Source organism: Neoarius graeffei, chromosome 3, assembly GCF_027579695.1.
Source record: "Neoarius graeffei isolate fNeoGra1 chromosome 3, fNeoGra1.pri, whole genome shotgun sequence".
NCBI classification, from domain to species: domain Eukaryota; kingdom Metazoa; phylum Chordata; class Actinopteri; order Siluriformes; family Ariidae; genus Neoarius; species Neoarius graeffei.
The window spans coordinates 2,105,380-2,177,468 of NC_083571.1; the positions used below are offsets into that span (position 1 = coordinate 2,105,380).

Sequence of the window (72,089 nt, forward strand, 5' to 3'; positions counted from 1 at the left end):
TGGGGTTTTGGCGCAGGAGCACGGGGGGGGTATGCGGCCTTGTGCGTTCCTCTCTAAAACTCTTGATTCTGTGGCACAGGGTCTCCCTGCTTGCCTCAGGGCGGTGGCTGCATGTGCTGTCATGGTCACGGACGCTGAACGGCTGGTTTTGTCTCACCCGCTCGTTCTCCACACCTCACATGATGTAGTGCACGTTTTAAAGAACCTCAGTACCCAGCATTTATCTGCGCAGCGTCGCTCTGGATACGAGTCTATTCTTTTGGCCACCGAAAACCTTACTGTTAAGCCCTCCTCCTCCTTTGATTCTCTCGCGCACGCGCTTCAGCGCCTCCTCAATTCACAGGATGATTTTCTTCCTTCTGAAACACACGACTGCATTTCTAGCATTCTTTTCGAGACAAGTATCCGCCCCGACTTACGCTCCACCCCGTTACTTTCAGGTGATTCGCTGTTTGTGGACGGCTCGTGCTCACGCCCCTCTGACGGCGTTTTCGTGTGTGGTTATTCTGTGTGCCGCCTTCCTGATGAAACTGTTGAAGCTTTTTCTCTTCCTTTCTCCTCGGCTCAGGCTGCCGAACTATACGCTCTAACCCGTGCATGTGTTATTGCTCAGGACACAGACGTCACTATCTACACTGACTCACGTTACGCTTTCGGCGTTGCTCACGACTTTGGTCGGATTTGGGCTTCGCGTGGGTTCACCACTGCAGACGGTAAGCCCATTTCTCATTCTTCGCTTGTTACTGATCTTATTACAGCGTGTCTTCTCCCGCGCTCTTTAGCCATTGTTAAGACTCGTGCTCATTGTATTGGGGACTCTTTTGAGATCAGGGGAAACTCTCTCGCCGATCGCATTGCCAAAGCCGCGGCTGCCTCCGGTGTTTTTCCGCCTTCGCTTACTCTCTCCCTGGTCTCATCCAGCCGTATGATTAGTGCCGTTCTTCCGGACATTGACTTGATCTCCCTCCAGGCCTCCGCTTCGGCCTCAGACAACCATTTCTGGGACTCATGCGGCGCGCAGCCGTCTGACGGCGTTCGGATCGATGCTCAGGGCCGCCTTTGTTTGCCTAGACATTGCACTCCATTTCTCGTCCGCGAGTTTCATGGTCCCACTCACCGCGGACGAAGGGGGGTAGTGGAGGATTTATCCAAAATATTTTGCATCGACAAAATACACACCGATGTACATCACATTCTAGACAGATGTTTAACGTGCGCCCAGAATAATCCATCTAAACCAGGCGCGGTACATCAGCACCTTCCCATACCTGACACGCCGTTCCAGGAATGGCAGATTGACTTTACTCACATGCCAAAACAGGGCCCCTTTAAGTATCTCTTGGTCATGGTCGACAAATTTTCACGATGGGTGGAGGCTTTCCCTTGCGGGAAAGAAGACGCTCGCACGGCGGTAAACAAATTGACGCAAGAAATCATTCCGCGTTATGGTCTCCCGGTAGGGATAGACTCTGACAAAGGTACGCCGTTCACCTCTAAGGTGACACAAGAACTGTGTAAAGACTTAAAGATCCATTGGCGTTTCCACATCCCGTACCATCCGCAGTCCTCCGGCATTGTGGAGCGCGCAAACAGAACAATCAAGGGTAAGCTGCGTAAAGCCATGCAAGAAGCTGGTACTAAAAATTGGGTACAAGTTTTGCCTTTAGTTCTCGCTGACATGCGAATGACCGCTCAAGTGGCCCTCGACAACCTGTCTCCGTACGAGCTCGTGATGGGCCGGCCTTTTCCTACACCCTGGCGCAGAGGTATGCAGGCTATAGGAACGAGTGATCTTGATGTACATCTCAGTGAGTACGCCGTGGGTCTCATGCGGGTGTTGGATGAGTACTGGACGAGACTAAATTCCAAAAAGCCTCCCATTCCTGAGGCACCCACTCACCCCTTTGAGGTAGGGGATAAAGTGTTGGTAAAGAAATTTGCGAAATTAGGCGCTCCTTTGGAGGAACCGCCCTACAGTGAACCCACGGATGTGCTCGCTGTAACTCGAACGGCTGTACTAACTGACCTTTTTCCACAGTGGATCCACGCCAGCCGAATCAAGAAGGCTCCAATAGTAAATTGAATCTATGATGATGATGTCTAACAGGTTTTTGTGTTACAGAAGGTTGTTGTGACAACAGCTGACGGCCTTTTCAGGGATCCTCTCCCCAGCATCTGGAATAATCCGGTTTCGGCTGATCTACAAAGAGGGGATGGTCGGTGAGTCCTGCAGACTTCTGGGCTAAAGAATCTGAAAGACACGTGAGCCTGGGCTACCTTCAACTATCTACATCCTGTGGACACAGAAAGAACAAAGTCAGTGACCAGTATGACTTTCCTTCTGGTATTGGTCTTAGTGCTTGGAGCAGGGAATCCCGCTCAAGCCAGCCACGAGGACAACGTTTTTTGGCAATTTGCCAACTGGACTGCTAAACAACATACTAATGAATCATGTTATGTCTGTCATTTAATGCCTGTGAGCTCAGCATCTGTGTCTCTCGCTCCTAGGTCGCAGAACGGCTCGTTTGGCGCCTTACAACAGTTAGCTCGCTCATGTTTAACTTTGGTGTGTCTGGGAGGGTATACAGTTAATCAAACACACACTCATTCCGAATTCTCTAACCACTCGCAGGTAAAAGGCTTGCACAATTGTCACAAGAACACGTCGAATAACCTAACTGATTGCTTAAAATCTATACGAACGATGCGGAAGTTTTGGATTCCAGAAATGTTTCGACCTCAAGGGTTCTCGGCTCAGGTACCACCAAAATTTGTGTTCCCAGTGTGTGTAGAACGACAGGGAAATACGAACTTTTCATTAGGACTGCTCTCCCGACAGCATTGTGGAACAATCCTGGATGAGTATAATTCTTCGAGTACATATGAAGCCTATCTTCAAAATGCCACATGTACATCTTCCCGGAACTGCTCTGTCATTGCCCCCGACATAGTAGGCACCGACCCGTTAGGCGATGATTGGTATTGGGTCTGCGGGACAGGAGTTTATCTCTCCCTTCCATTTATGTGGAACGGACGTTGTGGTCTAACACAATTTAAAAGCAAAATCATGATTGTCTTGCCATCAGGTAAGTCTCCGGGACGTCCGCGCACCAGGCGTTCTGTAAGCGACGATTCCTTCCCGCCGCCCGAACATCAATTAGAAAGCAAATGGAATAAATTCTGGCAATCATTAGTTCCCCAATACGGTCTAACCCAGGTCTGGAATCAACTGGAAGTGACTCACTATCGTCTGGCTACCTTCGTTAACGCCACTAACGCCGCCATAGAAGGCATCCGTGTCGAGTTAACAGCATTGCGCTTAATGACTACTCAAAATCGCATGGCCCTGGACATTTTCCTCGCCAAGGAGGGTGGTGTCTGTGCTATGGTAGATGATTCATGCTGCACTTTCGTCCCCGCTAATGATGATCCGAGTTTAGGTGACATTACACGTCAGCTAGAAAAAATGCGACAAGTAGCCCATGATTTAAAAATGGACGAGCAGGCCAGCTCTACTTGGGGCTGGGGGTGGCTGCATGTCCTCTTTGGGGGACTGGCCCCATACATCTCTATGATTATTCCTGTACTGGTGATTGGTCTTCTCGTTTGCATATGTGGCCCTTTTCTGTTTCGTTGCTGTATGGATAGGATCTACAATATGATGGTTGCGCACTCTGGTTACACCCCTATGTCTGCCAATACATTAGAGTCTAAACTGTAGTTATACTCTGTAAACAAAGTATAAAAGAGGGGATTGTAAGATTGTATGTGTGTTCTCGTGCATAGCTGTACTGAACTTATGACCTGTTCACATCCTGGTAAACGTGCATAGCCGCGAGAACATACTCTTCTGCTCTTCTCTGTACCTTCTAGTTTCGCTGAAACCACATTCCTGGACCCTCCTGTTCTAGGGGGTGTACATTCTGCTCTTTCATGTATAATAAAAACGACTCCTTATCTGGCGAGTTCACCTTGTGCCCCCGGGCCCCTTACCTATCTTGTCACGAAAGCTTCTGATGTATATAAACCCTGCTCTTTTTGTGTATCACTGAGCAGTGCCTGAATAAACCAGATTGATTTCATTCGTGTGGTTTGTTTTCTCCCTGCTCCAGAGCGCTCTTACGTCAACGCATCTGAACTGAGACAGACACAGGTTCTAACACACGGCGAGTTGGGGACGTTGACTATGAGGTGAGGTGAATGGACAGGGGTAGGGCGCTACAGATTTACCACTTCAATCTGCTCAAACTCTGGAATGAGGAGGTCCCCGTGGCATTGGTGTTGTTGGTCCAGAGAAGGCAGAGCTGGGGCCGGAGGTTCAAAAGGGAACATTGACATCGCTTACCTCTCCAGTCCCCTGTGGAGACCACCTCTCCCTGACCCAACTCACGGAGGTTGCCCAGTTGCAGGCCGAATTTTCAGACGTGTTCTCGCCCCTGCCCGCCCGCACCCGCCTCATAGAACACCACATTGAGACGCCCCCGGGGGTGGTAGTGCACAGCCGCCCTTACAGGCTGCCCAAACACAAGAAAAAGGTGGTTTGGGAAGAACTCGAGGCCATGCTTGAAATGGGCATCGTCGAGGAGTCCCACAGTGACTGGAGCAGCCCGGTGGTCTTGGTTCCCAAGGCCGACAGGTCGGTCCGGTTCTGTGTGGACGATAGAAAAGTCAACGCGGTGTCTAAATTCGATGCGTACCCAATGCCTCATATTGATGAGTTGCTCGATCGACTAGGCATGGCTCGCTTTTATTCGACACTGGATTTGACAAAGGGCTATTGGCAGATCCCCTTGACTCCACTATCCCGAGAAAAAACGGCCTTTTCCACACCGTTTGGCTTACACCAATTTGTCACACTTCCTTTTAGGCTGTTTGGGGCACCCGCTACATTCCAGCGGCTTATGGACAGGGTCCTCTGCCCCCACGCCACCTATGTGGCCGCATACTTAGACAACATCATAATCTATAGTAATGACTGGCCGCGGCATCTGCAACACCTGAGGGCCGTCCTTAGGTCGCTGAGGCGAGCGGGTCTCACCGCCAACCCAAAGAAGTGTGCGATTGGGTGGGTGGAAGTATGGTATTTGGGCTTTCACTTGGGCAATGGGCAGGTGCGTCCCCAAATTAATAAGACAACAGCGATTGCAGCCTGCCTGAGGCCCAAGACCAAAAAGGGGGTGAGACAGTTCCTGGGGCTGGCTGGCTACTATTGTAGGTTTATACCTAATTATTCGGATGTCAACAGCCCACTGACTGATCTCACTAAAAAGGGGGCTCCAGATCCAGTCCAGTGGACGGAGCAATGCCAGTGGGCTTTCTCTGAGGTGAAGGCTGCACTGTGTGGGGGGCCACTGTTACACTCCCCTGACTTTTCTCTCCCCTTTATGTTGCAGACGGACATGTCAGGCAGAGGGCTGGGGGCTGTTCTGTCCCAGGAGGTGGAGGGGGAGGATCACCCCATGCTGTATATCAGCAAAAAGCTGTCGGTGCGTGAGGGGCGCTACAGCACCATAGAGAAAGAGTGCCTAGCCATCAAGTGGGCGGTCCTCGCCCTCCGCTACTACCTGCTGGGATGCCCTTTCACCCTCTGTTTGGACCACGTGCCCCTCCAGTGGCTCCACCGCATGAAGGATGCCAACGCGCGGATCACCCGTTTGTATCTGGCACTCCAGCCCTTTAACTTCAAGGTGATCCACAGGCCAGGGACACAGATAGTCATGGCGGACTTCCTCTCCCGTTGGGGGGAGTCGGCTGCAGGCCGGGTGGCTGCCCGGCCTGAGTTGGGTGGTGGGGGTATGTGGCAGCGGGGGCGTGGTCAAGCGTCGGTCTGTGACCAGAGGGCAGAGTCAGGGAAGATACGGTAAGTGGCAGAACCACTACACCTGATGTCAATTAACCTGTATTTGTGTGTCTTCCCCAGTGACGATGCCCTATATAAGGAGAGAGAGAGAGCAGAGGAAGGGAGCTCTCTCCCCAACCAGACGACTGATGTGTGTGTGCGTGCGTGTGTGGCTGGGAGAGTGTAAAGCTGAAAAGCTGCAAATAAAGAGTTTTTTTGGAACTCAGTTCTGGCCTGCCGTACTTCTGTGCTCCACCCACCCGCTCAAAGTCCTACAATCTGTTAACCATTTTAATAATTACGTGATACCGTTGAAGAAATTTGCAGAAAACCACCAGGTCGTTTCTCATAAACAAACCAGCGCTGACGTAGGATTCAGAGGGAGGCGTCCCGCACGCGACGTCACGAAACTCAGTGTTTCCCAGGAAATCCAAATGCCAAGTTTTTTCAGAGGTGGACGAATTCGCCTCGAATGGCTTGATCTCAACTGAATTTTTCTGGTATTGTGCAAGGTAAAAAAATTGCACAAAATGCAAAATGTGACAGATATTTGAACAAAGTTTAATATAAAATAGGAGAATTACATTGATTTTGCTCCTGAATTTACCTGTGATATGCACTTTAAGGTTGCACCCATAGCCATGGCCTTAACAGACCTTGGACACCTGGATATTTTCTCTCTGCACCATTCTGTATCCGATGGCTGTAAACACACAGTACAATTTGTACTTTGTCCCAACTTTTTTGGAATCGGGGTTGTACTTTCATATAAAAAAAATTAAATTGGTCCAGAATATGCACTTTAAAAACTTACTAGTGATACACCAACCATAACACACACACACACACAACAGTGCAAGTCAGAAAAATACAATAAGTATAATACAAATATCCAAACAGCACTCCAACACAAAATAAAGTTTTAGATGTTCATTCCCGGGCGGCACGGTGGTGTAGTGGTTAGTGCTGTCGCCTCACAGCAAGAAGGTCCGGGTTCGAGCCCCGTGGCTGGCGAGGGCCTTTCTGTGCGGAGTTTGCATGTTCTCCCCGTGTCTGCGTGGGTTTCCTCCGGGTGCTCCAGTTTCCCCCAAAGACATGCAGGTTAGGTTAACTGGTGACTCTAAATTGATCGTAGGTGTGAATGGGTGTCTATGGCCCTGTTTACATTAGACCGTATCAGCGGATCATCAGATTAACGTTTTTAAAACGATTAGTGTGCACACCGCAACGCTAATACACGATTTGCGTGCACACAGCAACACCAATACACGGATACGCTCGGCTCCGCAGGCATCCTGCACTCCAAATCACTCCGCCCTGAACAGCGAGTGCCCTCTGGAGGGTGCGCACTCCGGCCCTGCGCAGCTCACACAGCGCGCGAGTGAAGTGCACGAGCAGTGATTCGGGACTGAGCCGCTGTGTGTGATCCCAGCGCATATCACTTACCACTTGCAAGTGGAAGGATGGCAAGCCTAAAGACAATCATAACTACACAATGGGCAGTATTTGCATCAGTATTTTCATACTTTTATACTCTTTAATGAAAGGTGATACAAGGCGGAAGTCCGCGCCGTTTTTCAGCAGTCGCGTCACATGACCAACGCCAGCGAATCAGGAAGGTGGATGTCACAGTGATGCTGTCCAATGACAACGCCAGCTAGAGCTCAGCACAGCGTATTCGCGTATCTCAATGTTTACACAGCACCGGACCAGACACGATCTGGATTGAATACGTGGACACTGGCGGATTCCCGTTTCCCGGCGTTTCCAGGCGGTTTAATGTAAACGGACAGTGCATCCGCGAAGAAAACGAGACACACTGTAAACCCGAATAAGTTGAGTTTACTTAAAAAAATTGAGGAAAGTTAAACTTGAATTGAGTACCTTAAACTTACCAGAAGATTGTAAGTTTAAGGTACTCAATTCAATTATTAATAATTACTTATTTTTTTTAAGGCAACCACTTTCCTCAATTTTTTTAAGTAAACTCAACTTATTCGGGTTTACAGTGCGGATACGGTCTAATGTAAACTTGGCCTATGTGTCAGCCCTGTGATGACCTGGCGACTTGTCCAGGGTGAACCCCGCCTTTCGCCCGTAGTCAGCTGGGATAGGATCCAGCTCGCCTGCCACCCTGTAGAACAGGATAAAGCGGCTACAGATAATGAGATGAGATTTTCACTCCCTGGAGTCTGTAAAAGCAAACAGCACAAAAATACTGAATCAGTTTTATCCCACAACTCCACTGTGGGATAAAACTTTTAAAGCTTTGTGTTTATGTGTTGTGTTTGTGTTTTTCTTTGATTGATTTGGCCGATTTAAATCATCACGTGGTGTCACAGACCAGAAGTCACGTGCCTTTTGGTTTGAAGTTGGGCGGGGGTTTGCTGAGGGGGAGTTTCCGGGTGCAGTTACACGCTGTGACCAGCAGGTGGTGCAGCGCGGAGACCTGAGAGCGCGAGTGAAAGTTATCGGTTTCATTCCGAGACGAACCGAACCGAGCGGGTCCGGGGGAGCGGGCTGAGGGAGAGAACACTGTAAGTACACTGAAATCTAAGACTATTATAGGTGAATGTTGTAAACGCGCGCTGTGAGGGACAGAGCTGTGTGCTTTAGTAAAGCGTTCCTGTGGACACGGGATTTAAAGCTGATGGTTCTCGCAGTGAACTCCGCTCCTTTACACACAGGGTTCCGGAACCGGGTTACTGTCACTAACAGCAGCGCTTTGATCGACTATTAATTTCAAATGTCCATTTTATAAAGGATTAAATATCCAGGAAACAAAAACAGGCCCCCAGAACGGCCTCTCCATTTCCTCTCCGGGCTTCCTGCAGAATTCCCATCGCATTCCCACTAGGAGAACTCCTCACAATGTTCACTCTCACCCGCAGCACTGGCGCACACTCTTACTCAGGATCTTTCTACTTTATTATTCTGTTTTTTAGGACACTTTCTCCCTCAGTTTTCAGCCAATCAGCACCAAACTTCCTCTGGGCTGTATTACAGTGGTGCTTGAAAGTTTGTGAACCCTTTAGAATTTTCTATATTTCTGCATAAACATGACCTAAAACATCATCAGATTTTCACACAAGTCCTAAAAGTAGATAAAGAGAACCCAGTTAAACAAATGAGACAAAAATATTATACTTGGTCATTTATTTATTGAGGAAAATGATCCAATATTCCATATCTGTGAGTGGCAAAAGTATGTGACCCTTTGCTTTCAGTATCTGGTGTGACCCCCTTGTGCAGCAATAACTGCAACTAAACGTTTGCGGTAACTGTTGATCAGTCCTGCACACCGGCTTGGAGGAATTTTAGCCCGTTCCTCCGTACAGAACAGCTTCAACTCTGGGATGTTGGTGGGTTTCCTCACATGAACTGCTCGCTTCAGGTCCTTCCACAACATTTCCATTGGATTAAGGTCAGGACTTTGACTTGGCCATTCCAAAACATTCACTTTATTCTTCTTTAACCATTCTTTGGTAGAACGACTTGTGTGCTTAGGGTCGTTGTCTTGCTGCATGACCCACCTTCTCTTGAGATTCAGTTCATGGACAGATGTCCTGACATTTTCCTTTAGAATTCGCTGGTATAATTCAGAATTCATTGTTCCATCAATGATGGCAAGCCGTCCTGGCCCAGATGCAGCAAAACAGGCCCAAACCATGATACTACCACCACCATGTTTCACAGATGGGATAAGGTTCTTATGCTGGAATGCAGAGTTTTCCTTTCTCCAAACATAACGCTTCTCATTTAAACCAAAAAGTTCTATTTTGGTCTCATCCGTCCACAAAACATTTTTCCAATAGCTTTCTGGCTTGTCTGCAGGCAAGCAGCAATGTTCTTTTTGGAGAGCAGTGGCTTTCTCCTTGCAGCCCTGCCATGTACACCATTGTTGTTCAGTGTTCTCCTGATGGTGGACTCATGAGCATTAACATTAGCCAATGTGAGAGAGGCCTTCAGTTGCTTAGAAGTTACCCTGGAGTCCTTTGTGACCTCACCGACTATTACACGCCTTGCTCTTGGAGTGATCTTTGTCGGTTGACCACTCCTGGGGAGGGTAACAATGATCTTGAATTTCCTCCATTTGTACACAATCTGTCTGACTGTGGATTGGAGGAGTCCAAACTCTTTAGAGATGGTTTTGTGACCTTTTCCAGCCTGATGAGCATCAACAACGCTTTTTCTGAGGCCCTCAGAAATCTCCTTTGTTCGTGCCATGATACACTTCCACAAACATGTGTTGTGAAGATCAAACTTTGATAGATCCCTGTTCTTTAAATAAAACAGGGTGCCCACTCACACCTGATTGTCATCCCATTGATTGAAAACACCTGACTCTAATTTCACCTTCAAATTAACTGCTAATCCTAGAGGTTCACATACTTTTGCCACTCACAGATATGTAATATTGGATCATTTTCCTCAATAAATAAATGACCAAGTATAATGATTTTCTCATTTGTTTAACTGGGTTCTCTTTATCTACTTTTAGGACTTGTGTGAAAATCTGATGTTTTAGTTCATTTATGCAGAAATATAGAAAATTCTAAAGGGTTCATAAACTTTCAAGCACAACTGGACATTGTGATGACTTTTGATGCTGATCTGGATCACTGAACCAAAATGATCCATCAAAAATGGGATTTTTTTTTCAGTCACTTAGAACTCTGTCAATTTTCATGATTTTTTCAATCTTTTTTTTTTTTTTTTTAATTTGTTCAGGGCGGCAGGGCGCAATTTTTCCTCACTGTCTTTCTCTTACTGTTCCAGATCTATAGGGTACGGTGACCAGACATCCCGGTTTGTAATAGCTAGCACAAATTACTGTGACTTTAGTCACAGTCGTCGTCTTCTTCTTCTTCTTTTTCTTCTTCTTATGTGGTGGCATGGTGGTATCATGGTTAGCACTGTCTCCTCACAGCAAGAAGGTCCGGGTTCGAGCCCCGTGGCCGGCGAGGGCCTTTCTGTGCGGAGTTTGCATGTTCTCCCCGTGTCCGCGTGGGTTTCCTCCGGGTGCTCCGGTTTCCCCCACAGTCCAAAGACATGCAGGTTAGGTTAACTGGTGACTCTAAATTGAGCGTAGGTGTGAATGTGAGTGTGAATGGTTGTCTGTGTCTATGTGTCAGCCCTGTGATGACCTGGCGACTTGTCCAGGGTGAACCCCGCCTTTCGCCCGTAGTCAGCTGGGATAGGATCCAGCTCGCCTGCGACCCTGTAGAACAGGATAAAGCGGCTACAGATGATATGAGTTGAGATTACGTTATTTGTCTGTTTTATGTGATTTTCTAAAAATTTTAATGCATTATGTGCAACACTAAAAATAGATATTGAGTCATACTGTAAATATAGCAGTGATATGATATGAGCATGCATATCTCTTTTTGTTTCTGCTCTAATAAAATGTGTTCCAGAAAGATGAAGTTTCAAAGTGTTGATTGTCATCTGCACAGTAAGGAACATGTCCTCTTCTCATCTCATTATCTGTAGCCGCTTTATCCTGTTCTACAGGGTCGCAGGCGAGCTGGATCCTATCCCAGCTGACTACGGGCGAAAGGCGGGGTACACCCTGGACAAGTCGCCAGGTCATCACAGGGCACATGTCCTCTTGCACAATGAAATTATTAGTTTGCTGTCCACCATGAATGTCAAATTACAACAATAAATAGGTGGAAGAAATAATACAAAGTAAAGGCAATATAGTGCAAAATAAAAGCAAAAAAACCACCAGTATAGTACAAAATAAAGGTAATGTAGTGCAAAACGGGCAGTATAATACAAAAATAAGGCAATGATAGAATGTAGCAGTGAAAAAGGGCAGTAATATGCAAACCTGTGCAAACAGATGTAAACAGTCAAGGACAGTTTACAGGGAGGAAAGTCCATGGTTATAGACTCCTGAACAGCTGACAGGAGTCTGATGGCGGTGGGAAAGAAAGAGTTCTTTAGTCTGACAGTCCTGCATTTCACACCTCTGTACCTCCGGCCTGAGGGTAGGAGTGTGAACAGTCTGTGCTGGGGCAGGTGGGGTCTTTGAGGATGGAGGCAGCTCTCCTGTGAACTCTGCGGTGGTAGATGTTCTGCAGAGAGGGCAGTGGAGTTCTGGTGATCCTCTCGGCAGTCTTCTCCACCCTCTGCAGGCGTTTGCGGTCCATAGCCGTAGTGCTGCCGTACCACACAGTGATGCAGTTGGTCAGGATGCTCTCAATCACGCAGCTGTAGAAGTTGCTGAGGATCTTGGGTGACATACCAAACTTCCTCAAAAAGTACAGCCACTGTTGAGCCTTCCTAACCAGCTGTGTGGTGTTAGGTGTCCCACGTGAGGTCCTCACTGATGTGAACACCTGGGTATTTGAAGCTGCTCACCCTCTCCACCTCAAGCTCCCGGATGAACAGTGGCCGATGAGGTCTCCTCTCCTTCCTCATGTCCATTATCATCTCCTTTGTCTTGTCCATGTTAAGGGTGAAGTTGTTGTCCTCACACCATGACACCAGACTGGCCACCTCCCTCCTGTAGGCCATTTCATTTCCGCCAGTGATGCGTCCTATCACTACGGTGTTGTCCGTGAACTTCAGGATGATGATGTCCTTGTGGGAGGTGACACAGTCGTGGGTGAACAGGGTGTTGAGGATGGGGCTGAGGACGCATCCCTGTGGGGTGCCAGTGTTTGAGATGATGCTGGATGAAGTCCTATTACCAATCCTGCCAATCTGGGGCCTGCCAGTCAGGAAGTCGATGAGCCAGTCACAGAGGGTGGGGTGCAAACCAAGTGTGGACAGTTTGAGTGAGTTTGTGGGGGATGACCATGTTGAAGGCAGAATTGTGGTCAACAAAGAGTATTCTGAGGTAGGAGAAGAGAAGGAAATCAGACCCACCAGAAGCCAGCTGTGTATCCATGAAGAGTGACTGGTCAAAGATAAAGCCAGTTAACTTTGGACATAAAGACAGTTCTGCTGATGAGAGGTCATTATAGTGAGGTGTTTTATGGCTACACTTTATTTTCTTTATGCTTGTTTTGTGTGCAAAAATATATGAATACCCCCAGTGCCCAATTGAGTGAGATTGTATCCATGTAGCACGATATTTTCCACAGTGGTTTTTGTCTTGGTGTTGTTTGTGTAACGTGTGAGAGGTGGAAGTGGACGCACATGTAAAACAACAAGAGCAAGATTGGGCGGCATGATGGCGTAGTGGTTGGCACTGTCGCCTCACAGCAAGAAGGTTCTGGGTTTAAGCTCAGCGGCTGATGGGGGGCCTTTCTGTGTGGGTTTCCTCTGGGTGCTCCGGTTTCCCCCACAGTCCAAAGACATGTGGTTAGCTGGGCTCACGCTAGCCCCTCGCACGTCTGCAAATTGCGAAGTTTTATTCCAATTTGCGAAAAGAAAATCATCTGTATTCGCATTTTATGCGAAAGTCATTTAAAGTTTAAGCAAAATCCATCAAACAATTGTGATTTCTCAAGATAAACAATACCTTTCGTGTCCATCTTCGATGTTTTGATTTATAACCAACGCCCCCGAGTTTCGAAGCTTCTTATTGGTTGATCGCAAATTACGTCTTCCAATAGCATCGGACCTTACATATAAACTGATCAATTTCCGAGTTGCGCTGATAATGTCGGCAATTCTCGCTCATTAGTGAACAAGATTATAGCGAGGTTTGTTTAAAATAAATTATCTGACTTTACGTATGACAAACTTTATCTAAAAAGTGAGAACACATTAGAATATTCTGTTAGCTTTCTCAGTTAGGGATTTACCTTCCCCGCGGCAAAATGGGGGGGGGAAGCAACCGAGATAAACCAAAACGACCCAGGAGGAAAAAGAGGACAAGGAGGCGGACTCGGCTGAAACGGAAACCGTTTTTATTCACAAAATAGAAAAAAAAAAAAACTAAAGTCACTGGTCTGCAAACAAAGGAAAAACAAACAAGAGTGAAGTTCTCTCACCAACACAACAAACAAACCACAACCAAACAGATCCGGGATTACGCGCGCGCCTTTCCCCTTAAAGGAGCAGCACAGCGCACTCTCGCTAGATGCGGCTCACAACTCTCTCTCTCTCTCTCTCTCTCTCTCTCTCTCTCTCTTCTAACAGTCACCGCCACAGCCCGCCGGCTCACAGCTCTCTCTCTCTCTCTCTCTCCTAACGGTCACCGCCACAGCCCGCCGGCTCACAACTCTCTCTCTCTCTCTCTCTCCTAACGGTCACCGCCACAGCCCGCCGGCTCACAACTCTCTCTCTCTCTCTCTCTCTCTCTCTCTCTCTCCTAACAGTCACCGCCACAGCCCGCCGGCTCACGCGCACTCTCGCCACAGCCCGCCGGCTCGCGCTCTCTCCAAAGGCGTCTCCCTCTCGCTTTTAACGCGGCCCCTCAACGAGGTGAGTGGGAACAGCTGCGTATAAGAGGAAGGGGCGTCCACCTGAGAGAGAGAGAGAGAGGAAAAAAAACCACATATGCACTCACACAACCACACACACGCCCCCTGGCACCAGGGTCATAACAGGGATAAAAACGCGATATAACCATTCTAAAGACGCATTTTCTACATAATCTCAACCCTGACAGAACTCTGGAAGAACTCACAGATGAACCAGGATGTATCGACCAAGTGTAGCTTGTTTTCAGAGCGTTTTGCCGCACATGGTTCAAAGGTTTGACTGCAACTATTTCATTTGAGAAATTAATGGTGAATATCGTTATATTTGGGTTATGAGATTCATTTATAAGAAACAACCATTGATTTTAACTCCCTGAGCTCCCTTCATCCTACCCATAAAGACACCCCCCTCCCCCTAAACACACACACACACACACACACACACACACACACACACACACACACACACGGATCCCAATTATACACACACACATCTCAATCATGAACACACACACACACACACACACACGAGGCAATACCAGTGGTTGAGATGTTAAAATAGAATTTTGAAAAAAAATAAAATTAATATATTAGCAAGGCCCAACACTGATGTTGGCCAGGCCAACTTGGCCAGTTCAAATGTATACATGACCTTGGGTTACCATGGACCTCTAAATGGCCTCTAACTCCCAAACCATGGCAGATGAAGCTCAAGTTTGTATGAGGAGTTAATATGAAATCAGCATTTTCCTGAACATAGCATACATGACCTCGAGGGACCTTGAAAGGTCAGACTCGAGGTCGCTCAACTTGAATTGCCTATAACTCCCAAACCATGGCAGATAGAGCTCAAATCTGTATAGGCCACTAATATAAAGTGATATATCACCTTTCCATTGAACATAGTTTATACGACTCTGTAAGGTTGCTCAACCTTGAATATTGTATACTCCCTAAACCATGGCAGGCAGAGTTCAGGTTTGTGTGATCAGCTAATATAAAGCCGTATAAGAGGATTCAGGAATAAATAAGCATGCTATGAACATAAATCAGGAACATGGAAAGACAAAGGCAGGAAACAAGCTTGCAAACACTATTGAAACACCAACAAACTACAATAACAATTCATTTTTCAATATTATGTCAGTGCAAGAAACATTTAGAAGTATAACATATCTTGCTAAAGAAATTACTTTGCTAAACAGAAAATTGTTCTTTTAGCGTTTCTTGCCAAGCGAAATTGCAAATTGCTAAAAAAAATTTGAGTCTTTAGCACTTTTCGCTAAAACAATTTGGGTCCTAGAGTGAGCACAGGTTAGGTTAACATCTGGCAGCCATCAGGATTGCAGGTGACCCCACCCATCCATCTATCTCACAGCCTCTTCAGCCTGCTGCCGTCGGGGAGGAGACTGCGGAGTCTCCGGGCCAAAACCAGCAGGATCAAGAACAGTTTCTTTCACCAGGCGGTCAGGAGGCTCAACTCCCTCCCTGTTCTGCCCCTCCGCCCCCCTCTGCCCCCGCCACAGATTCTGCTCGCACATCCCCCTGCCCCCCCTTCAGCATCTGACATCATGTCACCCTCACTTCCCCCCAACACACACACACACACACACACACACACACACTCAATGTTCTTTAACACACTGAACTCAGGGACCGCACATCTCACTTTACCTCGCTCATTTGCACTATTCCGCACTACCTCACCTTAACAGCTGCTAGTTTATTGTTTATTCTGCTTATTTCATGTTTACCTGCTCTACCTCAAGTGCCCTTGACTGTTTATTTTATGTTCTTTTGCTCTAATTTTTATTGTGTGTGTGTGTGTGTGTGTGTTTATATTGTTTGTTTATTTCAGTTATTCTATTTTTATTTATTGCATTGCCTGTTTGCACCGTGGGTCAGAGAGGACTGAAATTTCATCTGTGCTGTATGTCGAGCATGTAGAGCATATTTGACAATAAAGTTGACTTGACTTGTTCAGCCACGAACCAGAAAAGCCATGCTTAGGGATTACATTACACAATTTCATGATGAGAATCAATGCCCAACTGTCCAATCGCAGCTCTCTAGCAACCGGGGGGTGTGGTTGAGGAAAACAACCTATGATAGTCACTCAACATCCTGTCGTCGACAGGAATGGCCGATGTTGAGGCTGCTGAGCGCCTTCCTGCACAGTCCAGCTACGGTCTTGCGTACCTCAGCCATGTCAGCATTCAGCGTACGTCTGGTTAGTCGGCTAATCCATTAGATCTGGAGCGGCTCTCCAAGGCAGTTTTCTTCAACCATGCCCCCATTTGCTAGAGAGTTGTGATTGAACGATGATTTTCATTTCCTGCTGGCACCATTTCAGCATTCATCATTAAATTGTGAGTAATGTAATCCCTGAGCATGGCTTTTCTGGTTTGTGGCTGAACAAGATGCAAAATGATGAATTGATTCTCACTGAGGCGCATTCTCTTCACATCACACTGAAAATTTTAATGGCATTTAGCAGACGCCCTTATCCACAGCAATGTGCAACATACCCAGAGCAGCGTGGGGTTCGGTGCCTTGCTCAAGGGCACTTCAGGGCAATTCCTACTGGTCCAGTGAATCCAACCAGTGACCTTTTGATCCCAAAGCTGCTTCTCTAACCATTAGCCATGGCTTCCAATTAGACCCTATGCATTGCATTTAAACATGGCACAGTTTCTTTGTGCTGCTCACTATAAAACAATACATCATGGTGATTTTTTTTTTCTTTTTTTTTTTTTCTCATCATCCTAAAATCACCTTTGTATTTTAGGGTGGCATGAAATCGTCTCCGTAGATTTGCTGCTGTTTCGGCTGGAAATTTTAATGAGCACCACTAATTCAAACTGAATATAGACTCATAAAAATATAGCAGTGATATTATATTAGCGTGAAATGTCATTTTGTTTTTGCTCAAATAAAATGTGTTCTAGCATGATGATGAAGAGAAAGAGATCAGACTCACCAGAACCCAGCTGCGTGTCCATGAAGAGTGACCGGTCAATGGGACACCCAGAAAACTTCAGAGACCGAGACAGTCCTGCTGATCTGAGGTCAGTATAGTGAGGTGTTTTACAGCACTGTTCCGCCTGATCAAACTCACTGGTGTCATTGTGAAGCCCTTCATGAGCTTTATCAGGTGTTGAAGCAGGAAAACACTAAACTGTGCAGTGCTGCAGCTCTCGGACTGGCAGTGAGGGAAACTGCTGGAAGAGTTCAGTTCAGCCTGCCGTCCCTGAGCTGGAGGGTCTGTAGTGCGACACGAGAACATTTACACCTGGTGCATTATATTAATGACCACATCACTATTTCATTCATTCAGACATGCATTTCTAAATGTGTTAGTGTCAATTATGAAATTCTGAAAGTCAGTGTATTGTGTTAAAAATATCTGTATATAGATGTGTTGTGCAGCTAGTCCATGTTTGATCACGTGTTTTACTTGTTCACAGACCACAAAGCAGCAATCAGTTGGAGACCATATTCAAGGTTTGTGTCTTTTTCATGTGTGTAACTTGTGTCTGAATAAGTTGCAGGATGTATTTTTTTTTTTTTAATTTAGGATGAGGATGTAAAATCAAATGGGAATCACAATCCTCTTTCAACTCTCGCTGGTCTAATTGTCATCCTGGATGCACTGTGAAAGGGAGGAAATCTCTCTCAGCCTCATCCCAGACGGATACCACACCACATGGATACCCTAAAGATGGCTGTGGATAACTGGGATAGTTAATAACTTCACCGAGCGGCACGGTGGTGTAGTGGTTAGCGCTGTCGCCTCACGGCAAGAAGGTCCTGGGTTCGAGCCCCGTGGCCAGCGAGGGCCTTTCTGTGTGGAGTTTGCATGTTCTCCCCGTGTCCGCGTGGGTTTCCTCCGGGTGCTCCGGTTTCCCCCACAGTCCAAAGACATGCAGGTTAGGTTAACTGGTGACTCTAAATTGAGCGTAGGTGTGAATGTGAGTGTGAATGGTTGTCTGTGTCTATGTGTCAGCCCTGTGATGACCTGGCGACTTGTCCAGGGTGAACCCCGCCTTTCGCCCGTAGTCAGCTGGGATAGGATCCAGCTCGCCTGCGACCCTGTAGAACAGGATAAAGCAGCTACAGATAATGATGATGAATAACTTCACCTTGATGGCCTACAGACTTAAGGCCAATTTATGCTGACAACCCAGTCCTCGCAGATAGCGTCGCAGACAGCGTCTGCGTAGCCCCCCCACCTTCGCAGACGCTCTGCGCGCACCTCCCAAAAATTGTGACCACCACAGAAGCCTCGCAGACAGCGTCGCAGACAAGAGGGCTCTGATTGGTCCACTCTACATCCGCTGTACATGCACTTCCGCTTCCCTACTTTCCCGGTTTGTTTTGTTTTCACGACCGGCATTTTTAAAAACACGAGCGAAGATGGAGCAGCACGAAGAGCGGTTGATCGAGGAAGTGAGGAAGTACGTACATCTATACGACTCCAGTTCTAGTCATTATAAGTAACCGGAGGATAAACACTCCACTAACCACACCCACCAACTACTCCTAGCGATTTCGCGACTTTGCGCCCCCTTGCATTGTGGCGGTGAATAACATCGCGCACGCCTATTACTCCCCGCTCAACGATAAATTACAACTGTCTGCGAAAAGCTATCTGCGAAAGCCTTGTCGCAAGAGCATGCAGAGGCCTTTACAGTTAAAACTTCAATGAACTGAAAAATGACCAGTGCTCATACTCAGAATCCTTTCAACACGTTTAGCACTTTAAGATTCTAAAGTATCCAGCTGCGGATGAGTAACACCCCGTAGTCACACCATCAAGTGTTAATCAGAAGAGGATGCGTTCCATTTTGAGCGTGGTTCCTCTCAAGGAACATTTTATCACCTTGTTGTGATTTTTACTTCACTGATATTGCACAAAGCCAAACTATTCAGAACGAAGCCTTCAGAAACCAAATCATCAATGATTATCGTTCTCAAATAAAATTGAGGAATTAATCATTTTGACTTATTTGGAAGTTTGTCATTTTAATTTCTAATTAAAATTCTAAATTAAAAGCAGATATGAGATGGAATGAGAGATTTAATTAGACTGATTAATGTACTGTATGAGACGATTAATTACATTTATAGTGAAGTACCTATGGTGTTGGTATGCATGCTGCATTTCTAGTGCTTCCTGTAAAAACAGACCCATCTCCCCAGCAGTCGCAGCATTATGGGTAATCAGACAGAATTTCAGTTGGCACTGTGGTACTTGGCAGAGCGTTTTTCTTCTTTTCATAAAATATCTCGCTGTGTAACATTATAATATTTAGATCTGTTCCTGTGTGTTTCTAACCAGGAGCTGGAAGACAAAGCCATCACTGTGATAAAGAACGAGCTGAAGAAGTTTAAGAAGGTCTTGAGCCCAGATTCCCCAGCATGCTCTGAGAGGGAGGTGGAGAATCAGAGCAATGTCAGAGAGGGAGCGCTGAAGATTGCAGTGCAACTCCTGAACAACATGGACCACACAGACCTCGCTAACACACTGCAGAACAGTAAGGGCTCTGGGACAGTACTTTACCACTGATCCATACTTGCACCACAATGCTGTTAAATTCTAGATTGTGGTTGGTCAGAAGGTGCTGATGAATTTTCTATAACAGCAGCTCTGTCAATAATGTAGCTGAAAATCACAGATTTATGTTAGTGCACTTGTTCTAACAACAGATAACTTGTATGTTACTTTTTATAGTAACAGTTTATTCACAGGGACTTCTATAATGGATGCTTCACATAATCTATGTCAGGGGTGGGTAGTGGAGACGGATGTTGGTGCAGAAGATGTTTATTAAGAATTGGACAATAAGGCAAACAGTCCAAATCGGCAGGCATAAATCATGAAAGGTGAACAAGCGGTAGGTCGGGCAAGGCACCAAAGGACTATCGTAGGCACAAACAAAGGCAGAATCAAAAGACTAGGAACAGGAATCAGGAAACCAGGAAATCAATATAAAGCACGGCTCAGTAAAGTGTCTTGACAACTCAACACCTTGCAACCTGAGTGAGAGTTCAGAGTCCTTATGTAAGTGCACTGATTGTGCCTTAATCCAGTGCAGGTGTGTCATTTGTGGTGCACGCTGTCCAGAGTGCGCATGAGAGTGCGTCTGTTGCGTGACAGAAAACCCCCCTCCAAAACAGCTCCCTCTGGGAGCTTAAGTCCATCTTTAATGGCCCCAGGGACGAGGGTCTGGCGTGGGATGCCATGCCATCGGCGCTCCACTCTGTGCCAATGTAGCACTGGATACTCAGCTCAGGTGGGGGCTTAGGCTTGGACTCTGGACTGAGCATGGGTTCGGGCTCTGGACAGGACTTGGGCTTGGACTCCGGACTAGACATGGGCCCGAGCTCTGGACAGAACTTGGGCTTGAGCTCCAGACTGGACATGGGTTCTGGGTAGGACCTGGATATGGGCTTTGGGCAAGACTTGGGCTCCGGACTGGACATGGACTCTGGGCAGGACTTGGGTTCTAGACTGGACATGGGCTCAAGCTCTGAACAGGACTTGAACTCAAGTTCTGGACAGGACTTGGGCTTCAGACAGGGCTCTGTCTGCATATTGCTCTTGCCCTTGTCGAAACCCAGCGACGTGGCGGTGATGTCCTCACAACCCAGTGGCAGAACAATGACCTCTTGAAAGCCAGGGGGTGGTGGAACAACAATGTCTTCAAAGCCGGGTGGTGGCAGAACGATGACATCTTCACTGGAATCTGGGGCAGAGGCTGACACTGGTTCTGGAACAGGTTCTAGAGCTGGCTCTGATGCTGGCTTTGGCTCTTCTTCTGGTTCCGGCTCTGGCACTGGCTGTGGCTCTTGTGCTGGTGCTGACACCTGGTTCTGGCATTGGCTCTGGTTTGGGCTCTGGCTCTTGCTCTGGCGCTGGCTCAGGTGCTTGCTCTGGTGCTGGCTTGGGTGCCAGGTCTGGGACTGGCTGTGGAGTTGGCTCTGGAACAACAGCCTCCTCTGCTGCCGCTGCGTCAGCCTTTAGAAGGGGCTCTGGTGCGATGGCCTCCTCTTCCACTGCCACTGTGTCAGCCTTCAATGTAGTAGCCCCCAAAAAAAAATTTCATGGGGGTTCTCCCTCTCCAAAGGTTTTTTCCAGGTACCAAAGCATAACATGAAATGACTGAGTTTCATAGGCAAGGGTATTCAACTCTGAAGTAATCAGCCCATCAGCATGCTCATCACGTGAGCCAGGTAATCATGCAGCTGACCCAGACTGGCTCTGGAGGCTTGGGCTCCTCCAGGTCAGCATAAGAAAAGGCACTTTGCAATGTGAACCCCTTGGGGTGATATTCCAGCCCATCATAGGGTGCTGGGGTGTCTGTGCCAAGTCACTGTCAGAAGAACATGGCTAGGAGCTGAGGCACAGAAACCTGGGCATGGCATTAAGTTGCATGCTGGTTAATTTATGCTACATCCATGTAACAGCGGAGTATTCTGTCAGGGAAGCAGGCCTAGACATTAAGCATTTACCACTGGTGGCCCATTGGGCCAGTGGAATTGAAGTTACTGGCCCAAATGGAAAATGTGGTGGCCCGAATGCGCGCGGTATCCGAACCACGGCTGCCACAGGCAGCCGCTGCAAACACCATAGGTGCTTGCACAAAGAGGGGGGTCTGGGGGCCTTCCCCCGGAAAATTTTCTCATCTCATTATCTGTAGCCGCTTTATCCTGTTCTACAGGGTCGCAGGCGAGCTGGAGCCTATCCCAGCTGACTACGGGTGAAAGGCGGGGTACACCCTGGACAAGTCGCCAGGTCATCACAGGGCTGACACATAGACACAGACAACCATTCACACTCACATTCACACCTACGCTCAATTTAGAGTCACCAGTTAACCTAACCTGCATGTCTTTGGACTGTGGGAGAAACCGGAGCACCCGGAGGAAACCCACGCGGACACGGGGAGAACATGCAAACTCCGCACAGAAAGGCCCTCGCCGGCCACGGGGCTCGAGCCCGGACCTTCTTGCTGTGAGGCGACAGCGCTAACCACTACACCACCGTGCCGCCCCCCCGAAAAATTTTGATTTTTCAATTCATATTTGTGCATTCTGGTGCATTTTAAGGTGAAATTAATGAAAATAAGATTATTCATATTTTGCTAACATTATTATATCTTTATTGTTTGTTCACATTATTTTATTGTTTGCATTTCTTGTTCTATCAATTTCTTAGTTACATTTAAAAATTTCCTTTGTTCTTGTTCTCTGTTCGTTTAACACATGCTGTTGATTACTGTCTTACATTAACAATTGTTTGTATAAGTTTTAGAATAAGCTAAGTTTTGCCTCACCATGCAACTAACTTGTTTATAGAATAAGCTTTGCCTGTAACCCACCCTGTGTGATGGAGACATATTTTCCTTTTTTGTCATGGTTTCAACTTTGGCTCATATATTCTCAACATTGTAGATACTGAATTCTCACCACTGTAGATATTCTTATAGAAATAGAAGTACAATTAACTTTTTATATACACCTTTATATAATAGCCACAAGACACACACAGGCCAGTCCCAAGTCTGGATGAAAGGTGAGGGTGGCATACTAACCCTCATCATGCTGGATTTAAATGGGCATTTTTATTGCCCATGAAGTTTTATTTCTTAATAAAATATCATGAGACTCATTGACAAACCATACATTTCCTGAAATGGTGGACTTTGGGGAATAATCTAGTGACATTTTTTCCAAAGTCTTACCTGCTCGGGGGTGATTACCCTAATTACCTGTTAATTAGCTAATTAACAGGTATGCTCAGGTGAGCCAAAAAGGGGTGAAATGTTGTGTTTTTTTAATAAGACAAGATAAACACCAAATTTTCAGGATATGCCCTTGGGGGAACTAGTAGTACATTTTTACAAATTCAGCTCATTTGCATAAACCGTTGCTATGGTAACAGCAGATACCCTAGCAACTGGGGGTATACTGGGTTTAGCATGGTCTGGTTGTACCAGAGAGGGTCAGAATAGTTATTTTTGTTGTAATGAACTAATGTAGACCTGGTTTGGCTATTTTGATAGATTTCATCATCTTTGGATATTTGAATAATATATATGGGATCGGATCTAATTTACCACATTTATTTTCTCTGTTCTTCTATTTCAGTCATAGCAACCAACATTTATACTTCATTCTTTAATCACTAAAAGTTGATACATGTGGAGCCATATTTCTTGGCAGTGTATCCTGAAATTTTGATATTAATATACAAAGTCTGAACGATTTTACACCATCTGAAGCTAAAGTGCGTGTTGAAATGCTGTTTTACGATTTGGCGAGTTGTAAACCGAGCGTGACGTCGCGCGCTCTGATTAGCTGCCGAGTTTAAAATGAAGCCGTTCGTTAACACCCGATAGTTAATTTATGTACGATCGTATTTAAACTTTTTACCTGGCCTTTGGCCAGGTTGGGGAACATGGCGTTTGAACATATTTCTATTTGAATTTCACTGTTCTGATGGTCTCCTTGCCGCGACTGTCTTCGTCTACAAGATGCTATTTTCCCGCCAAAATGACGCTTCCAAACAGCGCCGAACATCTCCGAAGATGTACGAAGACGACACACTCCTGCCGCAGAGCGAAGTGGAGCGTGACGAAAACAAAAATGACTGAACTTGTATCGAAAAGGTGCATTTTACGAACAATTTCTTCACAATTCTGGGTAAAATATGAGTAATAAAATTTGTTAATTTGTATTGAAAACGTACTGGCCCGCCCGGGCCACTGTTTGGCCAAATTTAGTGGCCCGAACTGGCCCGAAAGACGTAAAAAAACACCGCTGGGCCATCGGGCAAGTGCTAATGTCGAGCCCTGAGGGAAGGGTGGTAGAGATGGTTGTTGCTCAGTGGTCCAAAGTCCTCTTCAGATGAAAGTAAAGTCCAAACACATGCAGTTAGGTTGACGTGGGGCGGCCTTGGGCTGAGGTACCCTTGAGCAAGGTACCTGACCCCTGACTGCTCCCCGGGCGCTGTGGTGTGGCTGCCCACTGCTCTGCGTGTGTGTGTTCACTGCTTCAGATGGGTTAAATGCAGAGGATGAATTTCACTGTGCTTGAAGTGTGCATGTGATGAATAAAGGTTTCTTTCTTTCTAAAAAAAATTTGCATTTCATTTAGAAATCAAGGTCCTAGAGTCTGGAGGAAGAGTGGCGAGGCACAGAATCCAAGGTGTTTGAATTCCAGTGTGAAGTTTCTGCAGTCTGTGATTATTTGGGGTGCCATGGCATCTGCTGGTGTTGGCCCACTGGGTTTTATCAAGTCCACTGAGCAACAGTCCAGTTCTTTCTCTCCTTAGCCCAGATAAGACACTTGTCATTGGTTCAGGAGGGGCTTGATATTTGGAATGCAACAGCCACATTCCCTTTCCTGAAGGTGTCTGTGTGTGGTGGCTCTTGATGCACTGACACCAGCCTCAGTCCACTCCTTGTGACGCTCTCCCAAGTTCTTAAATTGACTTTTCTTGACAATCCTCTCAAGGCTGTGCTCATCGCTGTTGCTTGTGCACCTTTTCCAGCCAGCCTTTTCAACAATGACCACCTGTGGCTTACCCTGCTTGTGGAGGGTGTCAATGATGGTCTTCTGGACAACTGTCAAGTCAGCAGTCTTCCCCATGATTGTGGTTGTGTGTACTGAACTAGACCGAGAGATACGGGATTTTTACTGTTTTGCTCAAACTCGAAATTAAATATTCTAATAATTTGAGACACTTGATTTCTGACTTTCATGAACTATAAGCCATAATCATCAAAATTAAAACAAAAAAAGCCTTGAAATATTTCACTTTGCATATAACGAATACAGAATATACAAAAGTTTACCTTTTTTTTTATTAAATTGTGAAAAAATGAACTTTTTCACAATATTCCAATATTTTGAGATCCACTAGTATGATATTTACATAAATATTATAAATATAGAGAATTTAGTTTGCAATGTGGCTGTTTACATGTTTAATTGAGAAGATAAATGAGCAATGCACAGGAGTCTTTAAAATAGTACTGAAATTTTATTGTGCTTTGTGTTCATTTCTTTTTATTTCTTTGTTTTTATTAGAGCTGTCCCCAGTCATGGCCTGTCAGCAAAAACTAAAAACCCTCCTGAGAGACAATTGTAAGAGAATTAATGAAGGAATTTCCCAGCCAGGAAGCTCAACACCTCTGAGTGAGATCTACACAGAGCTCTACATCACAAAGGGTTGGAGTGGAGACGTCAATAAAGAGCATGAGGTGAGACAGCTTGAGACAGCGTCCAGGAGACCAGCAACACAGGAGACGCCCATCAAATGTAATGATCTCTTTAAAGACACGTCCATCAGAAGTGTGCTGACCAAAGGAGTTGCTGGAATTGGAAAAACGGTCTCTGTGCAGAAGTTCATTCTGGACTGGACTGAAGGAAAAGCGAATCAGGACGTCACCTTCATGTTCCCACTTCCCTTTAGAGAGCTGAATCTGATGAAGGCGAGAAATCTCAGTCTGATGAATCTTATTCATCACTTTTTCCCAGAAATGAGAAAACTAGAATTAATAAACTTTAATGGATACAAAGTCCTGTTGATCTTTGATGGTCTGGATGAGTGTCGACTTCCTCTAAATTTCCAGAGCAATGAGAGATTGTGTGATGTGACGGAGTCGGCCTCAGTGGATGTGCTGCTGACAAACCTCATCAAGGGGGATCTGCTTCCCTCTGCTCTCCTCTGGATAACCTCTCGACCAGGAGCAGCCAATCAGATCCCTCCTGCGTGTGTAGACCAGGTAACAGAGGTACGAGGGTTCAGTGATCCTCAGAAAGAGGAGTACTTCGGGAAGAGGATCAGTGATCAGAACCTGGCCAATAAAATCATCACACACATGAAGTCTTCAAGAAGCCTCTACATCATGTGCCACATCCCAGTCTTCTGCTGGATCTTAGCCACTGTTCTCGAGAGAATGTTGGATAAAGCGGAGTGTGGAAAGATCCCCAAGACTCTGACTGAAATGTTCACACACTTCCTGATCTTTCAGATCAAACACAAGGAGCAAAAGTACCATCAGAAATGTGAGCCTGATCCTCAGCAGACCAGAAAGAGTATCCTGGCACTGGGAAAACTGGCTTTCCAACAGCTGGAGAAAGGAAACCTGATCTTCTATGAGGAAGACCTGAGAGAGTGTGGGATTGATGTGAGGGAAGTGTCAGTGTACTCAGGGGTGTGTACCCAAATTTTCAGAGAGGAGTTTGAGCTTCACCTGGGGAGGGTCTTCAGCTTTGTACATCTGAGCGTTCAGGAGTTTCTGGCTGCTTTATACACGTTTCTCTGCTTCATCAGCAGAAATGTAACAGAACCACAAACCACTGATCTGTCTGATCTTTTCACCAAGTCAAACATGTCTGATTTCCTCAGGAGTGCAGTGGACAAGGCCCTACAGAGTGAGAATGGACATCTGGACCTGTTCGTCCGCTTCCTTCTGGGTCTCTCACTGGAGTCCAATCAGACTCTCTTACGAGGCTTAATGCTTCAGACAGAAAGCAGCTCTCACAGCAAACAGGAAACCATCAAGTACATCAAGAAGAAGATCAGGGAGAATCCATCTCCAGAGAAATCCATCAATCTGTTCCACTGTCTGAATGAACTGAATGATCATTCTCTCGTGCAGGAAGTGCAACATTACCTGAACAGAGACTATTACTGTAGTCTCAGTGGAACCAGTCTCTCTCCTGCTCAGTGGTCAGCTCTGGTGTTTATGACCCTGAACTCAGAACAGGAGCTGGAGGAGTTTAATTTGAGAAAATATGACCCATCAGATGAATGTCTCCTGAGGCTGGTGCCTGTGGTCAAAGCCTCCAGAAAAGCGGAGTGAGTATTTTTATTGAGATTTTTACTGCATGGTTTGTAGTTTTAATGTAACACTGAATTGCATTAATGCTTTTTTATACTTACTCTAATGATCTTTAAACAAACAGTGGACAATAGCAAACTGCATTGGCAGCAAGTTAGCTGGCTAACTTTAGTGATAACTAATGTTTGTGATTACCTTCTCAAAACAGTGATGAGTTTGGTCAGAGTTATAGATTTAATCAAGTATACTTTGTATCTTAACTGATCTCAAGTCAATACTAATACTAATATAAACTAATTTTAAAGTATAGAATGGGGACTTTACACTCTTCACAGTGAGCAGACATGTTAATTTGACATCATTCCAAAAGCAGGGAAGGAACTGGTAGTTGAGAAGACGACCCCAAGTCGATGAATTGAAATTGCAAGTTGAGGAGGTATTTTTGGTTTTGGCTTTTACCAGTTATGGGCAGGAAATTACAAGCTGCGACTTTGTCTCAACCACAGCATTAATGTTTCAGTGCACTGTATTATGGGTATTGTAGTTGGGGGTGGGCATTGGAGCTTGGGGAGAGAGAGAGATGGGATCTCTCCTTTTTTAACCTGCTAGTCTGCATATTTTCTTTTGTTTGTGTCTGTAGAAGTAAAAGCTACAAATATAAAAACCCATTTAGCAGCACGGCGGCACGGTGGTGTAGTGGTTAGCGCTGTCGCCTCACAGCAAGAAGGTCCGGGTTCGAGCCCCGTGGCCGGCGAGGGCCTTTCTGTGCGGAGTTTGCATGTTCTCCCCGTGTCCGCGTGGGTTTCCTCCGGGTGCTCCGGTTTCCCCCACAGTCCAAAGACATGCAGGTTAGGTTAACTGGTGACTCTAAATTGAGCGTAGGTGTGAATGTGAGTGTGAATGGTTGTCTGTGTCTATGTGTCAGCCCTGTGATGACCTGGCGACTTGTCCAGGGTGAACCCCGCCTTTCGCCCGTAGTCAGCTGGGATAGGCTCCAGCTCGCCTGCGACCCTGTAGAAGGATAAAGCAGCTAGAGATGAGATGAGATTTAGCAGCACTCTTTTCTGACTCATCATTATTAAGGGAAAAGACCAGAAAATATGGAAATTACTCCAGAGTGGCACAAAGTTTAGTGCACACAAGCCCTGGGACCTTCAGAGAGCAGTCTACCATCCAAGGTCTGGAGATGGAAGTTAGGAATGGAAAAACTAATACAAATGATCAAAAATACTGCAAAAGGGCAGAGAGTATTTTTCTCCCCAGTAAAAGAGCAGGTCCGCCAACTGACTTGTGAATCGAATAATTTATTTGGGAATCTGCTATTGCTCAAAGTCAAACTGTAATGTATTCACCAGAATCCACCCAGAACGCCACTTCCCCAGAATGCACCACAGCCTTCAAACCTGGCTGCCATGGACTATGACTCCCAACACACACACACACACACACACACACACTTGCATGCTCACAGTCACCTGACTATTGATGACACACGCCTGTTTCCAGTTAGACTCTCACCCTTTATAAGCAGACACTTTGTGAAGTAATGCGTAGTGTGCCTTTACCGAACTTTCCAGGCCTTTGTTTTTTATGATTTGATATTCTGGCTCTTGCTTTGCTTTCTGTATTTTGCCTGGTTCATGTTGTTTGCTGATTGCCTGACCTTTGCCTGTTTTGTGCCTCATGTTTTGGAATCGTCTGCCTGAGTTTTAATAAAACTTCTCACTGCAATTGCTTCTGCTTACCATCTGCATTTGTGGCACAAAGTCAACTTTATTGCCATTCCTTTTCATCACAAACATAAGGGATGAAATATCTCTCCAGGCTGCGGTGCGACAATTAACATGAAACATCAGCAGGTTTGCATAAACCGTGCAAACAGGTAGACAATGAGCTATACACATACAGTGGGGCAAAAAAGTATTTAGTCAGCCATCAATTGTGCAAGTTCTCCCACTTAAAAAGATGAGAGAGGCCTGTAATTTTCATCATAGGTACACTTCAACTATGAGAGACAGAATGGGGGGAAAGAATCCAGGAAATCACATTGTAGGATTTTTAATGAATTAATTGGTAAATTCCTCGGTAAAATAAGTATTTGGTCACCTGCAAACAAGCAAGATTTCTGGCTCTCACAGACCTGTAACAACTTCTTTAAGAGGCTCCTCTGTCCTCCACTCGTTACCTGTATTAATGGCACCTGTTTGAACTCGTTATCAGTATAAAAGACACCTGTCCACAACCTCAAACAGTCACACTCCAAACTCCACTATGGCCAAGACCAAAGAGCTGTCAAAGGACACCAGAAACAAAATTGTAGACCTGCACCAGGCTGGGAAGACTGAAACTGCAATAGGTAAGCAGCTTGGTGTGAAGAAATCAACTGTGGGAGCAATTATTAGAAAATGGAAGACATACAAGACCACTGATAATCTTCCTCGATCTGGGACTCCATGCAAGATCTCACCCCGTGGGGTCAAAATGATCACAAGAACGGTGAGCAAAAATCCCAGAACCACATGGGGGGACCTAGTGAATGACCTGCAGAGAGCTGGGACCAAAGTAATAAAGGCTACCATCAGTAACACACTACGCCGCCAGGGACTCAGATCCTGCAGTGCCAGACGTGTCCCCCTGCTTAAGCCAGTACATGTCCAGGCCCATCTGAAGTTTGCTAGAGAGCATTTGGATGATCCAAAAGAGGATTGGGAGAATGTCATATGGTCAGATGAAACCAAAATAGAACTTTTTGGTAAAAACTCAACTTGTCGTGTTTGGAGGAGAAAGAATGCTGAGTTGCATCCAAAGAACACCATACCTACTGTGAAGCATGGGGGTGGAAACATCATGCTTTGGGGCTGTTTTTCTGCAAAGGGACCAGGACGACTGATCCGTGTAAAAGAAAGAATGAATGGGGCCATGTATCGTGAGATTTTGAGTGAAAACCTCCTTCCATCAGCAAGGGCATTGAAGATGAAACGTGGCTGGGTCTTTCAGCATGACAATGAGCCCAAACACACCGCCCGGGCAACGAAGGAGTGGCTTCGTAAGAAGCATTTCAAGGTCCTGGAGTGGCCTAGCCAGTCTCCAGATCTCAACCCCATAGAAAATCTTTGGAGGGAGTTGAAAGTCCGTGTTGCCCAGCGACAGCCCCAAAACATCACTGCTCTAGAGGAGATCTGCATGGAGGAATGGGCCAAAATACCAGCAGCAGTGTGTGAAAACCCTGTGAAGACTTACAGAAAACGTTTTACCTCTGTCATTGCCAGCAAAGGGTATATAACAAAGTATTGAGATGAACTTTTGTTATTGACCAAATACTTATTTTCCACCATAATTTGCAAATAAATTCTTTAAAAATCCTACAATGTGATTTTCTGGATTCTTTCCCCCCATTCTGTCTCTCATAGTTGAAGTGTACCTATGATGAAAATTACAGGCCTCTCTCATCTTTTTAAGTGGGAGAACTTGCACAATTGGTGACTGACTAAATACTTTTTTGCCCCACTGTATGTATACAATATACACAGTCTGGCCAAAATAAAATTAAATAAGTGTCACCGTTTGGATTTAAATAAGCAAATACATAAGGCCTTTGATTGGATAATTACTGCAGTGATTAATGTATTTCAGCTGCAGCAATTCTTTTAACCCTAACTGATGCAGTGAGTAGCTTCTCATTTCTTGAACAAACATGACGGAAGCTGTATCCTGTGCTCATGGAAAATGTTACTGTGTTTCAGAAGGTCAAATTATTGACCTGCATCAAGCAAAGAAAACTAATGAAGGAGATTTGAGCCAAAATGACTGGAATTGGGTTAAGAACTGACCAACACATTATTTAAACCTGGAAGGTTAGTGAGGAACCATGAACTTCATGGAAAAAATGTGGTTGAAAAAAGATCCTGACTGATTGTGATCAAAGATCACTTAAATGCTTGGTGTGAAGACAAATCATAAATAAATAAAATAAACAGTAGAACTCCCAACTATGTTTAATAGGGAAATTAAGATAATTTCCAGGGCGGCACGGTGGTGTAGTGGTTAGCGCTGTCGCCTCACAGCAAGAAGGTCCGGGTTCGAGCCCCGGGGCCGGCGAGGGCCTTCCTGTGTGGAGTTTGCATGTTCTCCCCGTGTCCGCGTGGGTTTCCTCCGGGTGCTCCGGTTTCCCCCACAGTCCAAAGACATGCAGGTTAGGTTAACTGGTGACTCTAAATTGAGCGTAGGTGTGAATGTGAGTGTGAATGGTTGTCTGTGTCTATGTGTCAGCCCTGTGATGACCTGGCGACTTGTCCAGGGTGAACCCCGCCTTTCGCCCGTAGTCAGCTGGGATAGGCTCCAGCTTGCCTGCGACCCTGTAGAAGGATAAAGCGGCTACAGATAATGAGATGAGATGAGATAATTTCCACTCACAGTGGGGTGAGAACTTACAGGATTGGGAAGAAATAGCTGTGTGTCTGTAAGAAACCCACTCGTTAGTGAGACTAATCAGGAGAAAAGGCTTCAGTTTGCTCGGGAGCATAAAAATTGGACTCTGAAGCAATGGAGAAAGGTCATGTGGCCTGATGAGTCCAGATTGACCCTGTTCCTGAATGATGGGCGTGTCAGGGTAAGAAAGGAATCTCATGTAGCGACACCCCATCATGCATAGCATCCACTGTCCAAGCCTCTGGAGGCAGTGTGATGATCTGGGGTTGATTCAGTTGGTCAGGTCGAGACTCGGCAACGTTAGGGGCAATAAAATAAAGTCAGGTGACAACCTGAATGTGCTGAATGACCAGATCATCACCACATCAATTGATTTTTTTTTTCTTTCCTGATGGAACAGGCATCAAATTAGGGCTCAGATCATGAAAGAGTGGTTCAGGAAGCATGAGGAATCATTTTTCACACATGAATTAACCACCACAGAGTCCTGACCTTAACCCCATTGAGAATCTTTGGGATGCTGGAGAAGACTTTATGTAATGGTTCCACTCTCCCATCCTCAACACAAGATCTCGGTGAAAACATTAATACGACTCTGGACTGAATTAAATATTGTGACGTTGCGTAAGTTTATCGAGCAATGCCACGGCGAACGCAGGCTGTAATCAAAGCTAAAGGTGGGCCAAACAAATATTAGAGTGCGTGACTTTTTCATGTTTCAAGTCATTCAAATTCTGTAAAGCTGCTTTGCGACAATGTTTATTGTTAAAAGCGCTATACAAATGAACTTGACTTTTTTTTTGGGCAGGGACGTGAACTGTACATAACACTAAACGATAGACTATACAACCATTAAGCACAGGACAGTACAATCTAGACAGGAGAGCGTGGATAAATTACCACTGTACATGCATTTTTACAGTGTGCACTAACAGGTGGACAGTAGTCCTTAGTGACTTTTACGTTGTTAGAAGTGTAGACAGTGTGTACAGGTTAAAGTACCTGGACACATAAAGTGAGCGAAGTGTAAATTGGCTGGGTGCAGTAGGTAGTACTATACAGTGGTGCTTGAAAGTTTGTGAACCCTTTAAGAATGTTCTATATTTCTGCATAAATATGATCTAAAACATCAGATTTCCACACAAGTCCTAAAAGTAGATAAAGAGAACCCAGTTAAACAAATGAGACAAAAATATTATATTTGGTCATTTATTTATTGAGGAAAATGATCCAATGTTACATACCTGTGAGTGGCAAAAGTATGTGAACCTCTAGGATTAGCAGTTAATTTGAAGGTGAAATTAGAGTCAGGTGTTTTCAATCAATGGGATGACAATCAGGTGTGAGTGGGCACCCTGTTTTATTTAAAGAACAGGGATCTATCAAAGTCTGATCTTCACAACACGTTTGTAGAAGTGTATTATGGCATGAACAAAGGAGATTTCTGAGGACCTCAGAAAAAGCGTTGTTGATGCTCATCAGGCTGGAAAAGGTTACAAAACCATCTCTAAAGAGTTTGGACTCCACCAATCCACAGTCAGACAGATTGTGTACAAATGGAGGAAATTCAAGACCATTGTTACCCTCCCCAGGAGTGGCCGACCAACAAAGATCACTCCAAGAGCAAGGCGTGTAACAGTCGGCAAGGTCACAAAGGACCCCTGTTCTGTGTTCTGTACAGAGGAATGGGCTAAAATTCCTCCAAGCCGGTGTGCAGGACTGATCAACAGTTACTGGAAACGTTTAGTTGCAGTTATTGCTGCGTAAGGGGGTCACACCAGATACTGAAAGCAAAGGGTCACATACTTTTGCCACTCACAGATATGTAATATTGGATCATTTTCCTCCACTGCACCACTGTACATATCTGTGAGTGGCAAAAGTATGTGAGCCTTTGCTTTCAGTATCTGGTGTGACCCCCTTGTGCAGCAATAACTGCAACTAAACGTTTGCGGTAACTGTTGATCAGTCCTGCACACCGGCTTGGAGGAATTTTAGCCCGTTCCTCCGTACAGAACAGCTTCAACTCTGGGATGTTGGTGGGTTTCGTCACATGAACTGCTCGCTTCAGGTCCTTCCACAACATTTCCATTGGTTTAAGGTCAGGACTTTGACTTGGCCATTCCAAAACATTAACTTTATTCTTCTTTAACCATTCTTTGGTAGAATGACTTGTGTGCTTAGGGTCGTTGTCTTGCTGCATGACCCACCTTCTCTTGAGATTCAGTTCATGGACAGATGTCCTGACATTTTTCCTTTAGAATTCACTGGTATAATTCAGAATTCGTTGTTCCATCGATGATGGCAAGCTGTCCTGGCCCAGATGCAGCAAAACAGGCCCAAACCATGATACTACCACCACCATGTTTCATAGATGGGGTAAGGTTCTTATGCTGGAATGCAGTGTTTTCCTTTCTCCAAACATAACGCTTCTCATTTAAACCAAAAAGTTCTATTTTGGTCTCATCCATCCACAAAATATTTTTCCAATAGCCTTCTGGCTTGTCCACATGATCTTTAGCAAACTGCAGATGAGCAGCAATGTTCTTTTTGGAGAGCAGTGGCTTTCTCCTTGTAACCCTGCCATGCACACCACTGTTGTTCAGTGTTCTCCTGATGGTGGACTCATAAACATTAACATTAGCCAATGTGAGAGAGGCCTTCAGTTGCTTAGAAGTTGCCCTGGGGTCCTTTGTGACCTTGCCGACTATTACACGCCTTGCTCTTGGAGTGATCTTTGTTGGTCGACCACTCCTGGGGAGGGTAACAATGGTCTTGAATTTCCTCCATTTGTACACAATCTGTCTGACTGTGGATTGGTGGAGTCCAAACTCTTTAGTGATGGTTTTGTAACCTTTTCCAGCCTGATGAGCATCAACAACGCTTTTTCTGAGGTCCTCAGAAATCTCATTTGTTCGTGCCATGATGCACTTCCACAAACATGTGTTGTGAAGATCAGACTTTGATAGATCCCTGTTCTTTAAATAAAACAGGGTGCCCACTCACACCTGATTGTCATCCTATTGATTTGAAAACACCTGACTCTAATTCCACCTTCAAATTAACTGCTAATCCTAGAGGTTCACATACTTTTGCCACTCACAGATATGTAATATTGGATCATTTTCTTCAATAAATAAATGACCAAGTATAATATTTTTGTCTCATTTGTTTAACTGGGTTCTCTTTAGCTACTTTTAGGACTTGTGTGAAAATCTGATGATGTTTTAGGTCATATTTATGCAGAAATACAGAAAATTCTAAAGGGTTCACAAAATTTCAAGCACCACTGTCGATGAAAATAGGGCTGAGGTGGAAGTTCAGCCTGAAAGAGTAAGTGTCCATCAGACAGATTTGTTCAGCAGTCTGGATACCTGTGGGAAGGAACTGTTCAGAAGTCTGGAGGACTTGACCCAGATGCTCAGTAGCCTGCGTTCAGACTGGAGAGGTGCGAATATTCTTTAGGGGGGTGATAGGGATCCTTCATGATGCTGCAGACCTTCTCAATACACTGCTCAGAGTAAATGTCCTCAATACCAGGAAAACTTGACTCGGTAACGTGCTGGTCCATTGTCACCTCCCACTGCAGTGTTTTTCTGTCTAAGGCAGAGAAGTTTCCAAACCAGACAGTGGTACTACAGGTCATGATGCTATGATATTTTTTGTAGAAGCAACGGAAGATGGGTGTGAGCATATGAGCTTTCTTCAGTCTCCTTCGGAAATAGAGGCATAGTTGAGTTTTCTTCACTAAGGAGGAAGTGTTCAGGGACCATGAGAGGTTATCAGTGATGTGTACTCCCAGGAACTTGAAGCTGTGAACTGTTTCCACTATAGTACTGCTGATATGCAGGGGAGTGAGGTACCTGCATCCTTTTGAAGCACATAGTCATCTCTTTTATCCTCCTGATATTCAGAGAGAGAGATTGTTGTCCCTGACTCCGGTTGCCTCCCCTCTTCTCTGTAGGCTGTCCCTTCACTGTTGATGAGCCCTACAATAGTGGCATCATCAGCAAACTTGATTATGTGGTTGCTTCAGTCGTGGGTGTGCATCATCATCATCATCATCATCATCATAGTTTCCCACCTGGTGCATTTCCGGCCTTGGGGTGCTTCTGAGTGGATGGAGGTGGAAATCTGACATCCATCAGTCGCAGGAGGGCTGCATTTTCCATCATGGCTATTCTTGCCTGTTGGGCGTCAACTCCCAGTAGCTTTTCAACATTCGTCCATACTCTCGTAGATGTTCTTACATCAAAGAGTGCCTGTTTTTGCAGGGCATCATTGTCAAGTCGGCAGATATGGCCAATATACTTCAAATGTTGGCGGTAGCAGAACTCGCGGATAGCTAGTGTGTTGGTGATCTCCCGCAGGCGTTGGTTTTGAGATTGTAAATTTCTAATCTATCTCTCCTTCAAGCTGGACATCACTCTGTACTTTTCTGCTTGGGGCGTTTTTACACTGGTATCCACCTTTCACCATTTTCCTTAAGAAACCATGCCACAAAGTCTCAATCTTATCCAGTTCCTTCTCTGTTAGAGGCCATGCTTGGATGCTGTATAGCAGGCGAGACCACACACATGTGGTCAGAAATGCCACTCTTGTAGAGAACTGTATTCTATGGTCTCTCAACACATGTTTAAGCTCATTCCATTTCTGGAAGGCGGCTCCAATCCTGACATACAGGAAGCGAGAGGCATCTATTTCATTGTTTGTAATGGTGTAGCCGAGGTATTTGAAACTTCGCACATTCTTTATTTTATTGTTACCGACAGTTATCAGGCATTCCTGGTTCTTAACTTCATCGTCGACATTGAAGGCCATTGTTTCAGTTTTGCTGTATGACTTCTGCAACCCAAACCGTGTGAACATTTGGTCATAAATTTTCAAGGATGTTCTTCAGTTCCTGGACAGACTTAGCAAAAATGACCTCGTCATCTGCGTACAGGAGTTCAGCGACGTGAGTGACACCAGCTGGTGGGGCCTTCTTACGATATTCCCTCGGTGACACTTCATTAGGTATGTAGTACTCTAAGGCCTGCTTTTGGATGTTTCTTCAGTACTTCATTGCGTGCAATTCATACCACAAAGTGTCCATGTATATGTTGAAAACGAGAGGCGACTCCAAGGCTCCTTGACGGTCCACTGCTAACATCTCAAAGAATCGTGTGCTCCCTTTAATACAGGCCTTCGTGCTGGTGTATAATGCATGTAATATGGATACCAGGTGGGGGCACTTGAGTCAGACTTCTAAGCACTTAAATAGGGCATCTCTCGGAATCCAGTCATAAATGGCTTTTAGGTCTACAAAGGCTACATAAATCGGGGTTTTGGACTTCCCTGCATTCTCAATCAACTAGCGTAGAATATACAGTATGTAGCATCCGATGCTGACCTATTCGCTCGGAAGCCAAATTGCGATGACAACAAGATGTATTTGTAAACTTCCCTGATCCTCTCAATGACAATCCCGGATAGCACCTTGGATACTGTCACAACTATACTCAGCCCTCTACAATTCTCTGCAAGCGACTTGAGCCCCCTCTTATGCAGACATGTTATGCTAGCTATCAGCCACTTGGATGGCACTTGGAGACTTCTCCATATTATTCCAATCAGAAACATGATATAGTTCAGCAGTCCCATTGACATCGAGTATTTTAGTTGTTCTGCATACTGTATATCTTATCTGTCCCCTGACATTTGCCATTCTTAAATCTCTTCATGGTTTTCTCAACTTCAGCACAGTCAGGCGCCAGGACACTTATGTCAGGAATATCATCCAGCGGCAGTATGTGTGGATAATTCTCAGGTTGTTCCAATTCGGGCTGAGGCTCATACATGCAACTACTAAAGTGCGTGGAGAAATGTTCCTCTAGCTTCCGAGTTGAAATTATTGGAGTGTTGAGCCGCCTCATTGATGTATGTTGTTTCATTAGCCTGAATTCCTCCTCTGTGTCCCTTTGTTGACTTGCAAAATTCAACTGATCTGCCTTAGCTTTGAAATAAGCATTCTTTAAGTCTCTACATAGCTTTCTCACTTCGTAAGACAATAATTTTCTCTTTACCAGGGCCTTCTCCATCCAATATTGTTGTGCGAGTTCCTGATGGGCATGGTTTGTCCACAGTTTATCGATTTCCTTCTTGGACTTGGGTGATATTGTTTCCTTAGAGGCCTCCTGCATGCCCCTATCACCCATTCTTCCACTTCATTTAGCTGTTTCGAGATAGGTTCTTTCCCTAGTCGAAGCTCTTGCTTTGCACTATATGCAGCTTGAATTTCAGGATCATCTCTTAGTCTTCAGATATCCGGGTATGAGGAAGGCATTTTCTTTTTACAAAATATCTCCTTTACCTGTGTTCTTGTTGGAAAAACAGTATGCATTACAACTATACGGTGATCAGTCTCAAATACTCCACTGTGCATTGGGTATACTCGGCAGTTCGTAGTAGCACGTTTAACAAACCAATCAGCCATTTTATAATCGAGCCTGCGTTTATAACCAAGGTTGGACTGGAACGACCATCTGTGTTCGTCTGATCTTGTTGCGTACATAGTATTTAAAATGTAGAGCTTGTTGCTTTCTGTGGTCTCAATAGGTTTTTCACCATTAAAGCTTATTGGGTCTATCATTGTATGGTCCCAATCCTCTCCAATGGTTGCATTGAAGTCACCAGCAACAATGATTTTATACGATGAGTGATCTTTCCTCAGCTTTTGAAGAGCTTTATTCAGTGTTCGATAGAAACTCTTTGGAGGAGGTACTGTATTCTTCAGTTGGACAATAACAGCAGTATATTCCTAGTTTTATTCCATTTACCTTAAATCTCACCATGGTCATCCTACCTTCTATTATATGCTCCATATCTAAGAGTCGAACACGTGGTGCTATAACGAGGGCTACACCTGCCTGTACAACATTCATACCATTATACTGCCCGCCAACCTTTCAGAACTTGATCATTAAAACAAATCTCACCGCTCAAGCGGGCGTCCTGCATGCAAGTTATATCCTGTGTTAACTTTTTACACTGCGTTACGCGATCCGCCAACTTGCTTTTGCGTTTACAAGTTCTAACGTTGATTGTTCCTAGGCGGAACACATGATGTCTCTGCTCTGACTTTGAGCTTCCGGTGTATGTGGACAGTTGGGGGTCGCACCTGGAGGACGCTCTGGACTCTTGCAGTGGTGTTTTTGTGGCTGGGGACTGCAGTTGACTTGCTGACTTTGGGACTGCGGTTGTCGTGAATGGTTTTGCACTCGGGTTTCCGTCAGTGTGGGGTTTATAGCATCAACAAAGCTGACTTTGTTAGGACTGCTAATGTTATAGTCATGCTGTCTGTTGTTGCCCAAATGAGGATGGGTTCCCTTTTGAGTCTGGTTCCTCTCGAGGTTTCTTCCTCATGTCGTCTGAGGGAGTTTTTCCTTACCACCGTCGCCACAGGCTTCATCATTGGGGATAGATTAGGGATAAAATTAGCTCATATTTTAAGTCGTTCAAATTCTGTAAAGCTGCTTTGCGACAATGTTTATTGTTAAAAGCGCTATACAAATAAACTTGACTATTTCATATTCCTTATACATACATATACAATTCAAAAACAGTACAATATCGTACTTTCACATTATCAAGTTGTCAAACTATCAAAAAGCTATAAAAAAACAGCCTATTGCCATTTGTAACTATATCCCAGAATGAAAGAGGCTACTTCACAAACTGGTGCCAGTGCTCCGTTTGCTCACCCAGTTACAAGACTGGGCTCCCCGGGGTGTACCTGTCACACAAGGTGACAGAGGTGGAGCTGGCTTGAGTGTGAGAGGCCATTGGACTTACAAATGCCTTGTAAGCCTAGCATACAGCGAGTTGTGCGTCACACAATTTACACCCCAGCATGTACAGGAGAGGACTCGGTACACAGCCCTGGGGGATTTCGGTGTTCGGGATGGAGTAGAATCTTTCTTCTTTTGGCCAAAAGACAATAATGCTGAAAATTTTGACGCAAATAGAAGTTAAATAGGTCTCCAGTGTGTCACATATAACACTTTATAAATAATTTTAATGTTGATGATCATTAGAAAGTGATTGAACATATTGTTTTCTTTTGTTTTTTCTTCTTGCTCAATACTGAGTGCATCAGTAGAGTGTCAGGGTGCAGGCACTTACAGACGCAAATGCAGGGGAGAGCAGGTGCATCGCAAACTGGTAAACAAATCCAAATCTTGAGGCAAGACTCAGAGTCAAGTTCGTAATGGGGTCGGTCGATCAGCAAACAGGGTGTCAGAGGTAAATAACAGTCTCAGAGTTGAAAGAATAACATAGTGGGGGTCAGAAACACTAACAGTCAGGTCAAAACAACAACGGCTTGGTATGATCAGGTACGCAGATGCAGAACGATACCTTGCAATGAGCTGGAGTGTTTGGCGTGCTTATACAGGGTGTTGGAATAAGGAACCGGTATAATCCCAATCAGTACTCAGGAGAGGGAGGGTGCTATGACGCTTGGAAGTTGTAGTCCGTGGAGGCCGTGGCTGAAGGCTGCCATGAACTCACTCAGTCACTGACATAGAGACAGTATCAGCCACAAGAAAACACCGAGCAGCCGATTTGAAAATTATTATATTGAAATGTGCTGACTTGTTGTTTAAACAATATCGCACAAGCACTTATTTCTCGAGTGCGTAAATCAATCCCCACTGCACATACTTTTTGTGTGTTTGAGATTAATTTTCTGATATTTCATTATTTCTCTTCCAGTCTGTATGAGTGTAATCTGACAAAGGAAAGTTGCAGAGCTTTGTCCACAGTTCTCAGCTCAAAGTCCTCCAGTCTGCGAGAACTGGACCTGAGTGGAAACAACCTGCAGGATTCAGGAGTGAAGCTACTCTGTGCTGGACCTGAGAATCCACGCTGTTCGTTGGAAATACTGAAGTAGGATCTCTCTCTCTCTCTCTCTCTCTCTCTCTCTCATACACACACCTCTTCTCTAACACACAGGTACCCAAACATTGGAACTTTTTGTAAAGTGGTGTACAACCCCGATTCCAAAAAAGTTGGGACAAAGTACAAATTGTAAATAAAAACGGAATGCAATGATGTGGAAGTTTCAAAATTCCATATTTTATTCAGAATAGAACATAGATGACATATCAAATGTTTAAACTGAGAAAATGTATCATTTAAAGAGAAAAATTAGGTGATTTTAAATTTCATGACAACAACACATCTCAAAAAAGTTGGGACAAGGCCATGTTTCCCACTGTGAGACATCCCCTTTTCTCTTTACAACAGTCTGTAAACGTCTGGGGACTGAGGAGACAAGTTGCTCAAGTTTAGGGAGAGGAATGTTAACCCATTCTTGTCTAATGTAGGATTCTAGTTGCTCAACTGTCTTAGGTCTTTTTTGTCGTATCTTCCGTTTTATGATGCGCCAAATGTTTTCTATGGGTGAAAGATCTGGACTGCAGGCTGGCCAGTTCAGTACCCGGACCCTTCTTCTACACAGCCATGATGCTGTAATTGATGCAGTACGTGGTTTGGCATTGTCATGTTGGAAAATGCAAGGTCTTCCCTGAAAGAGACGTCGTCTGGATGGGAGCATATGTTGCTCTAGAACCTGGATATACCTTTCAGCATTGATGGTGTCTTTCCAGATGTGTAAAGCTGCCCATGCCACACGCACTAATGCAACCCCATACCATCAGAGATGCAGGCTTCTGAACTGAGCGCTGATAACAACTCGGGTCGTCCTTCTCCTCTTTAGTCCGAATGACACGGCGTCCCTGATTTCCATAAAGAACTTCAAATTTTGATTCGTCTGACCACAGAACAGTTTTCCACTTTGCCACAGTCCATTTTAAATGAGCCTTGGCCCAGAGAAGACGTCTGCGCTTCTGGATCATGTTTAGATACGGCTTCTTCTTTGAACTATAGAGTTTTAGCTGGCGACGGCGGATGGCACGGTGAACTGTGTTCACAGATAATGTTCTCTGGAAATATTCCTGAGCCCATTTTGTGATTTCCAATACAGAAGCATGCCTGTATGTGATGCAGTGCCGTCTAAGGGCCCGAAGATCACGGGCACCCAGTATGGTTTTCCGGCCTTGACCCTTACGCACAGAGATTCTTCCAGATTCTCTGAATCTTTTGATGATATTATGCACTGTAGATGATGATATGTTCAAACTCTTTGCAATTTTACACTGTCGAACTCCTTTCTGATATTGCGCCACTATTTGTCGGCGCAGAATTAGGGGGATTGGTGATCCTCTTCCCATCTTTACTTCTGAGAGCCGCTGCCACTCCAAGATGCTCTTTTTATACCCAGTCATGTTAATGACCTATTGCCAATTGACCTAATGAGTTGCAATTTGGTCCTCCAGCTGTTCCTTTTTTGTACCTTTAACTTTTCCAGCCTCTTATTGCCCCTGTCCCAACTTTTTTGAGATGTGTTGCTGTCACGAAATTTCAAATGAGCCAATATTTGGCATGAAATTTCAAAATGTCTCACTTTCGACATTTGATATGTTGTCTATGTTCTATTGTGAATACAATATCAGTTTTTGAGATTTGTAAATTATTGCATTCCGTTTTTATTTACAATTTGTACTTTGTCCCAACTTTTTTGGAATCGGGGTTGTATAAATGTTTGCTTAAGTCAAAACAAACCTAAAGCTCTGCCAGATTTACAAAAGTCTCAGTAACAGATTTTCTTCATACTCACATGAGTACTCTGACACATGCCACCCAACACAGCACAACTCACTCACATTTAGTGATGCCAGGCAGCACAAGCTTTGGAGCAGCTTGGATTAGAGCTGAGAGATATCAAAAAGAGTGAGAGAGGGTGGATTTCATGGTCGTGTGTGTATGTTTGTGTGTGTGAGATTTCCTGAGTTTAAAATAATGCGGAGTAATACGCAGTTTGCCAAGTAATTTGCTCAGTACAGTAAAATTTTGAAGAAACCACTCCAAATTGCATTCATACACATTTCATACACACTGTTCTAGGAATTCAGCTCAAGCCTCTTAAGGGCGATCAGCCTGAGAGCTGAAAGTTCCTCTCTTTCCTGGTCCCCCTAGTGTGAGAGTAAGACCAGAGAAAAAGAATAAAGAATGGTGTGAACCCTTTTGATGGTTCACACGGGTGATGTTTCCAGCTCTGGAAAAAATTAAGAGACCAGTTCATTTTTTTTTTTAAGTCAGCATCTCTATGTATGGCAGCCATTTCATTCCAGTGCCTGTGCTGGTATTCCAACACAAGCACACCTCATTTTATTTAACAAGGTACTGATTACGTGATCACCTGAACCAAAACTTATTTAACGAGGAAAAGTATAAAAACCACTGCTGTGGTCATCACTATCCTCTTGCAATAGGACCGGTTTGGATAGCAAAAACAGTGCTAGTAGGACCTTAAATTTAACTGGAATCCAAAAATATCTATTCATCATGCCAAAAGAGTTAAAAAGAAAAATTTTGAGTGAGGAAAAGAAGGGTTCAATTCTGGCTTTACTGGCAGAGGGATACAGTGAGCGTCAGGGTGCTTCCATCCTCAAAATTTCAAAGATGGCAGTTCATAAGAACAAGGTCAAGCAGCCGATATCAGGGACAACAAAGTTACAGACTGGGAGAGGATGGAAACGACTCTCCACTGACCGGGATGATCAACAACTCCTTCGAGTGTCACTCAACAACCGTAGAATGACATCAGGTGACCTAGAAAAAGAACAGCAAATGGCAGCTGGGGTTAAGTGCATGGCCAGGACGGGTGGGGTTCAAGTCATGCAAAGCTACAAAAAAGCCCTTCGTCAATGAGAAGCAAAGAAGAGCCAGGATCTTTATTGAAAAATCTGATTTTTTTTTTTGTTGTTGTTGTTCTTTTGACCAGTTGTCATTTTCTGTAATTAAATGCTCAAAGTGACAATATTTTGATGTGGAATTTGGAGGAAATGGTGTCAGTACTTTTATGGAATAAAACAAAAATGTCTGTGGTCCTCAAACACACACCTATAAATCGTAAAACCAGCGAAACTGATAATTTTGCAGTGGTCTCTTAATGTTTTCCAGAGCTGTATATTGTGTTGCGTTCTTCTAGTTTCCTGAAAAATACTTGAATAAAAGGGTGCCCTCTCTCTGTGGATATCTGGTACCTGTAATGTTCTCCAGCAGAACTTTACCCAGAGCTACTAAATGAATAACATATTTCATCATTTCTCTTCCAGGCTACGTGACTGTAGTCTGACTGAGGAAAGCTGTAGATTTCTGTCTTCAGTTCTCAGCTCAAACTCCTCCAGTCTGAGAGAACTGGACCTGAGTTACAATCACCTGAAGAATTCAGGAGTGAAGCTGCTCTCTGCTGGACTGGAGAATCCACACTGTAAACTGGAGACACTGTGGTCAGATCATCACTTTATCACTAAAGATTACATAGAGACATGATTGTGTGTGTGTGTGAGATATCCAATACCAGTCAAGCTTCTGCACACCCCTACTCATTCATACGTTTGTAGAACAATACTGAAGGCATCAAAACTATGAAATGACATATGGGACATGCATGGAATTATGGGGTAAGCAAAAAGTGTTTAAAAAATCTGTTTGATATTTTAGATTCTTCGAAGTAGCTAGTGTTTACCTTGATGATGCTTTGCACACGCTTGGCATTCTCTTAACCAGCTTCATGAGGTAGTCACCTGGAATGCTTTTCAGTTAACAGTTGTGCCTCGTGAAAAGGTAATTGGCGGATGAGTTTCTTGCCTTCTTAATGCATTTGAGATCAAACAGTCATCATCGTCGTCATCAGCTGTCCATCGCTAGCGATGATGACTGCTCCTTCATTAGGATGTGCAGAAACAAAGCTGGGCCACGAGGCTTGCACCAAAGCTCCTCTCCTAATGAAGTGCCTTGCACAGTAAAGTAAGACAAATGATGTCGTGCCCCCATCGTATTGTCTCTCTGGACCTCCAGACTTGATGCCAAGTGGTGCACAAAAGTGCCACAGACCTGATGGGTATGGAAGTTGCCCTGCAGTGACAACTGACTTGCCGAGTGATGCCATCCGTTGGCTATTTGAGTGGCTCTTCCGTATGCCATCTGGTGGTGTGCCATTGACCCTGTTGGGTTCGTCTGCCACACTGCACCAAAAAGCGCCCTGCTGCCAGCGCCTTATTGGTGATGTACTATTTAACCCATAGCTGGAACCCAGGCAGGTGCTACCACTCCGGGTCAGAGCGGACCTGGGAGCAATGGGGATTAAGGGGTAACTCCACTTTCCCCAATACTCAAGTCCTCCTGGACCTGAGACTCACCACCGGTTGCAGTTTAAAGACGGACACATTCCAGGTCAAACAGTAAATAGTAAATAATAAAAATACAGTAAATAGTCCTATTCCACAACTGTAGCAATCCATACTATATCATGAACTGAAAACTAAGTAAAAAGAAATGACATCCATCATTACTTTAAGACATGAAATGACTTTTAATTCATAAAAGTAAAGAAAAGAACACTGAATTAGAAGGTGTGTCCAAACTTTTGACTGGTACCGTACTTGATACATTTGAACTGTTTTGAAGACGTTTCGCCTCTCGTCCGAAAGGCTTCCTCAGTTCTGCCTGACTGATAGGGAGCATCAGGTATTTATCCTCTCATGGATCATCATGGAATCCGAATCAGAATGCTGATGGCTGCATTGTAGGTGGCTGATAAAAGATGTCATAAACACCCACCTCTGTTCAGTGATGGTCGTTCCAGGTTGACAAAAATGAACGATCCTCTCTGGCTAAGATGTCTGCCAGTTTTCTGGAAGTCCTCTCATAGGGATCTCATCCCAAAGTGCGTAGAAACATATCTGTGACGAATCTCAGTCATCCAGGTCCATAGTAATCTGTGGTTGGTAGAAGAGAGCAACTGGACTTGCTTGAAAAGGATTCATCAGCATTCTGATTCGGATTCTATGATGATCCATGAGAGGATAAATACTGGATACTCCCTATTAGTCAGACAGAACTGAGGAAGCCTTTCGGACGAGAGGCGAAACGTCTTCAAGACTTTTCAAGCAAGTCCAGTTGCTCTCTTCAACCAACCACAGATTACTATGTACTGGATGACTGAGTGTCTTCACAGATTTGAACTGTTTGTTTTTTTTAAGTAGCTGGACATCATGAATACATAACTGTAATTATGAATTGTAATTATTCTTCTTTGGCCCTTGTGTCTGTATTAGGGGTATAACAGAGACCTTGTCTGTGTTTGTATCTGTTTGAGCAACAAACTATTAATATTTTCATATTTGGATTTATGCCAGAATTGTGCTTAGTCTGTACCAGATACATGATATCTACAGTGCTGTTTGTAGAAACATGAACACGGATCAGGGTGGAGTGTTTGTAGGCTGCTCGCTCTCACATGGGTGTGTTATACACGTGAACTAATGGTGTTATAAAAAATTGTATCTGAAAGCTTGTCGGGTGCGTAAAGACGTCCCTGATCCTGTAAATGTGCTGATGTGATTTCCTGTCTTCTAATTTCTTTGTGTGAGGGGAAACACACTGACAATTCTTTGTTAAGGTTTAGCTGTATTACGGCTGTGTTTGTGTATTTTGAGATCAGTGTTCCGATATTTCATCATTTCTCTTCCAGGCTGTGTGGATGTACTCTGACAGAGGAAAGCTGTAGGTTTCTGTCTTCAGTTCTCAGCTCAAACTCCTCCAGACTGAGAGAACTGAAGCTGAGTGACAATAAAGTGCAGGATTCAGGAGTAAAGCTGCTCTCTGCTGGACTGGAGACTCCACGCTGTACCCTGGAGATACTCCGGTGAGTTACTGACTTACTGTCACTTTAGACCTGCACACACATGCACAGGACAGATTAGATTAGATTAGAACTTTATTGATCCCTTTGGGAGGGTTCCCTCAGGGAAGTTAAGATTCCAGCAGAATCATTACAGATAAACAGAGAAAAGAAATAGAGAAAAAACTTCTAGATAAAAATATAAAAGAATAAGATATGAGGAAGGGGGGGAGGGGGGAAAGGGGGGAGAAGTGGGGTTAGGGTAAGTGTGTGTGTGTGTGTGGGGGGGGGGGGGGCAGGAGAGATATTGCACTTTATATTGCACATTGTCCGGTATTGCTTATTGTCAGGCTCGGCTACTGCTCCTTCCCGTCCTCTGTCCTCCTGTTCCCCCTCCTCCCCCCCAGAGAGGAGTTGTACAGTCTGATGGCGTGAGGGACAAAGGAGTTTTTGAGTCTGTTCGTCCTGCACTTGGGAAGGAGCATTCTGTCACTGAACAGGCTCCTGATGCATTTGTGTGTCTCATCTCATCTCATCTCATTATCTGTAGCCGCTTTATCCTGTTCTACAGGGTCGCAGGCGAGCTGGATCCTATCCCAGCTGACTACGGGTGAAAGGCGGGGTTCACCCTGGACAAGTCGCCAGGTCATCACAGGGCTGACACATAGACACAGACAACCATTCACACTCACATTCACACCTACGCTCAATTTAGAGTCACCAGTTAACCTAACCTGCATGTCTTTGGACTGTGGGGGAAACCGGAGCACCCGGAGGAAACCCACGCGGACACGGGGAGAACATGCAAACTCCACACAGAAAGGCCCTCGCCGGCCACGGGGCTCGAATCCAGACCTTCTTGCTGTGAGGCGACAGCGCTAACCACTACACCATCGTGCCGCCACATTTGTATGTATGAATACAATTTGCAGCAGAATTTTAATAAATGTATAAACATGCAGTTCTCATCTGTGGTCATTTTAACTGTAGCTACGTGGTGGATTTTCATTGCTGTGTGCGTGAGATGGAGAGGAAATATACAGTATATTGTAGAGACTTACTGCAGAGGCAGGCAGAACACAGACAGAGGCGGAGTGGCAGTTTACAGAGTATTTTATTTTCTTAACGAATGAGAAAGATGAAAGAGGCAATTGCTGAATGGGTATGGGATGCCAAGGACAAATGCAGCCCCAATTACATACCGTATAACGGCGCCCAAATGACGGGCTTGTCAAAAGGCCCAAAATAGAACATGTGAAAATCGCCCAAATTAGAAGAAAAAATCCTGTTTCGTAAGGGTGGAGAACCCAAAATATTTTTAAATTATTGTTAAATGTCATATATATTTCAATTTGTTGTTCAGTTGCTTCATAACATAAAGTGAACATGAAATGTGTCTAGCGATTACCGTAAACCGTGGCTGAGTCTCTGACGTCTGAATGTCGTAAAATATACTTCCTTTATGTTGTGAAATTCTCAACGATTCATGATAACACGTGGCTGTCGGTTTGTGATAATTCTAAGAGTAATAACTTTGTGTTGTTGAATGACTGTTATACTAATTATACTACTGGACCTATTATTAATATATGTAAAGACATGCTACAAACTATTTTATGTGGTTATATTATATATTGATATCTTGTTTTATTTTAATTGATATATTGTTGAATTGACACATTCTAGCTTTTTCGATATGTATCAATAGCTTAATTTAGACAGATACATGTCATATTTTTGATATTTTGATTGTTCTAGATCATTATTGTTTCACTGTGAGATTTTAAAGTTCTCTGCTGCCCATACTCTTGTGCAAATAGATTGATATTACATATTGTTTCCCATTTTTCATGCATATAAAAAATTCATGAACTATTTTTTTTATCTTTTTTACTTATTCAGAATGGGTGGCACGGTGGTGTAGTGGTTAGCGCTGTCACCTAACAGTAAGAAGGTCCGGGTTCGAGCCCCGGGGCCGGCGAGGGCCTTTCTGTGTGGAGTTTGCATGTTCTCCCCGTGTCCGCGTGGGTTTCCTCCGGGTGCTCCGGTTTCCCCCACAGTCCAAAGACATGCAGGTTAGGTTAACTGGTGACTCTAAATTGAGCGTAGGTGTGAATGTGAGTGTGAATGGTTGTCTGTGTCTATGTGTCAGCCCTGTGATGACCTGGCGACTTGTCCAGGGTGAACCCCGCCTTTCGCCCGTAGTCAGCTGGGATAGGCTCCAGCTCGCCTGCGACCCTGTAAAGGATAAAGCGGCGAGAGATAATGAGATGAGATGAGACTTATTCAGAATGTTGGAGAAAACTTTTGACTTTTTAGATACAGCATTAATTTATACTTGCACATGATTATGTCTCATCTCATCTCATTATCTGTAGCCGCTTTATCCTGTTCTACAGGGTCGCAGGCGAGCTGGATCCTATCCCAGCTGACTACGGGCGAAAGGCGGGGTACACCCTGGACAAGTCGCCAGGTCATCACAGGGCTGACACATAGACACAGACAACCATTCACACTCACATTCACACCTACGCTCAATTTAGAGTCACCAGTTAACCTAACCTGCATGTCTTTGGACTGTGGGGGAAACCGGAGCACCCGGAGGAAACCCACGCGGACACAGGGAGAACATGCAAACTCCGCACAGAAAGGCCCTCGCCGGCCCCGGGGCTCGAACCCGGACCTTCTTGCTGTGAGGCAACAGCGCTAACCACTACACCACCGTGCCGCCCACACGATTATGTAATTTCTATTATTTTTATTGCTCGATATATTTATAATTGGTTAAAAAAATTACTAAAAATGATACGTCAAAAATTTTCGGCACACTACGTGCAAAAATAGTAAAAAAAAAAATTGTTTTTGGCTCGCTACGCTCACCATGGTGCCCAAATTAAAAACCTGTCTTTGCCCCTGGATGCTGTCTCCATGTGTTGTGGCCAGTGAGGAAAGTATTAACATGAAGCATAGCAATAGTTGCTGTTGGCTGGGAGGTGTGGCAGCATGTGGCCCAGGACTCTTCCATGAGTGGCGGGAGTGAAGGGTCTCGACCAACATGTAGAGCAAGGGGAGAGATTTGTTACTGTTTGTATTAAGCAAAGGAACAGAGATTGTCAGCATTAGCATGTCAACAAAAACTACTTGCTTTCCTCTGGTCGTGGCACCCTTTTATCTTCTCCAGCTTTCTCTAAGGCGGTGAGAAGTCACAGTGATTATCCTGCACCAGCTGTGCCTCATTGTCTTGCTCTGCCCTGCAGCCATGTGCTTTCCATCAGCCCACAACAGCAGTGCTAAAACCATTCAGCATCACAGCGGCAGGAGTTTGAGCAGTTTTTCGCGAGTTCTAGATGTGTGCTGTCAGAGTAACCACCCCCCTCCTCCCAACTACAAGTCTACTGCCAGCAGTGTTTGAGCCCATTATCTGTATATCTGTGAGAACCTGTCTGCATTGTCATGGGGAACCCCCACTCGATGTTGTACCTGGAATGGGAAGTCCTGTAATAACAAAAAACAGTGGGTTATTTGGGCATTACTGTCTTTTGCCATTACCATCCACTGCAGGGGGGCAGGGCTTCTCATTCCATGGTAGTGTAATGCCATTCTGCAGAGGTCAGTTTTCTTCTCATGTACAGGACCAGGCGTTCTTCCCCACAAAAGTTTTGTGAGAGCGTGGCACCTAGGCCTGTCTCCGAAGCATCTGTGCGCATGGTGAAGGAATGATCGAAGTCTGAATTCTTTAGCAGTGATAAGTTTGTGAGCACTGAAGTATCTGGAATGCCTGCTTCATTGCCTTTGACCATCGTACCCAGTCTAATTGTCCTTTTTTTCATTAGATTTAAGGGGGGGGGAGGTTAGAGAGGATAAGTTGGGGACAAATCTTCTGCACTACCCTGCCAACCCCAAGAAGGCGCATACCCGTCACTTGGGAGTGGACTATGGGTATTCTTTGACTGCCTCAAAATTATTCTTCTGGGGTTTCAGCAGGCCCCAGCTGATGCAGTAGTCCAGGTACTGTGCCATGGTCAGCCCCAGATTGCACTTTTTTGGGTTTCCTCTTAGCCTGGCTCTTCCAAGCTTGCTCAGAACCTAGCTCAGATGGTACAGGTGGTCCAACCATGTGCAAGAGTGGATTACAATGATGTCCAAGTAGGCTGCCAGGAACCCAGTACTGCCAATGGCTAGATGAGGTGCTGAACAGTCTTGGGTTTTGCATCCAGGGCAAGGACTACCTGCCAGTACCCTTTTTTTGGGGTCCAGGTTGGAGATGAACTCTGCTCTCCTCAGGTGCTTCACCATATCATTAACCCAGGGGAGGGGTAGCTGTCAAACTCTGAAACCTAATTTAGCCTTCAGAAGTTGTTGCAAATCCTGAGGCTTCCATCTGGTTTTGGGACAACGACAATGGGGCTGGACCAAGGGTTGGAAGACTCTTTGATAATGCCATCATGGAGCATTTTGGTGGCTTCCTCTTCAGTAGCCTGCTGACAGGTTTATAGGACCCATTAGGGATGTTGTCGGACCACCACTCCATGTGGGGCCTTGATGTGGTGTTGTACCAAGTGTATATGAGGCCTGCTTCTGTTGAGAACACTTCCTTGAACTGATCCACCAACTCTCCTAGTTCTTGCTGCTGTGAAGGGGTGAGGTCTTCCACCTTTTGGACCTGTACACCATGGACTTCTGCTACAACTCGGAGCTGTGTCACATTCAGAAGTTTGCCGATGATACAGCCATCATTGGGTGTATCAGTGACGACAGAGAGGAGGAGTATAGGAGCCTGGTGAGGGACTTTGCTCTGTAGTGCAACAGGAACCATCTGCAGCTCAACACCTCGAAGACCAAGGAGCTGGTCATTGACTTTGGGAGGTCCAGACCAAGGTCACGACCAGTTCTGATCGAGGGAGTCGAGGTGGAGGCTGTGAATTCCTACAGGTACCACGGGCTGTGGCTAGACAGCAAGCTGGACTGGACTTGCAACACCAATCACTTATACAGGAAGGGACAGAGCAGGCTGTACTTCCTGAGGAGGCTGCGGTCCTTTAACATCTGCAGGAAACTCCTGTGGATGTTCTATCAGTCCGTGGTCGCCAGTGTTCTGTTTTACACCGTGGTGTGCTGGGGGGGGGCAGCACATCCAAGAAGGACACATCCAGGCTGGACAAACTGATCAGGCTGGCCGGCTCTGTGGTCGGCATGAAGCTGGACTCTCTGGTGACGGTGGCAGAGAAGAGGACTATGGACAAACTATTGAACATCATGGACGATGCCAGTCACCCTCTGCACACTGTCATCAGCAACCAGAGGAGCCTGTTCAGTGACAGAATGCTCCTTCCCAAGTGCAGGACGAACAGACTCAAAAACTCCTTTGTCCCTCACGCCATCAGACTGTACAACTCCTCTCTGGGGGGGAGGAGGGGTGACAGGAGGACAGAGGACGGGAAGGAGCAGTAGCCTAGCCTGACAATAAGCAATACCGGACAATGTGCAATATAATGTGCAATATCTCTCCTGTGCCCCCTTCCCTTTTTTCCCTCCTCTCCCTCCCCCTTCCTCTCTTCCCCATATCTTATTCTTTTTATATTTGTATATGTAAATAATTTAATTTATCTAGAAGTTTTTTCTCTATTTCTTTTTTCTGTTTATCTGTAATGATGCTGCTGGAATCTTAATTTCCCTGAGGGAACCCTCCCAAAGGGATCAATAAAGTTTTATCTAATCTATCTAAGGTACGCCTTGGTGGTTCTGCGGAGACATCAGCAAAGGCTGACAAGGCAGGAGTGGGTTCAATCCATTTTTTTTAATTAGGTTGACATGATATAGTTGGGTATTTTTTTTTTTCTCTTGCTGTTGCAGGCAGTAGTTCACTGGGCCCACCTGTTCAAGGATGAGGTATAAGCGCTGACAGTGGATGAGGAATTTGCAGTTTGCACAGGGCAGTAGGAGGAGCATGCAATCACCACTGGCTGGAACTCACGGGGTTGGGCTGGTTGGTTGTACAGTTGTGGTCAGAAGTTTACATACAGTGACATGAATGTCATGGAAATATTTGGGCTTTCAGTAATTTCTTTGAACTCTTCTTTTTCTGTAGCAGAATGATTGCACAGCACACAGCTTTAATTAAAAAAAAAACACTAGAATTTGGTGTACAAGTTTTTAATTTTCTTTGGGTTTTCTGAAATCAACACAGGGTTAAAATTATACATACAGCACACCTAATATTTGGGTAAAATGTCTCTTTGCAAGATTCACCTTGACCAAACATTTTTGTTCACCATGAACAAGCTTCTGGCAGAATTCTGGTTGGATATTTCATGACTCTTCATGGTAGAATTGGTAGAGTGCAATTAATTTTTTTTTTCTTGGCATGAACTCGACTTATAAGAACTGTCCATATATTTTCAATAGGGTTGAAGTCAGGACTTGTTTTAAGCTTAATGTTCGCCTGCTTTATCCTCTACAACCAGCTCTGATGCGTGTTTGGGTTCATTGTCCTGTTGTAAGTCCCAAGTCGTGTTCAAGTTTCTGATGGTTTATGCTGAAGAATTCTAGAGGTAGTCCTCCTTCATTATTCCATCCATTTTGTGCAATGAACCAGTTCCCCTGGCAGCAAAACAGCCCCAGAGCATGATGATCCTACCACCACCACCAGCTGGTACAGTGTCCCTCTGTACATGGTGGTCATTGTGGCCAAACAACTCAATCGGTCTCATCTGACCATATAGCTTTCCTCCAGAAGGCTTTTTCTTTGTCCGTGTGGCCAGCATCAAACTTTAGTTAAGCTTGAAGGTGTTAATTTTGGAGCAGGGGGTTATTTCTTGGATAGAAGCCTCTTAGTCCATGGTGATCTGAACTGTAGACAGTGATCCATCAGCTTCCAGTTCATGGCAGGGCTGTGCCATGGTGGTTCCCAGGTTGTTCCTGACCATCCAAACCAATCTCCTTTCAGCTGAGGGTGACAGTTTGGGTTTTCTTGAAGTAAAGTGGCTTTGCAAAGTGACTACACCTCACAATAACTTGGATAAAATTGTTTGAACTGATCTTGGAATTTGCAGTTTAGAAATGGTTCCATTAGACATTCTGGAGTTGTGTATATCTGCAATCCTCTTTCTCAGATCTGCACGAAGCTTTTTGGACTTTCCCATTTTACTGTATGTTGGTCAATCCAATGAGTGCTGTAAACAAACCCTTTTTATGAAGGCACAGAGAAGCTATCAGCTGTAGTCAATCATGATCACTAACAAGAAATTAAGAGACCTCGGCCTTGGCAAGATAAGAGATATTTTGAAAGTTTCAGCACCTCTGAATTAAACTGTGGGTGGTAAAAGAGAGCAACTGGACTTGCTTGAAGATTCTTGAAGACGTTTCACCTCTCATCCAAAAGGCTTCTTCAGTTCTCTCTGACTAATAGGGAGTATCAGGTATTTAATATTAGGGCTTTCAGTAATTTCAGGGTGACCTGATGCGCTGATTTTACTCCCTATTAGGATAAATACCTGATACTCCCTATTAGTCAGACAGAACTGAAGAAGGCTTTCGGATGAGAGGTGAAACGCCTTCAAGAATCTTCAAGCAAGTCCAGTTGCTCTCTTTTACCACCCACAGTTACTATGACCTGGATGACTGAGAATCTTCACAGTAATCTCTGAATTAATAATCTAAGTAAGCGTATGTAAATTGTTGACCCTGTATGTATAATTTTGACCTGTGCACCAAATTCTAGTGTTTTTTTTTTATTAAAGATGTATGCTGTACATTCTGCCACAGAAAAAGAACAGTTCAAAGAAATTACTGAAAGCCCAAATATTGCCATAACAGTCATATCCAAGATGACATTCATGTCACTGTATGTAAACTTCTGACCACAACTGTACATTGAAATCAACAAAAGAATGGCTTCACCAGAAGAAAATTAAAGTTTTGGAATGGCCCAGCCAGAGCCCAGACCTAAATCCAGTTGAAAATCTGTGGGGTGACCTGATATCTGACAGATTTGGAGCGCTTTTGCAAGGAAGAGTGGGCAAATATTGACAAGTCTAGATGTGGCAGGCTGATGGACTCCGCCCCAAAAACACTGAACGCTGTAATTAGATCAAAAGGTGCTTCAAAAAAGTATTAGTTTAAGGGTGTGCACACTTGCGCAACCAGCTTATTGTACATTTTTTATTTTTTTATGTTCTTCCCCCCTGCAACAGATGTTTGTTTTTCAGTTGAATTGTACAGGTTATAGGTCACATTAAAGGTGGGAAAAGTTTTGAAATTATTTATCGTGGTCTCATTTTTTAACATCAGAAAAAAATGATCATTTTAACAGGGTTTATACACTTTTTATATCCACTGTACCTTGGTTGATGATGCTCTTGGGGATCCCTACTCAGGTGAAGAGGAAGACAAGTTCCCTGGTGATGTTATGATAGGTAGAACCTGGTCACCCTGCTGGTTTTCTCCTTCCATTTGCAGCAGTTGTCCCCAACACTGTATCAGCTGGTCATCGTCTTCCTACTCTCATCCAAAATTGCCCTCGTTGGTATGCCTAGTGATACACAGAGACGTGTGTAAGGGCTGTTGTCAAACTCAACCTTGGCTCCTGCAATGTCCTCCCCCTCCTGGACAAAGTAGGCTGGGTGGGCCAGGTTCCCTCAAGGTTGTCTTGGCTATTACTGGCAGTACAGCGAGGGAAATGTTAGGGTGGAGTGTGGTGCCAGTCGCTGTTTGCTCTGTGGTGCGGCATGGGCTGGCAGTGGGGTGTGGCAGTGGGAGGTCCAGGACTCTAAGAAGCAGGAATGAAGAGTCTGAGCCAGGGAACACAGCAGAGGGAGCGTTGTTGTAACCGCTGTCTGTAAGCAAAGGAACAGAGTTTATCAGCACTGGCATGTTGACAAAAACTCCCTCTGGTTGCAGCATTCTTTTATATTCTCCAGCTTTCTCAGCTTATCATGTACCAGCTATGCCTCATTCTCTTGCTCTGCCCTGCAGCCATGTGCTTTCCGTCAGTCCCCACAGTAGTGTGAGGGGCATGCAGCAGGTTGTATGTGTGGTCCGGAGGCCTGCTGTCACAATATAAACATTTTATGTAGTTGATGTTTTCAGTGCTAAAACTGAGTGTGTTAAATGTGAGAAGTTTTCCTTTCTTGCAGGATGTGTAATTGCTGCATTACAGATGAAGGTTATGTTGCTCTGGCTTCAGCTCTGAGGTCAAACTCCTCATCAAACCTGAAAGAACTGAGTTTGCTTGTTAATAAAACAGGAGACTCGGGGATGAAGCAGCTCAATGATCTACTGACCGATCCACACTGTAAACTGAAGACACTACAGTGAGTTACTGACTTGGCTGTCTCTTTACACACACACACACACACACACACACACACACACACACACACACACCAATGTGTTTCAGACAAAGAGAGATGATAACTTTGTTCTGTAGTGCTCTTACATTATTTATATGCAGTGGAATGACTGAAAAAGTTTTAAGAATCTACACTTACCAACACACAGCCTGGCAAGCCAGACTAAATGTGAATATTTAGTCTGGCCTCGATCCGTAGACATTTCCGAAGGGTGTGGGAGGAACAACCCGCTGTCTTTCAAACTGTCTCTGTGCGTATAGGCCAACGCTCTGACCAATCAGCGCAACACTGACTGTGACGTAGTCAGAGCGACAGAAAGCAGTGGGGGAGGCCTTGAAATAAATAATTTTTCAAAATGCGTATTAATTAATAAACAGGTTCTAGATATTAAGGAGTTTGGAGATAATGACCACAAGTTTGGAGTCTGTACCACATACTTAACATGCACTCTTATTTTGTTCAAGTGTTTTTCAAGGGTTTGCTTAAACTGTTTTTGAGAGTTTTTATTTAGTGGTGTTTGGTGAAATCATTTCCCTTAAATTTAAAATCACGGGAAAATAAGAAACAATCAAAAAGTAATGTTTCAAAGCTGTTTGTTAATTCTTCGTACTGCACAAACTAGCCCATCCTTTTGGCTACAAGCGGAGCCAGCTGGTAGATCAGACTTTTGCCATAGCCGGTCGGCAAAACAGCGAAAACGTCCTTCTTGAAAAGGAATGAGCGGAGAGCCTCTTCCTGCTCATGTTTCAACGAAAACTCCAAGTCTAATTCTTCTAAAACTGATTCCAAAGCGGAGTCAAACGCGTGCTGTTCACTAGCCGTAGCCATCTTTCCTGCTGTGCTTTCTCCAGCGTCGCGCAGCTTTGTCGTCACTCCTGCAAAAGCCCGCCCAAAGAATCCAAACAAAAACCTTGCGTTGTGATTGGCGGGCACGATTTGATGCCCGGGGTGTGTTGTTGATATGGTCCGAGGCTAGACCCACTCGTAGGCAAAAATATTTTTGGCCGCTAGGCGGGTGGGTCTAGTTTACTAGGCTAACCAACACGCACTATATGAGGGCTGGAGAGAGGGGAATGGAACAGTGTGTGTGTTCACACTAATGTTGTTCATAAAGACTCTGATAACCGACTACTGATTAACATTGTCATTTCATTCTGTTCTCTTGAACAGGTTTTAGTTACATCACCTCACCAGGACTGACCCAGGATGCGTTTCTGCTCAATATGGCATCATGCAGTGTTGTGACACTAAAACATTTGATTCTCCATCATCACAGTAATATTGATTTAATCCATTTTTTCTCAAAAGTAATTCAAAGCGCTGTTTGTTACTGGTTAATCTATTTTATAATAGTAAGTATGTTAACAATTCTGCCTGATTTGTTGTCATGTTGATACGTGACCTTACCTCTGGTTCTGGTGGGCTCCTGCATAAACTCCACAGATAGGATGTAACCTGCAGGCACAAGTCAACTGAGCGGGATATATATTTTTGAACAGGGGGTTTTGGATGACGTTACCCAGATCACCTGTCTGCAGTTTGGATTTAAGGGTGTCTGGGGGGTCTCAAACATTTGTTCCATTGTGCAAATGTCCTTGGAAATAGTGAACATTTGTCAAGTCAAGTCCCTTCCATGCCAGGATCTGGTCTTCCCAGGCAGTCTCCTGTTCCAGTCCTAACCAGCTCTTTGAGGCGTATGGGTGGGGCGCCAATCTCCATTCCAATAGCCTCTCACCTATACGGCTAGGGTTACGGTGGGGGCCTAGTCCTCTGGTAACCGCGAGAGTTTGACTTCCCTACTCACATTTGTATTGCAGCTTGCCTTACCAGGTGGCAGCAGGTACCATTTTTATGATGGTCTTCGATATGACCCAGCCGTGAGTAGAACTCGTGATCTCCTGGTTGAGAGGCAAACACACTAACCATTAGGCCAACTTGTGGTCAGTGGATATTTGTAACAATCCTTATTAGCTAATATCAGATGAGTTGGCTGCATTTTCCTTGTTGATACTCCTTGTGTAGATTGCTTACTTTGGTATGAGTCTGTGTCCAGGGCAATTAATGTATTCATTGATTTGTAGATGAGTGTCAGCCTGTGAACTGCCCTCCTGTGCTTTAATGGTTCCCACTTGAGATAGTTGAGCATTTGCGTTACACTAGCCTTTTTCTTACTGTTCTTCAAGACGAATCTGGCTGAGCATCGTTGAACTCCCTCCAGATGCTTTCGATAAGGATCCCATACCGATGCACAATATTCAAGTCGGGGTCTTACTCAGGTTTCATATGCAACAGCTTTTATATCTGGGGCACAAGTCTGCAGATTCCTGCAAAGCAGTCCAAGAATTTGGTTTGCCCTTGAAGTCACTGTTTGAATATGGTTTGCCCATCCTGAAATCTAAGTTGGTTAGTTTCCATCCATTCATTATCCATAACTGTTTATCCTGTACAGGGTCGCAGGCGGGTTGGAGCCTATCTCAGCTGACTACGGGCGAAAGGCGGGGTTCACCCTGGACAAGTCGCCAGGTCATCACAGGGCTGACACATAGACACAGACAACCATTCACACTCACATTCACACCTACGCTCAATTTAGAGTCACCAGTTAACCTAACCTGCATGTCTTTGGACTGTGGGGGAAACCGGAGCACCCGGAGGAAACCCACGCGGACACGGGGAGAACATGCAAACTCCGCACAGAAAGGCCCTCACCGGCCGCTTGGCTCGAACCCAGAACCTTCTTGCTGTGAAGTGACAGTGCTAACCACTACACCACCATGCTGCCCATGATTGTTTTCCTTTTATGGGTTATGTGCATGGTTTAGCATTTGGTCTTGTTGAATTCCATTTGCCAACATTGTTCCCACCCACAAAGGCAATCGATATCTTTCTGAAGATTCTGACAGTCGTGGTCTGAGTTTATTTCTCTGTACATGATACAGTTGCCAGCTAGAAGGCGGACTTCTGATCTTATCCTGTCTGTGATGTCACTGATGTGCAAGAGAAAGAGCAAAGGCCCAAACACTGAGCCTTGTGGGACACCTGATATTATGTGTGTGGGAGATGATACTGCACCTTCAAGAATGACTTGTTGGGATCTTTGGGTCAGAAAATTCCTAATCCAAGTCTGTAGTGAGCCTTGTACTGTATCTGTGCCTGCTTGAGTTTTGCCAGGTGTTTTTCATGCAGTACCATGTTGAATGCCTTACTAAAATCCAATATCATGATGTCGACTTGACCTTCGTTGTTGAGGATCTTGGCGAGGTCATTAACAGTTAGTGCTAACTGGGTCTCACATGAATGTCCTTTACGAAAGCTATGTTGTTTGTCATGAAGTAATGCATGTTTTTCCAGTTGGGACATTACATTGGTATGAATGATGTGTTCTAACAGTTGACATGGAATTGAGGTGAGTGATGCTGGGTGATAATTGCCTGGTTCCGACCTATTACCGTTATTAACCAGTCCCTTGGGAGTTCACTGGTGGGGATTGACTTCTGATAAATAATAGCTTATCTTCATGAATGAATTTTCTGAATTAGCATTCTTCAAGTGCTGACACTTTATTGATTCTAAATTAAAATGAGTTATTGGGACTTTGCTATCCAAATGTCAGCTTTGATCACTGTGCACTTTCTCCATGAACTCACTTTCTGTGCATGGGACTACAACAAAAACCTGATGCTAAACTATCTAGAACCAGCTGGAATGTTATCATATAGTATCCTATTGTCAACACTGAGAGTCTCAGAAGAACAGAAGCGTGAAATAAAATTGTGATGTGAAGAGATTAATAATGTTCTTCTCTGGCTGTCAGTTCACAGTGATTCTGTAAACCCACACCAGCTAATTACACTAAACAAGCATATGAATGTAAGTCAGCTCAGAGAACGCAAGTAAAGGAACAGCTTTTCTATGGTGTTTTCATGTAACTATAACCGTATCTAGCTTTAACTAAAGCAAATATTTAGATATGTTTTAAATGAAGAATGTCTTGTACATGCACTTTTTCTACCCATGATTTAATATCATTTTGTATACATGTTGATGTACTGTATTCATCTACAATGTGAGGAGTGTAAAAGACAGCAGCTCATGTGTGAGATACAGTGGTGCTTGAAAGTTTGTGAACCCTTTAGAATTTTCTATATTTCTGCATAAATATGACCTAAAACATCATCAGATTTTCACACAAGTCCTAAAAGTAGATAAAGAGAACCCAGTTAAACAAATGAGACAAAAATATTATACTTGGTCATTTATTTATTGAGGAAAATGATCCAATATTACATATCTGTGAGTGGCAAAAGTCTGTGAACCTTTGCTTTCAGTATCTGGTGTGACCCCCTTGTGCAGCAATAACTGCAACTAAACGTTTGCGGTAACTGTTGATCAGTCCTGCACACCGGCTTGGAGGAATTTTAGCCCGTTCCTCCGTACAGAACAGCTTCAACTCTGGGATGTTGGTGGGTTTCCTCACATGAACTGCTCGCTTCAGGTCCTTCCACAACATTTCCATTGGATTAAGGTCAGGACTTTGACTTGGCCATTCCAAAACATTCACTTTATTCTTCTTTAACCATTCTTTGGTAGAACGACTTGTGTGCTTAGGGTCGTTGTCTTGCTGCATGACCCACCTTCTCTTGAGATTCAGTTCATGGACAGATGTCCTGACATTTTCCTTTAGAATTCGCTGGTATAATTCAGAATTCATTGTTCCATCAATGATGGCAAGCCGTCCTGGCCCAGATGCAGCAAAACAGGCCCAAACCATGACACTACCACCACCATGTTTCACAGATGGGATAAGGTTCTTATGCTGGAATGCAGTGTTTTCCTTTCTCCAAACATAACGCTTCTCATTTAAACCAAAAAGTTCTATTTTGGTCTCATCCGTCCACAAAACATTTTTCCAATAGCCTTCTGGCTTGTCCACATGATCTTTAACAAATTGCAGAGGAGCAGCAATGTTCTTTTTGGAGAGCAGTGGCTTTCTCCTTGCAACCCTGCCATGCACACCATTGTTGTTCAGTGTTCTCCTGATGGTGGACTCATGAACATTAACATTAGCCAATGTGAGAGAGGCCTTCAGTTGCTTAGAAGTTGCCCTGGTGTCCTTTGTGACCTCGCTGACTATTACACGCCTTGCTCTTGGAGTGATCTTTGTTGGTTGACCACTCCTGGGGAGGGTAGCAATGGTCTTGAATTTCCTCCATTTGTACACAATCTGTCTGACTGTGGATTGGTGGAGTCCAAACTCTTTAGAGATGGTTTTGTAACCTTTTCCAGCCTGATGAGCATCAACAACGCTTTTTCTGAGGTCCTCAGAAATCTCCTTTGTTCGTGCCATGATACACTTCCACAAACGTGTTGTGAAGATCAGACTTTGATAGATCCCTGTTCTTTAAATAAAACAGGGTGCCCACTCACACCTGATTGTCATCCCATTGATTGAAAACACCTGACTCTAATTTCACCTTCAAATTAACTGTTAATCCTAGAGATTTACATACTTTTGCCACTCACAGATATGTAATATTGGATCATTTTCCTCAATAAATAAATGACCAAGTATAATATTTTTGTCTCATTTGTTTAACTGGGTTCTCTTTATCTACTTTTAGGACTTGTGTGAAAATCTGATGATGTTTTAGGTCATATTTATGCAGAAATATAGAAAATTCTAAAGAGTTCACAAACTTTCAAGCACCACTGTATTCAGCTTAACTTTCAGAAGCGTAATTATTGTCTGAGTAACAAAAACCGTGTGATCTGTGTCCTTTATTTTTTGTTTATCTGAAAGTGTTTTTGCATTCTTGTGTGTCCACAAAGTGTAACCTAATAAACCATGTATTACTAAAAAAAATTCTTTGATTTTTATTAATATATGATACATTTTGAGCAAAACTGATCTTGCTTTATGTTGCTGCCGAAAGCAAGATTTTCCCTTTTCTACAACGCGCGCCATTTTTGTACACAAACAGATGGAGTGATCGAAACCAGTGTTTCTCAATTAGTGGGCCGCAATTTTTTTTTTTGTTTTTTCCAAGTTGAAGCTAATTTTTACTCGTAGTAGGGTACAACTGCTGGGTTGCATCTGACATCACATCTGCCTCATTAAGCTACAGTCACACTACAGCTCGTGATGCTTTGTGATGGGTTATCGATGAAACTGAGGCATTTTGGCGGCGATGCATGCTGATTATACACGTGAGCTAAAAGTTGTGGTCACACAGCACATGAACACTTGACTGTCACGCCTTCGCCCGCTTGAGTCTGGTGCAGCTCGAGCAGCCGTGTGCGCTCACACAGCATGTTGTGCATGTGCTTGGGACCCAGTCATTATGGGAAACACCTGATACTGATTTGAGTGCAATCAATCAGCACGCACAGTTACGGACGCTGTTTTCACAGACACTTTGTGAAGTATTATCATTATCACTGTCAGGTTTGTTTCTCGCCGTGTTTATAACGCTGTTTAAATACTCTGCTTTATGATTCTGTTTTGTAAATATCACACCTGCTAATAAACGCTCTTCCTGCACTTAGATCCGTCTACCGCCAGCTATCTTGTAGTGTCCTGATCCCCAGATCTTTAACCCAGCCACATATAAAAAGCTGTACGGCTCCAAGATCTTCCAGGTTTTCGTCTGTGTAGAATGATGTCTGCAGCACGAGGTAGTTTGAGATGTCGTGGAACTCAACGGATGAAAAATTTTCCAACTTGTAGGAAAAATCCTTCTTTGTTAGCGTGTAAGGATCTAATCCCATTGAGTGGTTTCTATATCCACTTCTTTTGAGTGAACAACTTGGTTTTAATAACTTGCTTGTTTGCTGAAAACACACATGGCAGTAAGTTCTTGTGTTAATGGACCAGACTCCACTTTTGGATCACTAATCCCTTTTGACTGAGAATGACCCGCATGCATGGTTTTATGTCAAGAGTTTGTTTTTATTGCATTTATTTAATTCCTGGGCTCCCATCTGTAGCAGGGAGTGATGTTGCATCCCATTAATACACTTTACAATAGATTATTAGATTCTAATAGAATAGATGAGCCAAAATAATTGGGGATCTTTTTTAATGGGCCTCAACTCGTTACAAGTATGAATGGGTGGGGCTTAAAGTAGAAAAGGTTAAGAATCCCTGGTCTAAATGACATGGCCAAAAGTAGGGCTTTCCCAGTCTCCTGTGTACAGACAAATAATTTAACCAACCAGAAAATAGAACCGATGCAAAACTCACTGAAGGAATCTCCAAGTAAAGCACCTGTGAAACTTCCTGAGTTGCATTTTAATCACAAATTTGATTAGCTCTGGAACAAAATGGGTATCGACATGATCCTTGATGTATTAAGAATTGATCTGTAAAACTCTGACAATATTTATTTCACAAACTGCTGTAAAATGATCATGGTCCTGCTTATTTTTAAGGTGGGTCCATTATTTGCACTCTATGGCATCATTTGCTGATCAATTATTTATTGAATTTCAGTTACCATCGATTATTACTCCATTTTTCCATCCTGAGCTTTTGCTTTTTTTTCTCCCTGACGCATTGCTCCAGGCTGTGTGGTGTATGAGAGAAACTCACACCAAGTTAATATCCAAGGTGCGAAAGGTTGGCTTCGCTGAAAGGGGAAAAATGTTTTAATTAGGGGAGAACAGGGAGACTTGGGACACAGGAAACTGGGACAGTTTGTATTCCCATAAACTAAATTTCAACCAGTCAGGTTTTAGATTCCATTAGAAGTTCGATGTTGCTCCTGAGAGTGACCTCCTTCCTTTGGAGCCGAAGCTGGACACTGAAGTACGGTTTGTGTAGTTCAATATTTTATCAACCAAAACTTGTATTTTCTCCTTTGCCTCCACCTCCAGACTCTGGTCTAATGTATACTGGAGAGTTGGGGATTTGTTTGGAATTAAAGTCTGTAGCCTCGAGTTACCAGATATAGAGCGGTGGCTACAATGATCAACAGTCCATAATTATCAACACCTTTTCAGATTTACCAATAAAAGTAATTTTACAAAGGTGAGTTTCAGTTCCAACAGTTATTATTGGTTCATTAATCAACTGGAAGGTGTCCCCCCCCCCCCCCCCCCCTACTCGCCGTTTGATTTTGTCATCTGATGACGCAGCTCGTTACCTGAGATGGAATTTTTTTAGCGCGATCAGTAATTTTTCGGAAAACCCGGATGTTATCATCACAGGTGAGCATGGTGGAAAGATCATGGACATGTTTTTACTGATCAAATTCACCGATATTTCATGATCTCATCGAAACTTACTTTGTTTCTGACTCTTTCATTTGACAGTCGCCATTTTGTATCTAAACCCGCATTTGAGAATCATGTGAGGTGTCGATAATAGTGATCACTTTCACCGGTGTCCACCATTATCGACACCCTGTGGGATGAAGCGACATTTACAACTGTTATGGATCGATCTTTGTGTAACATTGTTGAAGTAGATGAAGTACTTTTAAAAAAAAAAAAAAGTGCTGTGATCTATAATACAACCCCGATTCCAAAAAAGTTGGGGCAAAGTACAAATTGTAAATAAAAACAGAAACAATGGGACTTCCTGTGTGGCGCTAGAGAGAGATGGACGTGTAAGAGGAGAGCTCCTCATGGTCGATTAGAAAATTAAGCCTCCTTGAGATAATAAGGTACTGAGATTGTTCAAATTCATCGACAAAGGGAGGAAAACTGCAACAGAGTCAGAAAAGTGATAAGAAGTTGAACAGAACTAAAATGAGGACGGATTCAAAAACTGGAGACGGGAAGCATGGTGGAGAGGAGGTAACCGCGTGTGGAGAAAATGAAAGTAACCAAAAGACTATTATCGAACATCTTTCACAACTTTCAAAAGAATTTAAAAGCCTGAAGGAAGAAATGAGAAGGGACTTAAATGCTTTCAAGTGTGAGGTGTTAAAAACTATGAAAGATGACTTTGCTGAGTTTAAAGATGGCGTTGTGAGAGAGTTACAGACTCAGAATGCTAGCATTACCGAAGCACAATCACGCATAGCCGATCTGGAGTCAACCTGCCTGGAGTTCAAAGACGCTCTGGTTGCGACTCTAAGGCAAAGCATCGAAATGAAAGATAAAATGACTGATTTGGAGAGTCGCTCCAGGCGAAACAATCTACGCATTTACGGAGTACCGGAAGACAAAGAGGGGAAATCAGTCACTGACTTTGTGAACGAACTGCTTAGTGAACAGCTCGAACTCCCCCCTGGGATGGACCTACAGATCCAACGAGCGCATAGAGCTCTTGCTCCAAAACCATCAGCAGGGTCGGCACCCAGATCCCTAATAGTGAATTTTCTGCAATATCACGTCAAGGAATTGGTTCTGCAAAAGGGCTGGCAGAAGAAGATTGAGCTAGATGGGCGGCGAATTTACTTTGATAATGACTATGCAGCAGACGTCTTTTAGAGAAATGAAAGGCGTATGGCCCGATCAAATCTGTCCTGAGAGAAAAGGGCATCCGCTTCCAAACTCCTTACACTAAAATGCGTATTCACTGGGAATCTGGTCAGCGATCATACCAGAACGCAGAAGAAGCAGCGGAGGATCTCAATCGACGTGGATTTCAGGTGACGGTGAAAGCAAAGAGTCCGAACGCGATGAAAATAGTGGAGGAACGCCTGGGTGAACTACTCTCGTGGAAAACCATCAGCACCGGCGACAAAGCAGCTCATCGAGCAAGGGAGAGGCTCCTGGAATTCAGAAGAGATTCACAGCCGGGGGAATAAACTACAGTGAGCAGAATAAGAAGAGACACTCATATATTCTGGGAGTGACACAAAGTGAGGTACTTTTAGTTATTTAATGTAAGTGCATGGAGAGTCTCCATAGCTTTTCTTTTGAGGTGTAGCTTATACAAAGTTGAGGCACTCGTCATTTCGCATGTAGGCCTACAAAATACAGATATTGATTTAGATATTGTAAATTAGGATGTGGTTTTTCCTTCTCAATTATTATTATTATTATTATTTTATTGATATAATTATTACCACTTAACCTGCTCTAATTATCAACCCGACTGAGGACAATTTAACGCCAAATGTTGGACACTTCTAGTGGAGAAGAGAACTTTCTCACTAGGGAGGGCCCCTTCGTGCTTGAGGCACCTTTCCCTCCTCCCCCCAACAGGGAACCCAAAGGATGTTTAAACTCATTCCTTTCTTCTGAAGTCACTAAACTTTATGTAATTGTTCATTGGTTGTTACAGAGTTCACCTGTAGTAATTGTTAAGTTTCAATCTGGATTGTGGAATTATGTTAATATGAATGATAGAGAATAGTGTTAAGATACTGTCATTGAATGTAAATGGCCTGAATAACCCCATTAAGCAACAAAAGGTAATGTCTAAACTAAGGAAAGAGAAGGCCCAGATTATTTACCTACAAGAGACTCACTTGACTGATCAGGAGACTGGAAAAACTCAAGAAATTTGGTTTCATGAACACTTTCTATAGCTGTTTTAGAAATAAGGGCAAAAGAGGTGTTAGTATATTGATTTCCAACAATTTGAATGTGTCAATATGACTAAGGATAAAGAGGGAAGATTTATTATAGTGAAAGGAAAGCTAGAAAACGAGTTAATGACTTTGGTTAATGTTTATGCCCCACCCAACAGTGATAAGCGGTTTGTTAAATCTCTTCTTGATAAAATAATAATGCAGTCAGAGGGAATATTGATATGTGGTGGAGATTTTAACATTGTGATGGATGATAAGATGGACACAACAAACAAGAAAAAAAACAATTAACCAAGTAACTAAAATTATTAAAACTACATTCAAGGAGTTTGGCATAATTGATTTATGGAGAGAACTCCACCCCACCCAAAAGGATTATACACATTATTCACCGCCCATGACAGTTATGCCAGAATTGATTATTTCTTCATAAATAAAATAGACCTGTTTAGAATAAAAGAATGTGAAATCGAAGGAACAGACGTATCAGACCATTGTGCAATGTGTCTAAAAATCCAATTGGATACGCAAAAGAAAATAAAACAATGGAGGTTAAATGTTGGGATTTTAAACGATGAAGTATTGGTTAGGGAGATGACTGAAGAAATTTCAACATATTTGACTGAAAATGATGATGGTGAAGTGAGTCCTGTTATTTTATGGGATGCCCTAAAACCAGTCTTAAGAGGGAAATTAATAGCAAAAACGGCAGCCATGAAAAAAGCTAAAGAGAGGGTTTTTCTTAAACAAAAAGAGATTCTGACTAAAATCGAACAACAACATAAAAATTCTGGGGACCCTTTGTTACTCCCCCAAATTAAAGAAGCAAGGGAGAACATAAATAAACTATTAAATGCAGAAATTGGAAAAAAAAGACAAGATTCCTAAAACAATCCTACTATGAAGTAGGGCCTAGGGCCTCTAGATTGTTAGCTAAACGATTAAAGAAGCAACAGGCTGACAGGACAATACATAAAATAAGAGATGTATATACTAACCAGGTAATCTACGATCCCAAAGGGATTGGCTTAAATTTTGTGAACTACTACAAGAATCTTTATAGTCAACCCTTAGCAGCAAATGTTAATCAAATGAGAACCTTTTTACAGAATCTTGATCTGCCATCTATTGGGAAACATCAGAATGACCTACTCACCAAACCATTTACAGTGTTGGAAATAGAGAATGCAATAAGCAGATTAAAGTCAAACAAATCCCCAGGTAGCGATGGTCTACCCTCAGAATGGTACAAAACATTTAAGGAACAACTTGTACCATTACTTTTGTCATCTTTTAACCATTCACTTGAGAAAGGCAAAATACCCCCATCATGGAAAGAAGCAGTGATATCAGTTATCCCCAAGGGGAATAACAACGAGACATGCTCAGGTTATAGACCTATATCGATTCTCAACGTAGATTATAAAATATACACTTCTATTATTGCTAAAAGATTTGACCAATTCATGAAAGACATTATTGACGAAGATCAGACAGGTTTCATTAAGGGCCGTCAAGCACATGACAATATAAGAAGAACTCTTCGTGTTCTAGAACATGTTAAACAAAATATCAGTGCTGCATTTATAAGCCTTGATGCCGAAAAGGCTTTTGACTGTGTCAGCTGGGTTTTCCTTTATGAGGTTCTTAAAAAGTTTGGACTGAACACAAAGGCAATTGAGTGTATTAAGACACTCTATCAAAACCCAACTGCAAGAATCAAAATCAATGGCAGCTTGACAGAGACCATACAGCTAGAACGATCAACCAGACAGGGCTGTTGCCTCTCTCCAACCCTGTTTGCGATCTTTATCGAACCACTGGCGCAAACAGTTAGACAGAGTAAGGAGCTTAAGGGCATCAGAATAGATGGAGAAGAACACATTATCGGCCTCTTTGCTGACGATGTGATCTGTTATCTAGAAGAACCGGATGTATGTCTCCCTAAACTGATTAGTCAACTGGAGGTCTATGGTTTTTATTCTGGATATAAATTGAATTTGACCAAAACACAAGTTTTAACATTCAATTACTCTCCAACCAAAGATATACAAGAAAAATTCAAATTTAACTGGAAATCAACAACAATGAAGTACCTTGGGGTAACTATAACAAAAACAACAGAAAGCCTATATGGCTCAAATTATGACAAAATAGATAAAAGTATCAAAAAAGACATAGATAGATGGACCGTTCTGTCTCTGGACTTCAGTTCACGAATAGCGACAATAAAAATGAATGTCCTTCCACGCCTGCTCTATCTTTTCCAGGCTTTACCTGTGGAAATTCCAGAGAAGCAATTTAGAGCATGGGACAAAACCATATCCAGATTTATTTGGAATGGACAAAGACCGAGAATTAAATTTGTGACTTTACAGTTGGAAAAACAAAAAGGAGGAATGGCATTGCCCAACCTCAAGGAGTATTTCCATGTAGCGCAAATCAAACACATAGTCTGCTGGTGTGATAAATCCTATGAAGCCAAATGGAAGAACCTAGAGCAGTTTGCGCAAAAGAGGGAAATCTCAAGTCTTATTGGCGATGCTGATGAAGCCAAAGACTTTTATAACCACATGGGCACCATCACCAAATTTACACTTAAAGTGTGGTATGACATCACACTTAACATAAATTAGATTCAGATACCAGGATGCTTAGATGGCCAGTATATGATAAATGTTTCATTCCAAATACCCAAGATCAGAGATTCAAACACTGGGCCTCATGTGGAATAACAGCTCTGTGTACTGTAATTAAAGAGGGGAGCATTTTGAGCTTTCAAGACTTGAAGGAAAGGTTCTCATTGGACAACCAAGATCATTTTAGATATTTACAGCTTAGAAACTATTACAATAAGGAGGTTAAACCAAACATAAATGTGGACAAAAATAGGGTAATCAAAACTGTAATAGGGGCATATAGCTTCAAGAGTAAAAGAATAATATCTGTGCTATATAAACAACTAATGGAGAGCAAAGGAAACACCACATATGTGAAACATAAATGGGAAAAAGAGTTAAATGTGGATATTTCTGAGGATGATTGGGTACAGATTTGGAGAACCCAGCACTCTACTGTGTCGTCTTGTACATGGAGAGAACATTGCTGGAAGAATGTAATACGATTTTTTATTACCCCCCCCAACTTAGAAGTAAGTACACATTTGTTTCCCAACCCTGTTGGAGAAAATGTGGTGAGATGAATGTGAATCATGCACATGTATTCTGGCTTTGCCCTAATATTGTTCAGTTTTGGGATGAAGTACATTATGTTATTGTTTCGGTCTTGGGTTCTCAAATACCCAAGACCTCCACAGTATTATATCTTGGTAACTTGGGAGGAAACATTGTGGCTAAGCCAGACAGATATATATATTCAAAATCTTGATTGCAGCCAGCAAAAAGGCCATAACGAAAAAATGGTATAAGCCAGAACCACCAGACAGGGATGACTGGTTGAAACTTGTGAAAGAGATGTACATAATGGAGGACTTGACACATAGGATAAGACTGCAAGTTGACACATGCGTAGAAAAATGGATGAAATGGAATGTATACATATCAATGACAGAATGACTGAAATTATACAATATTGACTACTTCAGAAACATGCCCATCCAGATTGTACCGTATATATTTTTTTTATTTTTTGTTGGTTTGTTCGTTTTGTTTTTGTTTTGATGTGTTTTTGTAATGGTAACTGATGGCAATTATTGTTTTTTCTTTACCTAAGTGTACCACTAAAAAATATAAAAATAAAGTGTTAAACAGAAACAATGATGTGGAAGTTTCAAAATTCCATATTTTATTCCGAATAGAACATAGATGACATATCAAATGTTTAAACTGAGAAAATGTATCATTTAAAGAGAAAAATTAGGTGATTTTTTAAATTTCATGACAACAACACATCTCAAAAAAGTTGGGACAAGGCCATGTTTCCCACTGTGAGACATCCCCTTTTCTCTTTACAACAGTCTGTAAACGTCTGGGGACTGAGGAGACAAGTTGCTCAAGTTTAGGGATAGGAATGTTAACCCATTCTTGTCTAATGTAGGATTCTAGTTGCTCAACTGTCTTAGGGCTTTTTTGTCGTATCTTCCGTTTTATGACGCGCCAAATGTTTTCTATGGGTGAAAGATCTGGACTGCAGGCTGGCCAGTTCAGTACCCGGACCCTTCTTCTACGCAGCCATGATGCTGTAATTGATGCAGTATGTGGTTTGGCATTGTCATGTGGAAAAATGCAAGGTCTTCCCTGAAAGAGACGTCGTCTGGATGGGAGCATATGTTGCTCTAGAACCTGGATATACCTTTCAGCATTGATGGTGTCTTTCCAGATGTGTAAGCTGCCCATGCCACATGCACTAATGCAACCCCATACCATCAGAGATGCAGGCTTCTGAACTGAGCGCTGATAACAACTCGGGTCGTCCTTCTCCTCTTTAGTCCGAATGACAGGGCGTCCCTGATTTCCATAAAGAACTTCAAATTTTGATTCGTCTGACCACAGAACAGTTTTCCACTTTGCCACAGTCCATTTTAAATGAGCCTTGGCCCAGAGAAGACGTCTGCGCTTCTGGATCATGTTTAGATACGGCTTCTTCTTTGAACTATAGAGTTTTAGCTGGCAACGGCGGATGGCACGGTGAATTGTGTTCACAGATAATGTTCTCTGGAAATATTCCTGAGCCCATTTTGTGATTTCCAATACAGAAGCATGCCTGTATGTGATGCAGTGCCGTCTAAGGGCCCGAAGATCACGGGCACCCAGCACAGGCGCAGATAGAGGGGGGGACGGGGGGGATTCATCCCACCCAGATTTAAATTCACCTCGTTCGGTCCCCCCCACTTATAGGGAGGAAAAAACGTCTATGCTGTCTTTCTTTGCATAAGGCAAACCTCACGGAAAAATCTCATCTCATCTCATTATCTGTAGCCGCTTTATCCTTCTACAGGGTCGCAGGCGAGCTGGATCCTATCCCAGCTGACTACGGGTGAAAGGCGGGGCACACCCCGGACAAGTCGCCAGGTCATCACAGGGCTGACACATAGACACAGACAACCATTCACACTCACATTCACACCTACGCTCAATTTAGAGTCACCAGTTAACCTAACCTGCATGTCTTTGGACTGTGGGGGAAACCGGAGCACCCGGAGGAAACCCACGCGGACACGGGGAGAACATGCAAACTCCACACAGAAAGGCCCTCGCCGGCCACGGGGCTCGAACCCGGACCTTCTTGCTGTGAGGCGACAGCGCTAACCACTACACCACCGTGCCGCCCCACGGAAAAATCGAAAGACTAATTACCATTCGGTTTATTGAGGTGCACAGCAGTGTATACATAGTTGCAACTGCGCAGACTGCACAGGTTGCGAGCTCGAGCTTGGTTGCTATGGTTACCCATAACAAGTTTGACAGGCATATCGGGGACAGCGCCTCCTAGTTCAGGACCCCAACACGGCATGATGAAGGGTGCCAAAAGGCAGAAAACGATTGCATCGTTTTTTCAAAAAAAAAAATGACTGTAAGTAAACTGTGCCTTACTTTATCATATCACCTTGCAATTTTTTAATAGTCTGTTCAAAGTAATGTCGTAGTGAAAGTAAAATCGTACGGAGTAGAGATGCCTTTCTGGTAGCCTCCTTCTTTCGGTGGCAGCCTGTAGATACAGTGCTCAGAAGGCAGTTTTAATGTTTAATCTGGCGTTCCCTGCCATAATTTCAGCGAGCATATTGTTTCATAAGGAAACTTTGCGAAGAGTTGTTGACTGACTGCCGCTCACGCAACACACAGGCATAGTTAGAAAGTCAGGATGCACTGGTTTACACTTTACACACACACACGTAGCCCAGCCTCTCGCTATGGTTAACAGTTGGAACTTGGCGGTTTTAAAACTAGTTTTGCAGTTTTGCAATTTCTGTGCGTGATGATAATGTGTAAAC

General features: G+C 44.0%; 1 protein-coding gene across 2 annotated transcripts; it reads left to right on the forward strand.

The window, feature by feature from the left end:
• Positions 1-8,270: 8,270 nt before the first annotated feature.
• Positions 8,271-58,246, forward strand: LOC132883063 (NACHT, LRR and PYD domains-containing protein 3-like). Of its 2 annotated transcripts, XM_060916213.1 has the most exons (11): positions 8,271-8,376; positions 14,122-14,227; positions 17,175-17,294; positions 17,694-17,730; positions 19,568-19,763; positions 25,324-27,100; positions 40,266-40,439; positions 43,733-43,906; positions 46,153-46,326; positions 55,437-55,613; positions 56,823-58,246. In XM_060916213.1, the coding sequence occupies exons 3-11, from the start codon at positions 17,176-17,178 to the stop codon at positions 56,827-56,829; spliced, it is 2,835 nt and encodes a 944-aa protein (XP_060772196.1). In that variant the 5' UTR covers positions 8,271-8,376; positions 14,122-14,227; position 17,175; the 3' UTR covers positions 56,830-58,246. The 2 variants fall into 2 exon arrangements, with proteins under 2 accessions (XP_060772196.1, XP_060772195.1); XM_060916212.1 differs by lacking the exon at positions 14,122-14,227.
• The last annotated feature ends 13,843 nt before the right edge of the window (positions 58,247-72,089 follow it).

Coding starts and splice junctions, on each gene's coding strand:
- LOC132883063 (XM_060916213.1), top strand. CDS start 17,176: ATGATGATGAAGAGAAAGAGATCAGACTCACCAGAACCCAGCTGCGTG. Junction 19,764..25,323: donor CGCTAACACACTGCAGAACA/GTAAGGGCTCTG, acceptor TGTTTTTATTAG/AGCTGTCCCCAGTCATGGCC. Junction 43,907..46,152: donor TGTAAACTGGAGACACTGTG/GTCAGATCATCA, acceptor TTTCTCTTCCAG/GCTGTGTGGATGTACTCTGA.